At 32.9% G+C, this 59,246-nt stretch overlaps 7 protein-coding genes and 1 long non-coding RNA gene across 8 annotated transcripts; 3 read left to right on the top strand and 5 right to left on the bottom strand.

Annotated features, from left to right (window-relative positions):
* Positions 1–427: 427 nt before the first annotated feature.
* On the top strand, positions 428–5,431 carry LOC105134348 (spliceosome protein-like protein). The gene is made up of 4 exons (XM_011038727.1): positions 428–1,812; positions 3,517–3,781; positions 3,971–4,148; positions 4,662–5,431. Exons 1-4 carry the CDS (start codon positions 552–554, stop codon positions 5,247–5,249), a joined length of 2,292 nt encoding a protein of 763 aa, XP_011037029.1. The 5' UTR covers positions 428–551; the 3' UTR covers positions 5,250–5,431.
* A 235-nt stretch (positions 5,432–5,666) lies between these two features.
* On the top strand, positions 5,667–10,228 carry LOC105134350 (uncharacterized). The gene is made up of 6 exons (XM_011038729.1): positions 5,667–6,009; positions 6,125–6,166; positions 7,537–7,568; positions 7,839–7,983; positions 8,325–9,694; positions 9,744–10,228. Exons 1-5 carry the CDS (start codon positions 5,863–5,865, stop codon positions 8,817–8,819), a joined length of 861 nt encoding a protein of 286 aa, XP_011037031.1. The 5' UTR covers positions 5,667–5,862; the 3' UTR covers positions 8,820–9,694; positions 9,744–10,228.
* On the bottom strand, positions 6,705–7,530 carry LOC105134349 (uncharacterized). Its single transcript, XM_011038728.1, has 2 exons — positions 7,360–7,530; positions 6,705–7,221 (listed from the first exon to the last, which is right to left on the bottom strand). The coding sequence occupies exons 1-2, from the start codon at positions 7,522–7,524 to the stop codon at positions 6,934–6,936; spliced, it is 453 nt and encodes a 150-aa protein (XP_011037030.1). The 5' UTR covers positions 7,525–7,530; the 3' UTR covers positions 6,705–6,933.
* Positions 10,229–10,259: 31 nt separating the features above from the next.
* LOC105134352 (vesicle transport protein GOT1B-like) lies at positions 10,260–13,581 on the bottom strand. Its single transcript, XM_011038730.1, has 8 exons — positions 13,480–13,581; positions 13,214–13,274; positions 13,012–13,085; positions 12,265–12,356; positions 12,082–12,162; positions 11,875–11,972; positions 11,710–11,791; positions 10,260–10,378 (listed from the first exon to the last, which is right to left on the bottom strand). Exons 3-8 carry the CDS (start codon positions 13,040–13,042, stop codon positions 10,340–10,342), a joined length of 423 nt encoding a protein of 140 aa, XP_011037032.1. The 5' UTR covers positions 13,043–13,085; positions 13,214–13,274; positions 13,480–13,581; the 3' UTR covers positions 10,260–10,339.
* Positions 13,582–17,631: 4,050 nt separating this feature from the next.
* Positions 17,632–24,854, bottom strand: LOC105134353 (CMP-sialic acid transporter 3-like). Its single transcript, XM_011038731.1, has 17 exons — positions 24,632–24,854; positions 24,392–24,548; positions 23,701–23,915; positions 23,230–23,346; positions 22,645–22,701; positions 22,468–22,545; positions 21,430–21,474; positions 20,684–20,743; positions 20,473–20,595; positions 20,218–20,295; positions 19,769–19,838; positions 19,150–19,257; positions 18,853–18,986; positions 18,673–18,752; positions 18,335–18,380; positions 18,179–18,260; positions 17,632–18,092 (listed from the first exon to the last, which is right to left on the bottom strand). The coding sequence occupies exons 3-16, from the start codon at positions 23,866–23,868 to the stop codon at positions 18,210–18,212; spliced, it is 1,215 nt and encodes a 404-aa protein (XP_011037033.1). The 5' UTR covers positions 23,869–23,915; positions 24,392–24,548; positions 24,632–24,854; the 3' UTR covers positions 17,632–18,092; positions 18,179–18,209.
* A 4,196-nt stretch (positions 24,855–29,050) lies between these two features.
* Positions 29,051–31,592, top strand: LOC105134354 (uncharacterized). Its single transcript, XM_011038732.1, has one exon. It carries the CDS (start codon positions 29,494–29,496, stop codon positions 31,393–31,395), a length of 1,902 nt encoding a protein of 633 aa, XP_011037034.1. The 5' UTR covers positions 29,051–29,493; the 3' UTR covers positions 31,396–31,592.
* A 5,882-nt stretch (positions 31,593–37,474) lies between these two features.
* On the bottom strand, positions 37,475–54,054 carry LOC105134367 (uncharacterized). Its single transcript, XR_843969.1, has 2 exons — positions 54,012–54,054; positions 37,475–37,638 (listed from the first exon to the last, which is right to left on the bottom strand). It is a non-coding gene; the product is annotated as an uncharacterized LOC105134367 (long non-coding RNA).
* On the bottom strand, positions 37,644–39,786 carry LOC105134366 (glycerophosphodiester phosphodiesterase protein kinase domain-containing GDPDL2-like). The gene is made up of 3 exons (XM_011038750.1): positions 39,076–39,786; positions 38,931–38,957; positions 37,644–38,827 (listed from the first exon to the last, which is right to left on the bottom strand). Exons 1-3 carry the CDS (start codon positions 39,716–39,718, stop codon positions 37,710–37,712), a joined length of 1,788 nt encoding a protein of 595 aa, XP_011037052.1. The 5' UTR covers positions 39,719–39,786; the 3' UTR covers positions 37,644–37,709.
* Positions 54,055–59,246: the final 5,192 nt, after the last annotated feature.

The raw sequence follows: 59,246 nt of genomic DNA on the forward strand, positions 1-59,246 counted from the left end.
ACATCAAAACTATAAACTTAGAAATAAGAATCTTGATTTATTTATCATTTTGGGTCTTGAATTATGTTAAAAATCATGGATATTCGATTCAAAAATAAATTAAACCTATTTATTTTTCAAGATTATTATTTTCTTTTATATTGGCATTTAAGTAATTATGGAAAATGGGATTTTATTTAACCAACAAAAAAAGGAGCACTACAAATTTTGATGTCATCATCAACTCAATTAATTCAACTCAATTATTTATTATTTCTTGATATTCATTGTAAAATTATCTTATTTTATTACAAATAATATTTCTCATTTTATAAAATTATTACAAAAATTAAATTAAAAATATACTATATTTGGCATGGATCTTCCGATTTTGAACTCAAAAAAGCCCATAAAAAAAAAAATATTACTTTCCAAACTACTTGTCGTTGAAAACCCCTCGAGCACAAAACCCCACTCCCCATAAACCCCACTCTCTCTTAAATCTCAATCACAAGACAAACTCCCAAAATTCCTCACAAACTGAATTCTCTCCCTCTCGCTTTAAATCTTGAATGACCAAAGCTTTGTTCTTTTCTGGTTTGGAGCAAACAGAACTCAAGATGGCTGATGATATGCCGGTCGGGCCCGAAAGAAGAATCACAGAGATTGAAGAAGAACCTCTCCTTCAACAGCCACAAGAAGAAGAAGACCCAAATGGATCATCTTTGTTGATTCTTTCACCTACACTAGCAGACCAAGAAGAAACCAATAATCAAGACCAACCAAGTCCAACTTCTTTCAAGAAGGTAAAGTTCTCCTCTTTAACTGAATCTGATACTAATTTTGGTGAGAAAGAAGAACTGGGTTTGGAAGGAAATGAAGTGAAGTTTGACTCTTTGATTGAAAAGAAGGTTGCTTATTGTGAATTGGTTTCTGGGTCTTTTGAAAGTGGAGATTTTGATGATAAGATTGAGAGTTCTGGTGTGAAAGTGCTAGAAACTGAAACTTCTGTGGATGGTGTATTGAATAAAGGAGAGATTGAATGGATTGTTGATGGTGTGAAAGAAGTGCAAGAGAAGGGGAAAGATTTTGTAGGAAGTGAATGCTTCGAGGCTGAGATGGGTTTAGGTTCCGATGACAATAAAGAGTTTGTGATGGTGAAAGAGATTGGAGGAGAAAGTTCATTGGAAGCAAAGAAGAAGCAATTATTGGAAGAACTTCAAGATGGTTCGATCTTTAAAAACAAAACCAATGTGGATAATAATGTTGATGGTTTAGACACTGGTGTGGGAATCTCGGGGAGACTCAAAGGATCTGATGAATCTGTTAAACGTTCTTTGAAGATTGAAGTGATTGATCATACAGTGTTGATTGAACCAGCTTCTGTAACCAAAACTGGTAATGGTGGTGGTAATGTTGCCGAGAGGAATGGAAAGAAGAACGTTAAACATGAAACTGACGAAAAGAAGGTAAAAAGGCCGCGGAGAAGGGGAAAGATTGCAACGAAGGGTGGTCTGGAGACAAGCGAAGGGCAAAATAAAGTGACCCAAATTGGTGAAGCTCAAAAGAGAACAATTGACGTTGATGAAGTTCAAAATGGCTGTGAAACAGACGGGGACCGGATGAAGAGGAAGTACTCAAGGGAGAAAATGAAGGCCCTGAGGTTTGCAAATATTGTAGAACAGCGAAAATTGTGGAGAGATATATACACTGGATTTGGAGATGATGCTGTGGAGGGCTATAAAGACTTGGCAAGTTCGAAGCATCATAAGAACGTTTCCTTGAATTTCAATCCTTGGGAGCATTTTGGAAGGAAGGAACCTGACATTCCTGGTAAGTGTTCTTGTTTTTTTCTCCTCCTGTATTAATAATATTTTAATACCAAAATGTTTGAATTATTTAGGAATATTGGTTGCAGTTGTGATTTGTTAACATATTTGATTCATGCTTCATGTCATATTTGTTTTTTATTTTTTATTTTGAAGAGGCCTTAGCATCTCCTTGACCTATGTAATTGAATGTGCATACTGACATGTATCGGGTTATGGCATGCTATTTTGATGAAATAGGAATAATTTAATGCACTCTGTTAAAATTAATTCTTTCTGTTTCACAATTCATTTTAAACTTCACTGGATCATTTTCATTGCAAGAGTGATGGAGTCTACCCAACCCTAAGATGGTGGTCCATTTTTGGATGGGAAAGTGTCGGGCAACAATAAAAATAAAAATAAAAATATCATAGTTGAACAGAAAAGCTTGTAAAAAGTGTATACTTGCTATGCTTGGCCAGGAATAGTTGTCCTCTGTCGTTTTGATAACTTCATCTAGGATATAAGATGGTGAGTGTTATCATGACCATAACTTCGTAGTTGGTTTGATTCAACCTTAGTAGGTCTTGCAAACAGCGGAGCATTTATTTAGTGCAGATGAACTGGCAAGCACCTGATTTGAAGAACAGATGCAGTTCCATTTGGTTATGCAGATCATACTTTAACAAAATGCCTGAAAATTTGGCTTTTAAACGGCTGCTTACAGAAACCTGATTTTTACCCCTTTTTTTGTTGGTCCCTATATCATTTTAAATCTCTGGTTCCTTCAAACTTGCTCTCTTGCGTTTCCAGTTTGATTACTGAAATCAACAAATCTATTGGTCACTTTTGTTTCTTTTTCCTAATGATCTTGTCATCAAAACTCTTGGTGCTCATGTTTGTCTTTCATCTCTTGAATCCTGTTTCTTTTGTTGTTTGATTTGAATTATGGGACTTCAATTTACAGTTCTTTTTTTCCTGTTCCTCACATTTTCTTTTCTCATTTTTTTAAAAACTATTGTGTTTTTTCTAATTTTCGTGTTCTCCTTGTATCAACTAGTTTGGGATTGAGGCTTTGTACTTGTTTTTGTTCCCGCTCTCCTCCCTTTCTATCTTTCTGTTTTTTAGCTCCTTTATTTTAAAAATAAAATAGGTAAATTCATTGTAAAGATGTCGAAATCCTTTGAAATTCTTTCTTTTCTCCATCCCCTCCCTTCTGAATCCAGCTCTTATTTTGTCAATTTGATTGGTTCATTTTCTGTTTGGGCAGGTATGGCTGCAGCAAGGGGAAGATGGAACCATTTGAATGTATTTGCACATTGAAGAATAGCATGAAGGAATCTTGCTAAAGTCCTTATGTGCATTATATCTACACATGTCTGTTGAACTCATGCTCTGATTGCTGTGTTTATGCTGCTTGCATATAGTCATTGTACATAGAAATTCTTTCTGTTGGCTTACCTAGTTGTAGTTTTTGGGAGCCTAGTGTCGTCATCCAACATGGCCTATTGCATTCTTTTGTAATTGAAAACTAATAAAGAGATGCTAACTGCTACTACCTGTGTGAATGAACAGAATGTTGTGCCTGTTACTGTTATTTCCATTTATCATTTTTCTCATTTCTCTCTGGGCTGAAATACCTGTGTTATCTATTTATTTATTTTGGGATCAAGATTTCCATTGTTATGAGTAATGTGTCGGCTCTAAATTTTGAGATTAATCTCAGGGGAAGAATCTTCTGAAATTTTGGACGATGGATTAGAAAACATGGAAGTAGATGGGGTGCAAAATGCGGATCTCTTGGTTCCTGCTTGCAGTTATAGTATTGAGGGTGAAGGTGCTGATACAGTTTTGGAAGAAGCCTATGGTGAAGAAGTTGACAGCGATGATGATTATGCTAGCATTCAGAGGCCTGCTTTTGCAGTAGAAGGAGAACCAGATTTTGATTCTGGACCTCCAGAGGATGGATTAGAATTCCTCAGGCGTGTCAGGTACTATTCTGTATCCTACTTTTCTTTTCCTTTACCAACTATCGATGCTAGCATTAAAATCCAAAAAATGATTGCATTCTGTCAAATGGCAAGTTTGACTGCAACCCTAAAGTTCCAACATAGTTTATGACAGTGACATAAAATTGTAATCTTGTCATCAACTTCATATTTCTTTCTTCTTCTGTTTAGGTGGGAAGCTGCTCGCATTCCAAAAGTTAAAGTAGCCAAGCTTGACAGGAGTAGAGTTAACAAAGAACAAACTGTTTACATGCCCCAGATTCCTAACATTGCCAAGTGTCCAGAGTATTTACTGCCATTGAAGCAGTGGGAGGATGCATTTCTTGTTGATTTTTCTGAGCTGCGACAGGTATAGTTCTGGTGTTAATCTGCCTTGTGTTTATGTGGTAATTTTATTGGCAAAACAACTCTATTTGTCTGTTTTAGCTGAAAGGGGGAAAATAAAATTCTTCATTGATCTGTTCACCTCTCTTTGAAATAAACCTGTATCTATATTTCTTGAAGAATTGTCTAAAAGATTCTCTGAAGTTGTGTAAAATGTTGCTTGTTTTATCCATGCAGAGATATACATTATTCGATCCTTTTGTCCCAAAAATCATTCCTTCAAAAGTGAGAGAGTGCCAACTTTTTGTGGAGGGAAGATGATTTGTGATTTTAGAGAAACTGTATAGCATTCATTTGCACGTACAATAGGAAAAAACCTGAGATTAGCTTGAATTTTTTTAATCCAATGATGATATTTAAGGTCTTTAAGAATCTTGCCTGCTAGGTCATAAACATATAACAAGAAAAATAGAGAATGCGTAGTACTAATGTTGAAAACTGACTTCGTTTTCTTTTTTTTTCTTTCTCTGAATTCCAGTTTCTGTCTCAAAATGATGGTTCCAGCACTAGAATTTCCCAGAGGATGCAACCAGCAGCTATTGTTCTTGGGAATTCTTCCCACCAGCATGCTGAAAGTATTGTTGTTGAGAAATCCGATATCCTTAGAACTGGAACTGATGAGGTCCAATCCTACAAACCTCTTGATACTTCCAGTGCCAAGAACACCATTGATCACACATGCATGGCGAATGTTGAAGACTGTAGAAACTTAACATCTTCTCAGATTCCAACTCCTGAAGCTTCTTGCAGTGATGCTTCATGCAACTACCCAACCTTGTCTGTGATTTTAGCTATGGATTGTGTTGCTCGAGTTTCAATGCTGAGGAAACGCATAAAATTGGCAGAAACCATGGACAAACTGTCGAAGAACGATTGTGTGTGGCTATTTGCCTTATGTGCAGCAGTTGATGCTCCACTAGATGCTGACACATGTGCTGCTCTTCGGGGTCTGCTCCGAAAATGCGCAAGCTTGCGAGCTAGCAAATCTGAACATGATGATGAGGTTATCATGCTGAATATCCTCGCCACAATTTCAGGCAGGTATTTTGGACAGTCTGAAAGCTGAAGCTTCTCAGTTCAACTAAACCATGTCAACTTCAGGAGTATATTTATATTTCTTGTATTTGAGTATAGCAAGTTGCATTTACTTTTCAATCTGCTTTGGAGAAGTGGCTTCTGTTTGTTTAGACGCAAAATTAGAGTTATTTTGAATTTGCCGTGGTTTAATTATGAAATTTTATTTCCTCTGATATAATCTCAAAATATTTTTTTTAGATTTTTATGACCTAACATATTAAAATCAATAAAAATCACTAAAAATAATAATTAATTTAACCTCTTCAACTTGAAATCAGTTTTTATTGGAAAAAACATATTAATTAATCTAATAGTTTCTGTTAAAAAGAGATATTTCCGTGTAATAATTTGAATTGAAATAAAGTGGTCATAATTATCATAATTTTAAATCGGTTTATAAATACAAAATTGTAGAGGTTCTTGGCCAAATCATGTAGTTAACAATTATGCTTCCATGATCATGCCACGTCATCCTGGTAGGGCAAAATCTCCCGCCCATTTTGGCCACGTGCACTCTCTTCTCTCTGCTGTGCAATGGCCGATGTACCGACCCACCTATCTATAAACGGGGGCAAAAAACAGAAAAGGCCCGACCCGGAAAAATGTCGAGTGAGGCGAAGAAAAGGAAAGGATTTAGCAGCAGCACAACCCCAGCTTCACTAACCAAAATCTTGATCCGTTCCCTATCGCGTCTTAATTCAAGAACCCCATCCAACCCCATCCCTCTTTCTTCTTTCTCTCTTAATTCCGTACGTACAGTAACCTTTTCTGGGTGTAAATGAATGAATGGTGTTTTTAGTTAATGGGAATTATTATTATTTTTGTTTTGGACATTTTTTTTAAATCTGGGTGAATGTTTTACAGGTTTGGTTACATGACTGGTGGCTGGTTAAGGTAGAAGGGAATACTTCAAGAGAGTAAGTCATTGGATTTATTTAATTTTCAGCCATTTTTCTTTTCTTTATTGAAGTTTTGTGATCATGTTACTGTAGAACATTACATATTTTTATTCTTCTGGTTAATATTTTGGTATGAACTATTCAATCAAGATCATTATGTTAGGCCTATTCTGTGACTTGCAGCATGTTTTTGACATCCATGTCTATGCTTGCCATTAAATAGCTTATAGAAACTTAACTCCATTTTCTTTCTATGATTAGTGAGCAATGAAGTTACTGTGTGTTCATCTGGTTTTTATTTTGGATTTGATGCCATAGAGGAGCAGGGACAAGATTATTTTGTTCAGCAGCAATTGTCAAAAGACATTATACTACCATTCTTGAGGCGAGAGATGGCATCACTGTTACACTTAGTGGATTCATAAATCGAGATCGAGCACATGAAAATGGGTTTTCATTTCAGGTATGTCATCATCTTTGTTCAGACTCTTGCTCTGATTTTGTGATTGAAATGATATGGTGTTGTGTGCTATTTGATTTCAGAAATTTGTGATGCAGATATATTGACCCTACTGTGTATATCTGTTAATTGTTGTTCCCACTTGCTTGTGTAAGTGTTTTCTCATGAGAAACTCTGTTTTCTTTGATTGAGAGCTTCTATGTGCTCAGTATCTATGCATTGTAAAGAAGGAAAATCAATTTGGATGCAGTTTCTTAGATAGAGAGAGATGACTTGCCCTAGTTGCATTCAACTTCATTTGTTGATTTTCTAACTCAAAACCAAGACTGTCGCTTTGAGCAGATTTGTGACCGTTTCCAACTGGGGTTTCCATATTCCTGGGAAGAAATTGCTGCTAAATTGCTCGGTGAAGAAGAGTCTGCTAATGGAGGTAGACCTGGGGGAAAATCTGGATTTGTGGAGCTCAACATGCCTTCTGGCAACAGCACAAACACTGCTTCGGGGTCATTTGATGATATCCCAGTTACAAGAATCCGTGATATTCTAACGCACCCTCTTGGAGATCCCAATGATTGTGCACTTGAAGACATACTAGGATCATTCTGCAGCAACACGATGGAACACGCTCCCATGTTAACTGATCGATTCTCAAATAGCAAGGGTCCTGTCACAGTGGCAAGGGAAAAAAAGAGGGCCAAGGCTGGCCCGAAGCACAAAGACGGGGGTAAAATCACACTTACAGATGATACAGTAATGGGGGAGTGCATTACCCCAAGAAGAGGAGTTGTCACAAGAAGCATGTCTAGACTGAGGAATCTTGCAAAAAACAACCCAGAATAGATTTTGTTAAACTCTTCAATTGAGGGTAAAGACCATGCTTTTCTTTCATGCTTTTCTTTCAACATCAGAGGCTGCTCGGCTTAGCTGTTTCTGGGTTTACTTCAAGAGAGTAAGTCAATGAATTTATTTAATTTTCAGCCATTTTTCTTTTCTTTATTGAAATTTTGTGATCATGTTACTGTAGAACATTACATATAAACTATTCATTTAAGATCACATGTTAGGCCTATTCTGTGACTTGCAGCATATTTTTGACATCCATGTCTATGCATGCCATTAAATAGCTTATAGAAACTTAGCTCCATTTTCTTTTTATGATTAGTGAGCAATGAAGTTACTGTGTGTTCATCTGGTTTTTATTTTGGATTTGATGCCATAGAGGAGCAGGGACAAGATTATTTTGTTCAGCAGCAATTGTCAAAAGACATTATACTACCATTCTTGAGGCGAGAGATGGCATCACTGTTACACTTAGTGGATTCATAAATCGAGATCGAGCACATGAAAATGAGTTTTCATTTCAGGTATTTCATCATCTTTGTTCAGACTCTTACTCTGATTCTGTGATTGAAATGATATGGTGTTGTGTGTGCTATTTGATTTCAGAAATCTGTGATGCAGATATATTGACCCTACTGTGTATATCTGTTAATTGTTGTTCCCACTTGCTTGTGTAAGTGTTTTCTCATGAGAAACTCTGTTTTCTTTGATTGAGAGCTTCTATGTGCTCAGTATCTATGCATTGTAAAGAAGGAAAATCAATTTGGATGCAGTTTCTTAGATAGAGAGAGATGACTTGCCCTAGTTGCATTCAACTTCATTTGTTGATTTTCTAACTCAAAACCAAGACTGTCGCTTTGAGCAGATTTGTGACCGTTTCCAACTGGGGTTTCCATATTCCTGGGAAGAAATTGCTGCTAAATTGCACGGTGAAGAGTCTGCTAGTGGAGGTAGACCTGGGGGAAAATCTGGATTTGTGGAGCTCAACATGTCTTCTGGCAACAGCACAAACACTGCTTCGGTGTCATTTGATGATATCCCAGTTACAAGAATCCGTGATATTCTAATGCACCCTCTTGGAGATCCCAAAGGTTGTGCACTTGAAGGCATACTAGGATCGTTCTGCAGCAACACGATGGAACACGCTTCCATGTTAACTGATCCATTCTCAAATAGCAAGAGTCCTGTCACAGTGGCAAGGAAAAAAAAGATGGCCAAGGCTGACCAGAAGCACAAAGATGGGGGTAAAATCACACTTACAGATGATACAGTAATGGGGGAGTGCATTACCCCAAGAAGAGGAGTTGTCACAAGAAGCATGTCTAGACTGAGGAATCTTGCAAAAAACAACCCAGAATAGATTTTGTTGAACTCTTCAATTGAGAGTAAAGACGATGCTTTTCTTTCAACATCAGAGGCTGCTCCGAACCGGTCTGGAGGGATGAGTGCTAGGAAAGATAGTTGTGCAAACATATCTAGATATCTAGATGGATGAATGATGAGAAAATGCAGGAAGAAAATCTCCCATCAAAATCTACTGTCTCTTGCAAAGAATTCAGAAACAGCTGAGAAAGATAAGTGTGCTATCGTGTGTAGATTGGTGAATCCTAGAACATCGAAGGAAGAAAATCTGTCATCGAAGTCCACTGTCTCCTGCAAAGAATTCCAAGAACCCCAGAAAAGGCTCTTCCATCAAGAGTGAAGACAATGCTTTTCTTTCAACATTAGAAGCCATAGATGTAGAACTGCTGGCAAAGATAGTCTAGCCGCCATCATCCAAGGAAAGTCCCTGATGTATATATGATCAAATATCCAGAAGGATTACCGTGACATGACCTCTATGGAAAGCCAGAATTCCGAAACAGAATCTAGAACTGCTGGGATGTTCATGCTTAATGGAGTTGTTCTTGCAGAAACTGATGATGACTCATTTGGCAGTCAATGTGTGATATTTACAGGTTTTTTGGGGCTGCAAACTTTTCAATACGGGCAATACAAGCTAAGTTCTCATTCAGAATAGAACTCAACAAATTCCAGAGTTTGTTCATATGTCGGATGATAGAATGCCCATGACTTTCTTAATCCTTCCATTCTAACGGAGGATATACCTTGAATTCGACCACTATATGCAGGTGATTAACACAGGTACTCACCTTGGATTCTCCGTTGGACCTGGGGTTTGTTTCTGCTTGGAATAGTCCTGCAGAAAATGCAAACAGAGCTCTCCGTTTCTAGGCAAGAGCACTCAAAGGGATATGCGATTTCCTTCCAGCCTGGAATTTAGTTGTAGAATTTCTTTTTTAACATTCAAGATGCATCCATATATGCAAAGACAGTTTCTATTTTTTTCTTGGCTTGGTGTGCATAGAAGAAATTCATCCCCGCGAAGAATGACCAACCACAGTCAATATCCAGGAACCGCTGACATTCATCATAAAAAGGATCATGGAATCATCAGGGTTGGTGGCAATTTAATTAATCGTTCACTTTCTGGGGCAGCATTACGTCACAAACAAGATCGGTTCAGCTACATGATTTGATTCATTTGTAGGGACTTGGGTTCTTTCTCTTTTGTACTAATTATGCAATGATTAGATGAAGGAGAAACAACCACAGAATACTAAAAGAATAAGCTATTATCAAATCAAATTGAATAGATGGTCACTCATACAGAACCCCTGTATCTTACAGTGACTTACAAATGGTCCTATTTGCCGCTTTGTTGCACTTCCCAATGATGTCGGAGTTAACAGTCACCCTTACAAGTGCCGAAAAGATTATGTCTGGAGCTGACTATTACTTTTTCCTTTTTTTACAAATGCTAGGATGTTGGCCAGTCTGGATTTTGGAGTTCAGTTGCACTTCCTTCTGACACTGCATCTACACGGGCACTCTTTTGCCCCGATATCGATCAAAAAACTGCCCATACATGAAATACAAAATTAGATCAGCTTCTAATGGTGAAGTGTTCGTGAACAGTTAATGTATATAAATGAAATCGAGAATTCTATGGATCAATAAATTTAACTGATTCCAGCGCCAGCCAGCAGAAGTTATAATTGTGCAAACCCCTTGTTTATGTTTGAAATGCCATGAAGATTTGACTAACACACCCCTCCCACAAAATCCTCTGTTAATTCTATGACTGCTCCAACCAATTTTTCTAATACAATTTGTCCAATCTGTGAACCTCTCTGCCTAATCATTTTTTTTTTTCATCGGAAAGCCTTTCATAGAAGTGGCAGGCTAAAAATCTAATTCATTGCACTTGTCATTCAAGTCAGCATGTCAATGCTTCCTAACATCACTCCAAGCAACCTTTCATCTTGTTTCCTCAATTATCAAATTCCACCCGTCCTAAAATCTTTCATCACGGTTCATCAATCATCAAATTCCACACATCTCCCTCCACTTGCTATGATCTGAACCAGGGATTTACATGAATGCTATTTCAACCTTTTACAGATATAGTTGATGCCCAAGAGAAACTTTGCCAAGTACACTTATCCTTGGCCATTCCATGCAGACATAAATTCCAACCTTCTTTGCATACAAGATCAAGTCTCAATGCAAGTTATGTTACTAGCAAAGACATGCCAGAGACAACACAAACAATGAAAATTGTGCTAAATTCCACTCGTTAAGTATTTGCAAAATAAAAAGTTTGCAACAATAAATAAACAGTCCACCTTACATTTTAGACAAAAAGGGAAAACAATCAATAAATATCAAAAGTACATAAAATAGAAGGTTAGAAACAAGCGCGCAACTAACCTAGCCACAAATGAAGGAAAGAGTAAAGGGTGTATCAGAAAAGCAAAGGGGTGACAAATGGACAAAAGTTGTTTAAGCAAATAATCATTCTTTTATGGAATCAATAATATAACCAATTCACCAGAAAACATGCCAAAAGAAAAAATTAGCAACAACGAAATAAGTCAACTTCCTAGTGAGGTTGGCTGTTCTACCTTTAGAACTAACATGATTCGTTCTGCATGATATTTTAGCATAATAAGGGATGATCAAGATTTTCTATTACAATTTTTCAAACTTCTTCGTTAGATGCCCTAAATGACATCAATCAGTTCTGCATGTTCCTAATGTCCATTGCAAACAGGCATGATGTCCAAGCCAAGTACATACATAGAACAGTTTAAAAACTTACTCATACGATAAGATAAGAATGTATTATCTACAAGGATGGAAGTCTAAGAACAGTTTTTTTTATTTCAGTTGCAAAGTAAACATACTGATCTCACAAAAGGCTGTTGGAACACCCATCCAAGAATTGGTATCTTCTGAATGAATACTGCCAGTGTTGGCCAGAAACCACTGTACAAAATTCCCATCAGCATCTTCAACGGGATGAAGCAAGCAGATTAACTATAAACCAATTAGATAAACATTCAACAGACCTGAAGAGAACAATGAAACCATATGCTTCCAAAATCATGCCAATAACTGGCCATCCTATGACCACAAAGAAGAAGCCAGCACCAAATGAAATAGTTCCCTGCATAACCAGAAAAGCAAACGTGGTGTAAAGTGAGCATGAAATACAGCTGCTGATGCAGGGTTCACATATGCACACAGAAACAGATAGATCAACATAGATTAACTACCTTAAAATTCTGGCGTTTCATGAAGAATTGCATGGTAGACTTTGGTCCAATAGTGAGACTGACTCCAGAGATGAAAAGGATCTGGTCAAGTACCGCAGAGAAAGAACCAGCGTTAAAATGATATCATAGCACAAGCAAAACAGAGCTGATGGTGAATACATACATGCATGGCATGGCACTTACATTTCCCATGGCAAGAAATCCCTTGTCAAAGAAGAAGATAATTCCTAAGAATGAGAAAAATATGCCAAATCCAGTCAAGCCTAATCCAATCTCTGTTTCATTTCACAAAAAATAAGAGGTATAAGACTTTAGATAGAACAAAAAGCATACCAAATTAACACAACAAAAATACTGATCTTTTTTCTGTTATTCTCTTTCCTATGGACAAGTAATTCATGCTCGAAGTAACAAAAAAAATTCCATTATTCACAGGAACACAGAGTCAACATAAGGCAATAGCTATGAGCACAAGATACATAGAGTAATCAACCGTATGAATTGTCATTGCAAAGCTTCAGCATTACTCAAGACTCCTCAAACAGTTCAAGCTTGCCAAATTTTCATCAGCCCACACAGACACTAATATATAACATAAATTTCCCACATAAGGTTCCTCAGGTCCAATGTTCATCATCAAGACTACGAGACAATTCTAAAAACGGCAACCCTAACAAGTTACTACAAGCCTAATACAATTTCTCAAACTCATTAGTAACAATAACACGCTAACGCAACTAATTAAACAGCTTTACCGCAGTACTAAACAGAATCATCTACGCTAATAATAGCTTTCTCTCTTACTTTCAACAAATTTCAAGTCAAAACAGGCACAAATTACCTTTTAAAAATAATAAACAAAAATCCAAAAAAAAAAAACGCGGCCATGCAAATAGCATTTATAAAGAAAAAAGATCAAATTTTACTCACTTTTACGGTCATTCAATTCAAAGGAAACCATCGTTAAAGCTGTAGGTGGATTCTTCACGTACTAATCACTTTAACTGGAAAGAGCAAAATCAGATCCAATTAAGATCAAATTATGCAGAGTTAGCTTCAAATTTAGGGATTTGATTGAAAAAAATGAATCACACGAGATCTGCATGCGCTAGAATCGTAAATTTTGTGTTACCCGGTAAATCAGGTACAGAGAAAGAGACAGAACACGAAAGAGATCTTCTAGACTGATCTATCTGCAATGGAAAGACAAATCATATCGAAACGATTATCCATTTCACCGATTAAAAGAAGATAAAACAGTGTGAGAGAGAGAATGAATCGAAAGAAGCTATGTTTGGATGCTGATAAAACAAAGAACGGCCTAGGTTTATCTTTCTGATTTTCCTCTTGTTTTTCTCGACCACCAAACAGAAACTAAACAGAGAGAGGGGGGGTGACCTGAGATTTGAGAGAAGCGCAGAGGAAGAGCAGGAAAGGAAATGAAGCGAGAGAGAGAGAGAGCGTGTCAGTTAGTTATTATTCCCTTCTTATATAATATAGGCAAAAGAAGATTATTTTTGTTTTATTTTGTTTTCTTATGAAAATATTTTTTAAGAATATTATCCATTTATATTTAATTTATTAGTTAGCTGCCCTGGCTAAGTATTTGATTATTCGTTGGCGAGTGACGTCGTTTGGCCAATAAGAATCCGAATTTTTCTCTTTCCTTTTTTCTTGTAATTTTTAATTTCATTCATATTCAAAATAAAAACTCAAACTGGTGTATCGATCCAAAACCCAATTAATTAAAACTGAAACCATGCTAGATTTCAGAAAAAATAGAATTTTTTTTATGTGATTGATGACTCAATTAACTTGATAACATTCGATCAAAAATCTAGTTAAAAATCTAGTTACATGCATTGATTATTTTTAACTAAAATAATATTATTTTAATTTAAAAAAATTAATCCAAACAATTTAATAACTTAATAAAAACCAAAAACCTAAACTTTAAACCAAACTAAATTTAAAAATTATAATTAAGATATGCCAGGACGAGTTGATTTAGTATAATAATTTGTGGATTAATATAGTATTTGGTATTGTAAGATTATTTTTTAAAAATATTTTTTATTTAAAAATAAATTAAAATAATATATTTTATTTTATGTTTTTTTAAAATATCATATCAAAATAATATTAAAAAATTAATTTAAAATAAAAAAATCAAAATTTATAAAAAAATAAAACTGTACATCAATATTTTAACCTTTAAAATTTAATAATTCCAGTTCACCTCTTATACTTTCCAAAGCGTTATAATCTAGTCCTTGAATGTGTATTTTATTGTAAAATGATTAACTCATATGCACATCATTTAAGTGAAGCTAAACATTGACACACCGCAAGTTGAAATAGATTAATGGATTTAAATGATGTCCCTCAGATATGGGAGAATAAATATTACCCTATAAATTTATATCAATATTTTAATTTGATTTAATATAAAACTTGATTTAATTAAGTTAGAGAAACTCAATTTAAACTGTTAAATTAATCTAGAAAATCTATAAATTATAGTTTGATCTATATTAAATTTTAAATTGAACAAAAAAATATTTATTTTAAATTACATTAATATGTTAAACTTTAAAAAATAATATTCAAACTCTTTTTTAAGTCCAATCTCTAAGCAAGATCTAACAATTATTTTTTCGAGTTCTTATCCTTAACCATCGAAGAGCTAAATCATGAAATATTCACTTCAATCTACCTTTCCATCTTTTGCTTGCCCTCTAAGCTTCATATGATAATATCCTACAAACTTTCTAGGAAAAAAAAATAAAAAATTTGGTTGTGAATTATCTTAACTATAACTGTTCACATTGGATTTTTAAAAAAAATTATATACATAAATTGCGTTTGAGATAACAGTGGTGCATGTTCTTTAAAGTATTTTTCTTTGAAAATATATTAAAATAATATTTTTATTTTATTTTTTAAAGATTTTTTAATATCAGTATATAAAAACAAATTAAAAATATAAAAAAAATTCTTAACTTTTTTTTTCAAAATGGTATTCAAAATGAGGTAGGTTACGCTAAAGATCACGGGCATTGAATTCACAAATGTTGTAAATTGCTACTCATTTTTATTATATTGTAGACAGATGAGAAAAATATTTAATCAATATTAATGCAATTAAAACGACTTACTAATTCTAATTTTTTCTAGACTTTCGCTTACCAATCTGATCCCATCTTCGAGATGCAATGGAGAAAACCAAATCGATCTGTTCATATAGCATAAAATCATTGGGTAGCCATGGTGGTTGCTGGTTGTGGTGCCATGCCACCATTCATGAAAATGCTAGTGATGATCAGTGCCATTGTTGTAGCAGATGGTGCTGCTCTGCGTAAAAACATTCGAGTATATATTTTGACGTTGATATTTACCTTCGAGTTCCTAAATGGACATGGTGATATGGAAACAAAAAAAAAAAAAAAAAAACATGATAATGGATTTGAATCCAACATCAAAAGAAAAATAGGAAAACAATCTGTTCTTACTTCAACAGAATGGTATGCAGAGACCATCTTGAGAACCAAGAACATGGTGTGGCTAGCAGATTCAAGAATTACCCGTGCTTGCAAGAAACAAGAACGCTTGCGTGCAGCAACAGCTGCATACTCCATTTCTTGCAGCGCAGATGTCATCGGACCCAATGTTTTCAGCAAGAGCTTGCAGGATAACATGACTTCAAATCATCCCTCACCAACTTTCGGTCAATTTAATATCAACTTGATAGATACTCACTAAATCTAACCCAAAAATATGTATTTATATTATATAAATATTCTGTAGAATATTTAGATTTTTTTAATAAAATATGATATATATATATACACGCACACACCTTAATATTGACATAAAAATGCATATATATATATATATATATCATTTAATATTATACATATTTCAAATATATATTAACTATTTTATTTTTTATTGATTAATAAATAATAATAAATGACAAACACTCAAAAACAAATTAATAATTTTTAAATATTTTTTTTTATTCAATAAATAAGAAATAAGATATAAAAATCAAGAAATTTAAAGCATTCGTGTACAATGTCATCCTACTTACCATCAAATATGTCACATTTCTCAAAAGAAACTTTATTATCCCCCCTTGTTCGCCCCCACTGCCTGGGAATCTACCAATTTATTCATTGCCCTCGTTTTTATTTCCGCAATAAGTTTTTCTACAGATTTTCCTTCTGTGTTTCTCTTTGCATCTACATCATCCAGAAAGAATATAATTCCCATGTTCAAATGTGCCTCCCTAGAGTGTTTGGACATGTAGGTGAACCCTCGTTTTAAAAAATTTTAAATTTTTATATAAAAAATTAATTTTTTTATATTAATCTTAAAAATATTTTTTAAAAAATAAAAAATTATTTTAATATATTTTAAAATAAAAAATATTTTAAAAAACAATGCCAACCAAACCTTCAAACAGCTATAATACCCTCACCTCCCCGCTAAAATCTAAGTCTTCACTTTTCGCTTCGAGGGATTTTGGTACAGCAGTTGCTTGTTCACCACCATCATTTTTGGAATGATCTAGTGTATTTTGAGGAAACGGTAATTCCAATCTCCCTGGGTTAAGATGTTCAGGGAGAATACTATGGCCAAGCTCGCCGATGTAGCTTGGGGCACCTTTGTTGCCCGGACTAGGTTTATTTAGAGTACGGTGAAGGTGGTGGCTATGGAGCTCGGGTGGTTTACATAGCAGCCACATACTTTCATATACTATATACCATTTCTAATAAATAAATCATGGTTTAAGGATGCCCAAACCTAAATTAGAAATCAAAATACTAACTCTCAATCTCAAATGAGTCAAAATTCCAAAAGAGGTAGCATCCGATTCGCAGTATTTACATCGCACTGTGGCTTAGAAGAAAGTTAGGAAAGTGTTTGCGGAAGGAATTTCCTTGTTAGATAGTGACTCGAGGTCACTCACTCACTAGTAATTTATCCTTTACTGGATATGAATACAAGTTGAAAATTTAACTAATCTGGACAGGTAGCCGCTTCATATTATCAATCCAACCAGTGTTCCGAAAAGTTTTTAATTTTTTATTTAAAATTAATATTTTTAATTCGTTTTGATACGTAAACATCATAAATAATTTTTTTTAAAAAATATTATTATAATATATTTTTAAATAAAAAATACTTTAAAAAACAATTAGAAACATGTTTTCAAATACATTCTTAAAAGCAGTATGAAAAAGCATTTCAAATTATTTTTTTATATTTTTTAAATTATTTTGATACTTAATATTAACAATAATTTTTTTAAAAAAAATTTATTAATTTCCAAGAAAAAAACATGTAAAAAATAATTGTTATTACATTGCAAACACCACATTAGGCAAAGATTATTGTGAAAAAACAGTAGGCCCTGTATGCATATATGGAGTGTGAAATGCCACTAGAATATCAAATATAAGAAAAACTGTAATCAATTTATCGATTTAAAATGCATATGCGAATAGCCATGTCAGTTATAATTGTTATCAATGAGGAACTACATTAAGAAAAAATAATAACTATTTTTTGATTTACTGCGACAAAATGATACATTTAAATAGCATGATATGTATAAGGAAAAGGGGACATTTTTTCTCATTACACCATATGGACTTCTAAAAGAGAGTAAGAAATGATATTTGGGCAAACAGGATAAAGAATATCTTTAAAGGAAAGAACAAAATTAACCCCACATTAGTTTTCAAAAGGCAGGAAAGACATTGGGAACCAGGTACCTGGTAACCCATGTTACTAATCTTTGCCAAGCCTCGAGCAGGGAAAACCCAGATAACCCGGGCATGATTGAAAGGCACACCGACCGGGTGAAAGAAAGAAGCAGGAAAGGATTCTCAAATATGAAAAACAATTCTTCCAAGTTGTATTTATTTTGTGATTCTGACAATGGACTTGTCTTCTCTTCAGTCCAACAAGTCCTGCCAAAAGAATTCTTCCCACAAAAATTCCTGAATAACAAAGATTGTTGCAGCACGCCTTTAATATCTAACAGATAAAAATTTAAGAAACATCAACATCTTCACAATAGTTGTACCTCTCTAATGTAAAACAAATTCAGTGAAGCTTTAGGTAGGGAGTAGAGGCCGTCTTTCATCCTCTCCTGCATGACGAGTTGTCTGCACAGAGCAAAAGCGTGGTAAGTTTGAGAACAGTTAATACTATCTAAATTATGGTAACTACAGATACACACCTCTACATGAGCTGCTGCTGCCAAATCTAGGAACGAATCTTTTGACCTGAACAGTAATATCATATAATGTACCTCATTATTGGAACAAAGAAGATAAACTAAATCAAAGTATTTTCTCGGAACTCTTTTCCATCCCCATCCAAGAATTAAAAAAAAAATCGCATTAAGCAACTAAATCAGGTTCCCTTGAGGCATATCCAATTTAAAGCTGATCACGGGTAATTTTTTCAAATTGCAGGAAGAACAACTTGAATTATCCAAAGCTATTTCTTAAACTTTGGCCACTTGGAGTGAGTGCGTGTGTGTGACAGAGTGAGTGAGAGAGAGAGAGAACATACTTGAGTTTCTCAGGAACATCCCTTAGTTCCGTCATTCCATTCTGCTGTTCGTCCTTGACTTTTGCAAGTGGTGAAAAGAACTGGATGACAAATGAAGCCAAAGAAAAGAGGGTACTCAATTTTTTTTAAAAAAAAGTTTACAATCCAAAAAATTTCCTTTCAATTATCTTTATAAATCACCTGGTGCATTGAGATGAACACAATAGAAATTCCTAACATAAAGTTTATGGTCAAAGTATGACCAAACAACGCAGCAGATGCAATGCCAGTGAAGATTGTTGCGACTGTTGAAGAGTACTTCTTCAGGATTGTATCTGAAAACATCCAAATGACATCACTACCCATGTGTTGCTAATAATATTTTTATGCCATCACTCACAGAAGCACATATAGGTAAGATAAAAATCCAAATACGAACTTAAGACATGTAGACATCAAAATCATTTCATGCAAAGGGACATTAGGGGTGAAAAGAACCTGCATATTTGAAGAAAAAAGAAGACAAAATTCCTTGGGCTGCATTGTTAAATATTAGAAGCATGGTAGCTTTTGAATGTCCTTCCAGGATGTTAAAGCTACTGGGTCCTGAAAACATTCAATATTAAAATGTCAGGGGACACAACCATAAGTTTTGCATAAGCATCCCACGAAACAAAACTACCAAGATCATAGGCAACGGGCATTTGATCATCTCATGAAAATATTATTACAACAAAATGTTTTGCATGACTTTTGAACATAATAACAATTCAATCAAAGATTCTTAGAGGAGTGTAGGAGCCAGCTGTAGATGCCATCATATTAGAATTTTATCAATCATTCCAATACCCTATTAACAATAAAGAAATTTAAATCTTCACAGCAGTTCTTATGTTCCAAATATTCACAACTGAAAAATCCATCATAAAAACTTCTCCTCAATGTCACAAGTAAACTAGATAAAGGAGTAAAAAAAGCTGTCCAAGATAAATCAATAAAACACGAACCCATTAATGGCATAACCTGCAAACACCTGATATTAGAACTTAGGCATTGCTCTCAATGTAATCATAAATTCCTTGTAAAATTAAAATTAAGTAATAGATTTCTTCAATACCTTTGACCACGACAGTTCCCAGTATTGCTAAAAAGTTGAATATAGCACCATATCCATACAAAAATACATTCTGGAAGCAAAGGAATTGGAGTCAATGTTAGGATAACTTATTGAGATTTAATTCTTTCAAAAATCCAAATATCAATTTTGAAGTTCACAATGCAGCTTCAACTCAGGGCAGAAGCAGATTGACCCAATCGTTAAATAATGGAGCCATGCACTACCAACTCAAAGTCCTTCAGAAGTCAAGAGCATGTGCTTGACACCTGCTAGGGAACTCCTCCCTAGATTAAAGGTAACAAATACTGTACTTCATATTGGAATCTATATAAACAATCATAATCATCATTTGATGGTCATCACAAGTGATACCATAAATAACATGATACTCTGAACACTGTTTTAATGCTCAACATAAGTAACCAAATTCCTCAACCATGAAATATCACCTGTAGGTATATGCTTGTGTCATATTGGCTCTTCATAGCATATTCATTAAATACAGAGGCCATAGATGGAACAGTCACCTGTAAAATTCCAAAAATCAGCCTCCAACATGCGAGGAGAAAAAAAAAGAGGAACATGACAATATTTTACATTCAGATGACTACTTTTAACAGAATCTGCTTTCATAACCAGCACTTCATGCCATTGAACAAATAGTAATTACTATCCTCAGCAATATTATACTTGAATTCACTTACAAAGATCAATGTGTAGATGTATGCACCCGTTGCAACTGGAAGGCCCATAGCGGTAGTACCTTCAGGTAAAGAGCGCAACTGATTTACACTTATTCCGATGAGCAACAAAGCAAGAGCTTCCCACTGTTAAGAGACCCACAAGTCAGTCCTATATTTCCCAAGAAAATGACATGGAAAAGTGGTCATAAGTGAACCTAAAACATGGAATAACCTGAATTATGGAAAACCGACGTCTCATTATGATTTTCAGTAAAACAGCAATTACCAAAACCTGCAAGTTCACAGAGAAACAAAATTTAACCTAAGTAGAAGTACATGATCTAAAACATAAATGTGAGCTTGTATTCCCTTCTAAAAATAACATGAGCATTTCTATATAAAAATTCTGGTAGAGAGAGAAGCAGCATCCCAGTTCACCATATCCAGGCATAATTTATCCACAAATGAAGTTCTTATTACACCTCATCCAAGCCCTTGGTGAAAAGAATCAAATATGATTAATTTCATTAATTTTAGCATCCAAGTAAAACTATTTCTGTGAGATGAAAATCCTTTGTCTCAGTTTACTAATTTATCAACGTGTTCTACTTCAATTTTCGAAGATTTTTTTGTAGAGCATGCTGTTTCAGTGGAAAGTGAGTGTCTAATACTGAGAGTACAGGACCAGAAACTGCTCACAGTCATTTAAAAGCCACTATATATATATATATTCATCTGGGACTCTGAACCAAAAGTTGATTTCTCAGTTAAATGTTGAACAGCTTCGAAGAATTTTATCTGTAGTTTGTGACTCTTCACCTATATTTAAATTCAAGATCCTTATTGGATAGTTGAAACTGAAAAAATGTCACAAGTCCACCAAAGCTGGAAGCATTGGTGTTTATCAGGGGAAGATCATGAAGCTAACAACCAATATAACTAAGCTTCTAATAATCAGAAATATTCATCATAGAATACCTTCAAATTGCTCAGCATCTTCACAGTTGCAGGATTGAAATATAACTGCAAAACAAAGAATAAATTACAAGTTGAGGGGTGAATGAGAACACAAAATAATGCTTAATTCTACATCTGAATAGATCTTAAATAAAAAAAACATAATATCATTTCCACTCTTATTTTAGCAAAGTTTCTGAGTAAATCTTGTGTGTAAGCCCCACTGTTCACAGCTTCCTGGATTTATAGTTTCTGATGCCCCTCAAGGCATCAAAATAGGAGCTGGATGCACTCCTAAGCAGATAAGAAGTTGCTAGATTTCCTTCGGTATAAAATCATCAAAAGCAATTCATCCCGGTCAAAGGAAGCAAATGCATTGATTTTCATAACTGAACACAAAAGTTTAGACTTTGCACTATTCTGGTGGGACATTCTTCTCTCTACAAAACCAAATTGAAAATTCTGGACTTCTTTATCATTTTGATAGTTTACTTACATTCATTCCCTAGAGTAAGCAACTAGGACAATTAGCCTTTCACAAAGAAGAGCAAGCCAATGCTGGCACAATATTCATTGGTCCTTTTCGGTAATACTGTTTCCACAGAATCCATCATATTTGATAATTATGTGTCATAGGATCCAACTAGCAATTGTGTTTGGATGACAGCCCATGAATCCAAAGCCTACATAATATCCTAGAGTCTTTGTGTTCTTTATGAGGTCACACATGATGCAAATACACAACATGCATTGAGAAAATATACAAGGTAGGGTCTGACAGACCCAGCCACAACCCAAATGCACATCATGTTTTCTTAAGGCCCTCCCAGTCCAATCAGCAACTTATTTATCTCACCCATATATTTACCATGGTCAGAGAAGGCTGGGATAAGTTGCCCATTTACCTCCTCAATCACCATCCCTATAAGCAATTGCATCTCAGTAGTTGCCCCCATGCATGGTATTGAGCCATTGAAACAAATATGGTAGCAAATTGAAATAAAGTAGAGTACAAAATGTGGACCGAATAGATAGGAAGAGATTACAAAAGAATTATACCTGCATGATGAATTTCAAATAGTTATTGATAGCATAAAGAAGAGCTGGAACTGCAAGAAGAACATTGTTACGAGCTGCCTGTAAAAAAGATAATGCATGGCCAGATTTAAGGCTGTCAAACATAACATTGAAAATCTTTTGTTTAAATGTGCAACCCTTCTGAGAAAAAGATGATACCTGTACAAATGTGGAGATTGATAGAAGGGGCTTCTCTCCAACTTTCTGATGCCTCGCCTGCATAATTAACCAAAACTTTACATCATCAGCTAGAAAATGAATACACATAAGAGGCATAACAAAAATCTTTTGTTCAAGAGTCTTTCTAGTTTTCATGAAGACACTAACATTTAATGAAATGCTATAAGCAAACACAAAAACAAATCAGGATAAAAACTAAAACGTGAAAAATAACTATAGAGTATAAATCATCTAAGTCAAGATCTCTCCTTATTTCCAAGCTCCACTCCACTTATGGAGATTGATTTACATATCAATACTCAGTTGGAGATCAAATATAACATGTATTAGGCATGGCAATAGGAGAAAAACCAATTCTTTGGCAATGTCAGGTATATATAGTGACTATCTCAGCATTCAAACCTCAACACTTTGAAGCCGCAAGCATAAAACTATAACTACTGCATTATGCAATGTCCATTTGCTTTACATTAGGCCATGGGAGGATGGCAGAAAAAAATGGAATCAGGCAAACACTTCAATGACTAGAAAACTTAAATGACTAGAAAAGAACATAAAATGTACCTGGAACAAAAGCATGACAATTGCAAACAGAACCTTCGCAGCCTCTATCAAGAAGTTAACACTAAGTGGGCTAAAATTGAACTTCCCATCCACCTTGGACATATAAACCAAAATAGGCTGGCAATAAAAGCAAATCAAACATGTTAAGAAATCGAAGAAACAAGAAGACAAAAACATGTCAAGGAATCAGAGAAACAAGAAGACAGTTGAGGCAAAAACCAAATTAGTTATTATTGCACGCCTAAACAAAACAATACCACAAACGATATTTGAATGAACTATATCAACAATGAAGTCACTGGTATTCACTTTGTCAATCAGCAAAGGACAATTCTAAATATAAACATAGAAAAGTAGCAAACAGATCTATAAGATAGCTTGCCCATCCCAATTTCCAACAAACTATATTCAAATGAACTCATATTAGAAAAGAGAGAGAGAGAGAGAGAAATCGTGAAGGCAACTAATCACCTGTAAACCAACTAGGACACAATCGCCAACAACCAAAAGCACATTAAGGGCACGCTGCTTTGATGAAACCCTGATCTTATGTCGATCATAAGCCTTCGAATATGTTCTAGAATTTGGAGAAACCAATTTTGAATGGCACACACTGCATTCTAACGTGCCGTTCTTCATTGGCTTCCTCCTCGCTGCTCACACTTCTACACTTCACAAAATTAAATCTACACAGAATAATAAAGGTTAAAAAAAAGTTAATAACCCACAAGGAACAGTCATTAATTATTACTATCAATTGCTAATTAAACATTTAGCACTTGATTGTTGAAGTTACGGATTTAAATCATATATTAACAACTAAGGAAATTAAAATTCTCTGTTCCATTAAGAAATTAACCAAATTTATTAACACAAACATAATTCACAGTTAATAGCTAATCTTTGTTCAAATCATGCGCATATTTCAACTCTTGATACCTAATTCACTTGAAATTGTTAAAAATAATACATGGATTTATAGCTAAAATTCTCCCTGATCCAATAAATCATAAGAAAGTAACTAAATCTATTAAGATAAACAGAACCCAGACCAGATCCAAACAGTACATTAAGAATCATCAGATCCTGCGCTTTCAAAGTCCAAAACTAACACTTCGTTATCTAAACAAAGAAAACAACAAAAAAATCACTTTGATCTCACCAGAATCACAATCTCAACAATTCATCTGCCGAAAAACTCTCGGCCACCGGTGAGATCTCCGATTAGATCCACAGCTCCTCCAAAATTGAATCCAATTCTCTTGCCGGGGGAGATTCAAATTGAATTCGGCAGACAAAAATAAGAAATGGAATTCTCTCTTAAAAGAAACCCGAAACGGTTAGAGCATTAAAAGAGCTGGTGCTTTAATAAAAGCAACGGAAATCAATACTTTAATCTCACCTAAATCAATCTCTTAAAAACTCATTCACCGACGGTGAAATCTCCGGTCAGATCCACTGCTACGCGGAAATCCAATTTAATTCTCTCGGCGAGAGAGATTTGAATTCCCTCTAGAAAGAAAGTTACGCAGAACTATTATTATTATGAGAGGGAGGTGCGATTCAGAAGAATATGCATGCACTTTGTTATTATTATTATTATTGCTTCGGATTTACAACAAAACACACGGTGTTTGGTGTGTTTGGGTTTTGGTTAATGGAAAACGACTTCAATGAAAGGTGACGGACCAATCACGTGTCAGATTTGCGTGTGAAGAAGTGAAGTCAAAGTAAATGAAGGCTGCTTTATGGTGATGTGTTTGGCCAATTATTTTCGAGTGTTAGATTGGTGATGGAAGTGTTAGGGTGGTGGTGTGTGACTTTAGCACAACCAATATTCATTCTTATATGGAATTCACTAATTCTTGTATGATTTTCCTTACTGTAGAAAGCATTATCATATCAGTTTAATTATTATGATATCAATTTATGTATTAATCAAAATCAATTTTATGTTTTTTATTTATTTCATGGTATTTACAAATCATCTTATCAATGTACCTATCATTTGACATTAAATTATAAATTAATCCCTATATTCTTACAATGTTAATTAAATAGTCCCTCTAGCTTCAAAAATATTTAATTAATATTTATGATTTTAAATCTATTTGGAGCATGATTACTTTCACCTATTTCATAATATTTTTTTCATAAATAAAAAATGGATAATATGAAACAAGATATTTTAAAAACAAAGAAATATTAAATTAAGCATGATCAACAGTAATCAAATAATTAATTGAATAATTTTTAAATTAAAAGAACTATTTATTTCATTTTATAAAACTAAAAAAATTAATTTTTAATTTTCTCGTTTAACAATAATATTTATTTAATACAACAAAAGAAATAAAATTAAAATCCTAAACTCAATTCATGTCATATTACAATTACAATTACATTAAATAAAACACTAAAAGTGGTGGTGATTTTCTTTAGATCCAGTAGACCATTTTTTTTTGTTTTTTTTTTTAATTTTAAAAGTTTTTTTAATTTTAATAATTAATTATTTTTTAATTTTATCCTGTAATGTTATTTTATATTAACAAATAATTTTTTATATAACCTTCAATGATTTATTTATTTATTTTAATCTTGAATTTTTTATATGCATATCTATTTTTAGTGTCTCATAATTAAATAAAAAATGTGTTATAAGAAAAATTAGTTATTAAATTCAAATAAGTCAATGACTCCAATCAATAGTTTTATAGATTAACTAAACTCACTTGTTTTGATCTAAAATGTAGTCTTCTTAATAGTTTTTTTTTTAAATAAGATAAAACAAAATCATCTTGGAGGTTTTTTTTTCAAGTCAAACCATATTTTGAAAGTTTTTAAATAAGTTCAAGTGTATTTGGGATATTATTTAATAAACTATAATTTAATTTTTATTTTGTTTTTAAGATAATAACATATTTTTGTGGTATTAACAAGTGCTTTTTTTATATGGCTCTTCATGATGTTTTTCCTTAAATTTTATTTAATTGATTTTCTTTGCATGTCTAATTTTATTATCATATAACTAAATAAAAATTTTTATTTTAAAAAATAAAGTTATTAAACTTAAATAGATGCATAACTTAGGTTGATAAAAAATGTTATTGCTTAGATTATTTTTTTAATTCAAACAAAGATGGCTTGAAATTTCTTTAAATCAAAATAACTTTTAAATAGGAAATCGAGCTATAATTGGATCAGTTAGATCAAACATAATACATTTAGATAACTTAACATGATTCAACTTAAAACCCATGCGCAATGAAAAAAGTCATAAGATCAAGTCAAATTAATAATAAAAAAATATGTTATTAAGTTGTTTATTTTATTGGATTTTAATTTTTACTTCTTATAAAAAAGAATTGACATATAATTTAATAAAAAATTAAATAGCACAACACAATATGAGATCATGTTTTTTTTTTTTAATTTTCATCTATTTCTCAATTTCTTGGTTTATTTTTTTTATTATTATCATAAACAACTCTTTTTAATATTTACTAGTCTATTAGTTCGTGCTCTGCAACAAGTTGGACCAAATTTTTTAAAGTAAACAAAAATACTAAGAGCATGAGGTTTTTCTTAACAATGCTATTAATTTCGAGCAAGAATGTATTTTTTGAAGTCCTTTAACTTGACTTCTTGTCTAACTTAAGTTTTCAATTAAGAGCTAAATTGATATTACTTGATTGATTTAATGGGTTTTAAAAAAACTCAAATGATTGGTAAAAGCATGGATCAACTTATAAAAAAAACCAAGAACAATAGTATATTGGATGACCCCAGGTCGCATATGATTTAATTTATGAACTTAATCGGGTTTAATAATTTTGACTTAATTATGTGATAAAAATTAAATGCTTGCAATTTCAAGTATCAATTCTAAAATATATATTTATTCAAGACCATGATAACCCTAAACAAAGCAGAAAAGTCATTCACGAAGTCTATTTCTTAACCAATTCAATATCAATAAATAAAAACAAAAAAAGTTATTAAATTATTATCAACAATAAGTAAAAGATCAAGTTGCCTCTAAGATGATAATTAAGCCCTTGAAGTTAAGCTTTAAAAGTAAGTGAATTTTTTTCTAAAAAAAACTCTTAGACTCAATCTAAGTATTATTTTGAATTTATAGTCACTATATCAACTTAAATTTGCAAAATAGTAATAAAAAAGATAATGAATATTTCACAGCAATTAAAGAATGATGAGTGTGGAAGCCATTGTAGAAAAAATTGGTAAACTTACTCCTTCAACCTATACTAATTGTCATGTGATTATAAACCTAGCCATTGTAGAAAAAATCGGTAAACTTACTCCTTCAACCTATACTAATTGTCATGTGATTATAAACCTAGCCATTGTAGAAAAAATCGGTAAACTTACTCCTTCAACCTATACTAATTGTCATGTGATTATAAACCTAAGTTAATATTCTAAATTCATGATATTAGGAATTGAAGTTTCAGGTTTAATTAAAAATTTTAATTGTTAACCAGATGAAATTAAAAAAACAAATCTCAAATTAAAAAACTAACCAAAGTAAAAATAGAAGAAAAGAATGAGCATCAAATATGGAAGGAAAGAAAAATGAAGGCTGAAAGTGAAAAAGAAAACAAATTAAAAAATTATTTTAAATAAAAAATTAAAAGAATAAAGATCAAATTTAATTTACAAAAAAATTAAAGGAGGATGCAATTAAAAACAAAATAAATTTTTTGAAATGAATTAAAATAAAACAAATAAAAATAAAAAATTAAAGGAGAAAATCAAAAATAAAATAAAATTAAAGGCTTGATATGAAAATATGGAAGGCCAAACATGACTTTCTAGAAGAAAAGAAAAAGCTATTAGCAATGCATTAAAGATCTGACGACTACATGCATTGCATGAGAAAAGACCAAAATGAATTGAATGACATGATATAATAATATTTTTTACCATCATATTTAATTGTATATGTTTTTTTTTATTTATGTGGGGTGTTCGGGTCAGCTTGCGCGCACCACGACTAATCTCCACGGCCCACTGAATACCCTGCAAATCCAATAGGCATGTAAGGCACCGCGGGGTGATAGACATGCATGCCAGGACTCGAACCCATATGCAATGGAAGAAGATAAGCCCCTTCCACCGCTAGGCCAAGCCCCTTAGTGCTTTAATTGTATATGTTACTTAAAAGGGATGAAGCGATAGACACATTGATACATTCAGTATACACATTAAATATTTATCGCATCTTTTTAGTTAAAAACAAGTAATATTTTAATTTCAGGATCCAAATATTATTACAAAAAAACCATTTGAAATTATGTATAAGATTATCAAGCCAAGCTTTTAAAAATTTAAATTCAAAGGTATTATTTATTTTTAAAGATAAAAAAATTATTTTATTTTCAAAAGAATAATAAAAAGATTTAAATATTCTTTAACAATTAAAAACTAACAAATAAATAAATAAATAAAACCGTTTTACCTCTTAAAAATCAATTTATTAATAGTTTTTTCAAGAGCAAAATCATTAATTCACTATTACAATTTACATTATATATATAATGATTTTTTCATATATTTTAGTTTTATATTTAATTATCTTATATGATTATCGATTAAAAACACTACAAATTTTTATCATTCAAAAATTTTCTTAGTTTAAAAAAAACATTAACCCGCGTATCTTTTTCTTGTTAAAATTACCTTTTGATCCGGCCCAGTACGATCTCTTTAAGCTGAACATCGAAGAGAAAAGAGCACGACATCGTTTTAGTCAAAGTCCTATAATCTGTAATCTGTGCATTTTTGTTTTTAACTACTTCAAAGTTCAAACCCTATAATACTTTTTTTAAGCCAGACTTCTCAATATTTTTTTTTTAATTTTTTTTCTCTCCCAGGTTTCTCTATCTTTCTCGGGAAATTCATTCAAGTCACATCGATCTCGTTGGATTTCATTGGAAACAGAAGGTACATCTCTGAGATTCTTGCTTTATCTTTATCTGGGCGACTCAATTTTAGTTTACTGATGCAAATTTAGTTCTTAAAGAAACTAGGATTTTCCTCTTTTCCCTTGTTTGGTTTCTGGTAAAGGTGGGAAAAAGAAGAAAAATAGAAAAGGAGCAGACTTTCTTGATGTTGGAGTCCTAAATTGAAATGGGATTTTTTTCCTGGAAAATTTTGGTGAATGTATTGTTTGTTTTGGATGATCTTGTTGTCTAGATTGAGTTTCCTGGTAGAGAACGGAAGGGGTTTCTTGCTGATGTAATGGCACTTGCATTTATCTATAGTCTACAAAACGTGTGGCCGTTGTCAATATTGAAAGTTGATGATTTGAAAGCATCTAATGAAATAGTTAGGAAGCTTTCTATACCAGAAAACACGAAAAGATTTGTTTTTGCAGTTCGCGATCCGAAATCTCAATCTGTGATTTATATACTCTGTGCTCAGAATTTATCTGAGAGGTCGGCTGTAGACGTTGAGTGCCTTGTTAGGGAGGTTCGACCAGATGCTGTAGTGGCTCAGGTGGGTCATTCGGCGTTGGTTGATATTCAAACTGAAGAGAGTGAATTAGGAAATATTGTTGGTGAGCTAGTTCCCACTTCGTCATTTGGAGTGATTAAAAGATGCTTTTTAGAAAAGATTAATAAGGAAAAGTATGAAGATGTGGCTGGCAGCTTGGTTTTGAGAGAAATGTTTGGGACTAGTTTTCACGGGCATATCTTGGCTGCCAGGAGGGTGGCCAAGGAGGTCAGTTCATCTTTTTTGGTGCTGGAAACATCGTCCATTGATACAGCTATCGGGGACATTAATTCGAGTGAAGCTGACACAGGGAGCAAATTTCATGCTTTTGTTAGTAGTTTAGTGCCACAGAAAGTGGGTTCGATTGCTTTGCAGAGTTCAAAGAGGTTTAGTCTTGATGATAATGTTCAGTCACGGATGGTGAAGTTGTTATCTTCTTATATGGACGTGTCATTGTGGAAGTTGAGTCCATCAAGTTCTGTTTCAGAGTCAGGATTAAAAGAAATTCAGCCAGGAAACACTTTCCAGGTGCCACCATTCGCCCAATCTGTTTATCCATTACTCCTGGATCTACATAATATATTTATTGATCTCCCATTCATTGGGAGGGCTTTAGCCTTTGCACAGAAAATGCTATATGATGTAAACAGGGGGGAAGCTGTGGATACCCGAATTATATCCGAAGTGTACACCTTCCGAGTTGCTGTTGAGGGGCTGAGAATTGCCCTTAACAGTGCCGGTCGATTGCCCATTAAAGAAGCAGGGAAGCCCAACAAGACTAAAGTTGAGTTTTCAGAGCTTCAGGTTCAGGACAAGTCACATGCACTCATTGCACAGGCCCTTCAAAGCCAGACTAGGAAGTTCAAGAATATAGTAGCCGTGGTGGATGCTAGTTGCTTAGCAGGTATTAGGAAACATTGGAACACTCCTGTTCCTCCAGAAGTGAAGGATTTGGTTGGGAAGCTTGTCACTAATTGTGAAAGTGATGAAGAAGTTCCTAGTCATGATGAAAAGAGACGGCTACTTTCCAACAAACCTATGGTAGCAGTTGGAGCTGGGGCAACAGTAATTTTTGGAGCTTCATCTCTTTCCAAAGTTGTTCATGCATCGACATTCATGAAGGTTGTTACATTTAAATTTCCTACTGCCCTTAAGCTTTTGCTGATCCAAACTCAAAAGATAATGGCAATATCTATGGGCAAGACTCTTGGTCCAACAAAACTGCTGGCCCCTGGACTGGCCAATTCTGGAGCCAATGCAACATCTGCGATGAAAGCAGCTGTTTCTGCTGAGAAAATCCGGACAGTGGTCCACAGTGTTATAGCCTCTGCTGAGAAAACCAGTTTTTCAACTATGAGAACAGCTTTCTATGAAATAATGAGAAAACGGCAGGTGCAACCTATTGGTGTCCTACCTTGGGCAGCATTTGGTTGCAGTGTTGCAACTTGCTCAGCATTGCTCATGTATGGAGATGGGATTGAATGTGCTGTTGAATCTCTTCCTGCAGCCCCGTCAATTGCCAGTTTGGGTCGTGGGATTCAAAGTTTGCACCAGGCATCTCAAGTAGTTGTGCAGACTGATGGCACCAGAGTACAAACATCTATAGAGTCTTTGATGGACAGGTTGAGGAAAGTAAAGATGCAATAAAGTAGGACTCGCATCTTTTATTTTGTTGTATACAAGCTGATACTGCTCAAAAGTTATTAGTACTGGAATTTAGAGAAATCTTCTGTATATAAATAGAAAGCAGGAGGGGTGATTTGTATTGTCATGGATGTTGATCTTTATTTGAAGTCATTTTTCTGAAGGGTTCTTTACAATGCTGCCTGGTAAGCATTTTACAATTGTTTCCTCTCCCTGCTTCCCTCGCCCTTTATCTCTATGTTTAACTCCATTTGACAATTTCGCACAGGTATTACTTGAGATTGCATTGTTAATTCTGACGCAGTCGAGATTGGCTTTCTTTGCTCTCAAGCAATGGCTGCCATTGTTATGAATAGCAGGCTGCTAGATAGAAGCTCTTCTTTGGTTTCACAGTCCTTGATTCCATCTTCTCTCCATTACTAAATTGTTTGTGTAATTTAAATCAGAACTGAAAGTTTTCGAATCCTATGATGAAGCCAAGCACATCATCTATAAACCCAACGAGGAGATGGTTTCATTGTATCCCTCCACACACATCACACATCATTATTTATTAGAATATTATTTTGTTTTGTCTTTTTTTTTTCCTTTAATTTTTTTTCAATCAATATTTTTTCCTTTAATTTTTTTTATTTATTATTTTTTTTCTATTTAATTATCATATTTTTATGATATAGATTTCAGGTTTGAAGGGTTAAACCAGTTGATTCAGATTTTTTTTTATTTTTTTTTCAATTTAGTTTTTTAATATTGATTTAATTGAGAATTAAACTTTATAATTTATTTTATTTACTTTTCATTAAGTTATCTTGGAATTATGACTCGAGAATTAACTATAAACTAAAACGGGATGGAGTTTTACTGTATTCTTCTGCACAAAATATTATTTATTGAAATAGTGCTTTGCTTTGCTTTTTTTTTTTGGTTTTTTTATTAAATATATTTTTTTTTATTTTTTTTATAAATATATTTTTTTTTATTTTTTTTATAAATATATTTTTTTTAATTTTATCTTTTAATATTAGATTTTTTTTCTATTTAGTTATCACACTTTTATGATATGAATTTCAGGTTTGATAGATTCACCTAGTTTGGTTGGTTAACTTGGTTGACTCAGTTTTTTTCTCTAATTTTATCTTTTCATATTGATTTGATTGGTAATTACACTTCATAATTTGTTTTATTTACTTTTCATTAGGTTATCCTGATTTTATGACTCGATAATAGTGCTTAACATGTTAATTTGAGTTGACTCGGATTGTTTTTAACGTCTTGTATTTAATTAATTTTTTTAATTTTATTATTCAATATTGAGTCAATTGGTTCCTATGAGAATATTTTAGCTTTATGATTATAAAAAGTAAAATCAACAAAAATAATTTTAAAAAAAATAAATGAAGAAAAGGAAAGTAATTTTGGAAAAAAAATAAAAAAACAAAATAAGGGGAAAGTTGGGGAAAAAATAAAAAATAAAAAATAAAAGAAAACCATTTCACCGTGGATTACTTGTAATCCATAGTGTGGGGGAACAATGATTCCCCCACACCATTTAGAGTATTGTACGAGATGATATGCCTGCACGTTACCACGGGCTTATAAAATAAATGTATTTGATAATGTTATAATTGTGAACCAGCGCCAGATAAGTAATAAAAACTAAATGTATGATAGAACAAATATTTCATGACAGAAAAAAATATTGTATTAGTGATAAAAGAACTTAGAGACCGAATAAAATGATTTGTAGCAATCCATAATGTTTTGTGATGAAAAATATAGTGCTTTCGTCACATGATTTAACTTTTCTATTAATAAAAAGAAAAAAAAAATTCTAAAGCTATATTCTCTACCAACTTAATATTAAAAAAACTAACAAGATAATTTTGAAAGGAAAAAAATCCATGAGGAAAAACGTTGTAGCAATTGATAATGTTTTGTAAGGAAAACTACAGTGTTTTCTCCAATAAAACCATTTAGCAAAATACTGTAGCAATCCACAGTATTTTGTGAGAAAAACTACAACACTTTTCTCATACGATTTAACTTTATTGTAATTATAATTCTTAACCAATTCAATATTAAAAAAAAATCAACAAAGATAATTTTAAAAAAATCATATGGGAAAACATTGCAACATTTAAAAAGTAAAATTTATAACAAGTTCAATATTTAAAAAGTAGAATCAACAAATTTTTTTTGAAAAAAAATAAATAAGAAAAAAAAAAAGAAAAGTTAAAAAAAAGGGAAGTGATTTTGGAAAAAAAGAGAAAAAAGAAAGAAAGAAAAGGAAAGCACTGTTGATTACTGTTGTAATCCACAGTGATTTTAGTGTGGGGGAGGGGACAATGATGCCCCTATACCATTTAGATTATTGTACTAGTTCCATGACCAACGCGATGTTGCGGGTTAATTTTTTTATATAATTTTTTTTAAAAAAAGTTAAGATCTAAAAATGTTAAGTCTTTCTGCAAAACTTTACTCAAGAATCTTAGGTTTGACTGCAACACCTGATCTAAAAGTAATATTTATAATATTAATAATAACATTAAACTTATATGACCTATATTTAAGTGGGTTTGATTGCAATACCAAACCTAATAGTCTTGGATATGAGTCTGGTTGTAAGGTCCTTTTCTTTTTCTTCATTCATTCTTTTTCTAAATGCTATGTCTGCGCAATGCCACAGGCTTGTGACATGCTGGTGTGTTGTCGGTTTGTGGAAAAAATAAAAAATTATATGTAGAAAAATTATTGTAATCCATAATATTTTAAAAGAAAAGGCTACAAAGCTGAATTCTTATATATTTAAAAAATCAAATGAATAAATTTTGGAAAAAAAAAAAAACTAAAAGGAAAAAAAATGCAGGGAAACACTATAATAATCAATAGTGTTTTATGAGTAAATATACAATTGTAATTCTCAACAAATTCAATAGTAAAAATAATAAAATCAATAAAGATAATTTTTTAAAAAATCATGTAGGGGAACACTGTAGTGATCCATAGTATTTTTAAGAGAAAAACTATGAAACTAAATTTTCATTCAGCTTAATATAAAAAAATAGAATTGATAAAGACTATTCTGAAAAGAAATCATAAAAAAAGAAAAAAACCATATAGGAAAATATTATAGCAATTCACAATGTTTTAAATTCTCAACCAGCTCCATATTCAAAAAATAATATCAACAAAAACAATTTTTTTTTAAAAAAGAATTTTGAAAAAAAAGCAATAAAAAATGAAAAAAATAAATAAAAAACATTTGGGGAAAGTTAAACCTAAATTCTCAATCAGCTCAGCATTAAATTTTTTTTGACAAAGATAATTAATTTAAAAAACATGCTGGGAAACCGTGTAACAAAATAAAAATAATACGAGGAAACATTGTAACAATATACATTGTTTTAAAGAAAAAACTATAAAGCAAAATCGACAAAAACTATTTTGAAAAAATAAAAGGAACAAATTCATAAAAAATGAAGAAAAAAAGCCATGTAGAAAAATATTGGAGTAATCCATAAGTTTTTCTTTAAAAAATTAATAAAGAAAAGGAACAAAAATCTAAATGAATTGGATTGACCCTTCAAAGCAGGTTAATTTGTTTAACCTTTGATTTGCGTCGTGAAAGTTTGATAATTAAATAGAAAAAAAATTAACGGGTTACCGATAATTAATTGGGTAACCCGTCAAACCAGGTTAACCCATCAAACCAGGTTAACCCATCAAACCCAGGATCTGTGTCATGAAAATTTAATAACTAAATAAAAAAATTAACGGGTTTGCCCATAATTAATTAGGTTAACCCGTCAAGTCTGGGATACATATCATAAAAATCTGATAATTAAATAAAAAGAAATTTAAAATTAAAAAACAAAACTAAATGAAAAAAATTAATTAAAAATAAAAAATTCAAGTCAATTTGTCAAACCAGGTTAACCTATTAAACCCGGGATTCATGTCGTGAAAATCTAATAAAAAATAAAAAAAATTTAACATTAATAAACTAAAATTTAAAAAATTCATTAAAAAAAAACTAAAAAAGAAAAGAAAGACAGTTAGAATATTTTTAACATGTGTTATAATATAATAGATTATTATTATTATTATATTAATAATAAGGAAAGTTAAAAGGCCTAGCAAAGGTATAGTAGTTCGCCACATTAATAATAATAAATAATATCATTAATAAAGTTATGAAAATTTTAGAATTGAATTGAGACCACGATTTTGGATTGGTGGAGTGACGGGCTTGGCCACCAGTGTTTGGGTTGATGGATGACTTCCATAAACTTGCATGTAAAACAAGTTTTATATCGGAATAGAGGGTCCTTTTATTCTTAAGTCAAAGAGTAATTTATAAGAAAGAGAGGACAACGAAAAATATAGAGAGTTTGTAAATCGGTGAAGCTGAAGAATAAGCTTCGATTTTTCTAAATATTTATTTAATGATTCGAGATATATATATATATATATATATATATCATATTATATATATTGTATATATTTTTTTAATTTTTTAAAAATATTTATCTCCTTCTAATATTTTAATTCTAAGAAAAAATAGATCACAAGTCACCTAACCTACCTGGTCTTAACTATGAACAAAATCCTTCTATCCTCCCTGCAATTCCTTCAAAATTATGTGTTACATTGATTTTCTTTGCAATTGAAGTAAGTTAGACTGGATTGCCTAAATATGATGAATAAAGGGCTAGATTTGCAAAATTATTTACACAGTTTGATTGTTCGTAGTTTCACCTTTCAATTTAAATTTATAATGATCTTTTGCCTTTGTTTTTTTTTTTTTTTTTAACATTTTATTGTAATTTTAACACTTATTAAGTTCTTTTATTTTTGATCTTATGTTATTTTTAATGAATTTATTTTTTTATGTGTAATGTTCTCGTTCCTTCCTGCAATCTAAGTTACTGTTTAAAAAATTAATAATAATAAATTTTTTTATCTTATTTTTTTATTTATTTTTTTCTTTCTACATAATTATATTATTCTCATTTAATTTTTTATTTTATTAACAAATAAAATTATTGAGATGTTTTGAAAATATTATGAAGATATAGTTCCATAATATTAACAAAGATTCATCTTTTGCATTGAATTATTATTTTCTTCTTATTTTATTTGTTGTTAACATTATTAAATTAACTAATTTATTAGGGCAAATTACCTATATATTATTTTTAAAAAAATACTCAATTTTTTTATAAATATTTTTATGCTAAAAATAATTGGCTCGTGACTTGGCACGACCTCCTAACTAGTCTTCCCTATAAACATATAACGCTATGCCATTCCATGTCACATACTCATTTAAAGCTTGACACATTGTTCAATTATTTTATATTTGAGTGTTTTGTGACATTAACAATGAAGTTACTGATTGAAACACTGGTCCACACTCTTGGTTTCTTTCATGGCGAAGACTCCCCCCTCCCATGCGCACTCAGGTCAATGATAAAGAATTGTAGGGTTCTTGGTTGCTAGGCAAGATTTTTTGGTGGCCATATAATTTTTTATAGGTTTTTTATTTCATTTTTCATTCAATTAATTTTTTATTTTCTTATTTGATACTTTTATTTAAAATTTTAATCGCTTTCAAGAAAGTTTGTTGGAACCAACCTGAGGTTCAGCGACAAAAATATGAGCTCTTCTTTTCTGTGGTCCACTACCTTTAATTTCTTTCATAGCAAGACTTTTCCTCCGTGCGCCCTCTGGCCAAAGATGAAGAATTGTAGGGTTCTTGGTTATTTCTTCTGGTCGAGAAGTATGTGCCTTGTAACAATCTATCATGGCATGAAAGATGTACGTATTATAGGGTAGAAATGGCAAAGGGAAGAGATGAAAGAAGAAGGATGAATGCCAACCTATTCATCTCGTTGTCGATCAACAACAAAGGAACTTGATAGAAATAGACCCTTGAGATTACTATCCTATCCATCAAAATCCTTCTATCCTCCCTGCAATTCCTTCCAAATTATGTGCTACATTGATTTTCTTCGCATTTGAAGTAAGTTAGACTGGATTGCCTAAATATGATGAATAAAGGGTTGGATTTGCAAAGATATTTACGCAGTTTAATTTGTTGATTTGATACATCTCAAACTGTGAATTGGCACTGCATTAGTAACTAAGAACTTAGAAGGTGAATTGACAGAAAAGAAGAAGAAGAAGAAGAAGAAGAAGAAGAAGCTAGTACTAAACCAATAAGTTTACACATAATCCATGAACCTAACTGGTCACAACAATTTCCTTCATTATTGCTCACTAATATGTTATTACTGAAAAGTGTAAATTTCTGATCACTCGATTTCTGAGATGGCTGCCAACTCTTGGTGAAGACGTCTCGCTGGCATGCGGCCTGCACTTGTTCTCTTAGGGACAGAGGAGCTGAAAGGATCGGGAGGCTTTGTTAAGTTTTCTCCTTCCCCTTCAAGCATTTGGACAACAGTTTTCATGGAAGGACGCTCTGCTGGGTTCCACTGAATGCACCATAGCCCCACAATTGCTAGTTTCTTCGCAATTCTAGCATCTTCTTCTCCATCGATATGAAACCGCAGGTCTTCTTCCTTTTCTAAGAGATTATAAATCCATTCCGGGAAGTATATCTGGTCGCCATTTTCTGCTGTATCATCGACGTTCTTCCTTCCTCCAACCATTTCCAACACCAACATCCCAAAGCTGTAAACGTCTGATTTATAGGAAACATTCCCGAAGTTCCTCGAGAACACTTCTGGGGCAATGTAGCCAACAGTCCCCCTAGCAGTCGTCATGGATATGGCACTTTTATCCTTGGAACACAGCTTAGCCATCCCAAAATCGGCGATTTTGGGATTGAATTCATTGTCAAGCAGGATATTCTGTGGTTTGATATCAAAATGGAGGATTCTTTGATCACACCCCTGGTGAAGATATTCAATCCCTTCGGCTATGCCTAGAGCAACACGATTCAACCTTTCCCAGCCAAGGAAATGGTTCCTTGAGTCTGCTGAGGATATGAACTTCTGTAATGAATCATTTGGCAAGTACTCGTAAACTAGAGCTCGTCTAAATCCATCAGCACAGAAACCGATCAAGCGAACAACATTAACATGGTGGATACTTGCCATTGTTCCCACTTCATTGATGAATTCCTCCCCTTTTCCTATGGAATTATTTAGGAGCTTCACAGCTACAGTAATTTCATTGGTTAGCTTTCCTTTGAACACGGTTCCATAAGCTCCCTGACCCAATTCATCACCGAATTGATTTGTGATCCTCTTGAGATCAGCATAGGAGTACCTAGTGGGGTTCAGTGATCTGTAATCATCCAAAAACATTTCAACCCTGGCTTGATATTCTCTTTGTGTTTTATCGTTGCTATAGGCGCGGTAGAGTGCAGTAATCACTACAGCAAAAAGAAGTAATCCTAAAATCACACCTGCATATCAACTTTCTGAGTCAGGAAACCATTTTTTTTTGGTGGGAAGTAATGTATTGAACCAAGTGTAAAATTGAGATGGAGATTTGAGCAGACTACTAACCAGTAATCAGTAGCTTTCGCCGCACATCTGTAAGGGATTGAATACTTATTAGCTTCTCTCTTTAAAGCAATTGGTAAAATCATGAAAGCAACAAAAACGAAAAGAGTTTAATATGAAAAAAAGGAAGAAAGATAGAAAGGCGTACCTTTAGTGTGCGGAGGATTGCTGTAGCATTTAGTTTCAGAAGATCCACAAGTTGGATAGGACCAAGATATAGGAAGAAGATATTCTTCCTGCACCATACCATGTGGAATTCCATATATGTTGTACATCTTGGTACAAGATAACAAATCAGAGTCACTGATGGAAATACTTGATCCAACGGCGTAAACTTCATGCTTATGAGTACTCAGACATGGGATTTTATACATGGAAGACCTACTATCACTAGAAAGTGAGCAATTGAACAAGGTATAATCACACAACGAATAGCTCTCAATTTGGAAGTGAGAAGCCCCTAAACTGAAGTTTAAACGTCGTTGCCTTAGAAAGCAACCTTGAGGAACCCTTGCATAAATAAGTTGATATATATAGTCAATTCTTTCGATGTGGAGACTCAATCCAGTTGGCAGCTTAAGCACTGTGCTGTTGTCCTCTGAGCAGGATAGATCAAACCCATGATATCCACAGTGGTCTGGTTGTTTGTCCTTGATCCGGAAAGGAAATCGGATGTCAGGGCCACGGTTTCCACATGATCCTGCGCAGTTCAAGCTTGCTCCATGGCCTGCAAGGAAGACAATGAAAAAGAAGAACAAACACGTAACCATTTCTGATGAATAATTCATCATCTCCACACTCCCTTTGACATTGCTCCACTCACAAACATGTGGGATCTACTTATTCCGTTTTATTTAGATGTGAGCGAGCAAGCATTGCACTAAATACACGATAATAATTAGGGGTGAGCATCATTTCAAGCGGTCTGGTTGTTTAACGTTTAGAAGATGTTCTTTGACCTCACATGAAAAATCTTATATTATGGTTGGGTTGCTTTTTAAAGTGAATTTTATTTTTAATATATTAAAAATATATTTTAATATCAACTTATCAAAATAATATAAAAATTGAATGCTCACCCCCAACTGTTTTTTTATTCTAACATAATTTAAAAGCACTTTTAAAATGGAGTGCTCACCCCCAATTAGCAGAAAACTAGATTCTATCAAGTGAATCTTAATTAAAGCTAGTTTATTGCTCATAGTATTTTTAAACTCATCAAGTTGGACTCTTATTTCTTAATTTTCCGTTAACTCCCCCTCGTCATTGAAAGGAGGGTGGTTGACGGGAAAAGTCTTGCTATGCGAAACTTCGAGTGACGGACCAATTTCTCCTGTTGTCTTGCTCGAGGCACAGTGAATCGAGGTTACACGAGATTGTAGCTCGCCTGTGTGGATCTTCAAATGGGGACCAATTCATTTTATTTTTCAATGTTCATATGTGTTATTAGGACAATTGTATATTTATAAGACCCGACACTAGAGTTGACTTGGCTAAAAGCACGAATTAAGCCATTTAAAAAAAAAAATTGTATCATTTTAAAAAATATTGGCAGATCATTTTTTTTTAATTTTCTAACCGTAATTATCATAAAAAATTAGAAAACCATTTTGTTCGGTCAATTTTAGCTCAACGTTTAGAAATATTCAAGATAAACGGGTTAATATGCTCACCTCTAGCAATAATCTCTCTATTGACATCGCATTCACAACTAATATGAATAGGCATGTGGTAACATGTTGAATTTGGAAATCTAGAACTGGCAGAAAAACATAATAATCGGGTTAATATGCTCTCAAGACTTGATGAAGAACATGCAGTCTATGCAAAAACTGCGTGGGCGTGATGGGAGAGTTAATGAGCTTGTTCGTCCATGTTTGATCAAGTTTGTCTCTAGGCTGCAATGAAAATATATAAGATTTTTGCTAAGAAGCTCTTAATTATATATTTTGAAGCAAGCGAGGAGAATTCCCTTGGTTAGCTTCACTACCATCACAGTTTTACATCAAATCGCTTATCTATGATTAAATTGCACATGCATTATACTTAAATTGTGTTCATAATGTTGGAAATTCTGACCGATGATATACTGATATTTGTTTATAGGAGAGAAAATATACTGAGACATGGTATTTTACGTGGTTTGGCAAACCGCCTACAGCTACGAGAAAAGCCATTACATTATATAGGGAGAATATATGATTTACAACAATAGAGAAGGATGAATTATCCTCTCTTTGACAACTCTCAATCTCACTCTATTTCTTTTTTTTTCAGTGCTGCAATGACAGCTATTACTGGTTGTCTTGACAGCCCACTCTCTCCTACACTTCTCATATTTTTGGCTTTTCTCTCTCTCTTATTTTGCTCTCTCACATATACCTTTATTTATAGGCATTCATGGAGGCTGTTCTTGCTTTGTTGTCAATATTGGTAACTACCAACTCCAACTCCAACTTCAACTCATTCAACAATGATGACTGTCAATAGTCAATGGTTAATACCATCTATTTGTTGCACATGAAATGACAACCAACCTAACATTTAATTCTTTCTTTGTAAAAAGCTACATGCCATTAACAAGAGAAAAGGAAACAGAAATCAAACTTTGTTTGCTAGGTTCATGCTCTAATTAGGTTTAGTTATGTGTGCTTTTATTCATTTCTCTAAATTATATCACAGTGCATAAATTTATTTTAGAAAATAACATATATGTTTGAATTTGTTAGGACAACTTGACTAGGGCAACAAGATAAAAAAGAAAAAAAGATAGTTGGCCCAGGTAAAAGGAAAAGGAACGCAAAAACACAACTTCGTTCTACCAAAAACAATCAAATCACGCACGCCAAGAGGCAAGAAAAATATTTTCTCATCGTCAGTGTATAAAAGGGGGAATCCAAACGCATATACATGTTCCAAATCGACTGTTATGAAAAATTACATTATTTATGTACTCAAAATCCAAATCACTACAAAAGAAGCCGTGTCCTGTTGACTTGCTGAAGATACTGCGAAACAAGAAAGAAAAAGTCCAGATTATTTTCATTGGACTGGAGGTTACACGAGATTGTAGCATACCTCTGCGAAGCTTCACATGAGGACCAATGTTCCAATCTATCATTTTATTTTTCTTTGTTCATGTGCTATTCGGATAGATGTATAGAAGGTAGTTAAAAATGTTTTTTTTTATATGATATAAAATATACAATATAAACTTGAATTATAAAATTATAAGTAAAATATTTTAATAAAAAATTATAAAATCACAAGTAAAATGTTTTAAATAAAATCGTAAAATCACAAGTAAGATGTTTTAACTAAATTGCAAGATCCAGTTAAATAATAAATAATAATATAACACAATTAAAATAAATGTGAAATAAACAATACAAATATCCAAACACCTTAAAATACATAATTCAAATAAAAATTTATACATGTCTATATAATTTCATTATAGATATATAACTATAAAATAAAAATAAGAATATTATCTATCATGAAATACTAGATTCTTTATTAATGTAATGACTAATAAGTTGTCCACATAAATTTCAATAAAAATTTCAATAAACCTCTCTTGTGGCATTCATAGTTCTTTTAATAATCTTCTTAGCTAAATGAAATGATAAACACATGATGTAATAGCTACATATTCAGCTTCAAATGTTGACAAAATAACCATGGATTGCTTTTTTGAACTCCATGTGAATATTGTGTCTCCCATATAGAAAACAAAATCCATAGTGCTCTTTTTATCATCCATATTGATCAGTACTTAAAAGTGCATTTTTATAAAGGTTTTATATCATCATTTTACACTTGAAGTATCAATAACTCCTTAACTAAAATATGTTTTATAATAATATATCTAATAATATAAGATACCTTTAATTTGTGGTAAATATTCATTTTAAATGCAGGCCTATCACATAAATGAAAGAATTTATTGATGACTTTAAGAACTTAAATTGCAAGGATAAAGAGATGGCCAAACTTAGAAAAGAGATGTCGGTGCAATCCAAACCGGAACACTGTTCGATAATTGGGTCATATCTGGAGCTATAGATCTCAGATTTAGGTCTACTTTATATGGATGAAAAAGTAAGATATAGGCTTACAACTTTCATATGGAGCCCAAGATCTAAAAAGGCCATTTCCAAGTCCAAATTATTGCAACAACAAAGAAGCCCGAATCTATCCTCTAGCCCGAGCACTGTTCAGTATTTTGGCCATATCTGGAGTTCTAGAAGTCAAAATGAGCTGAATGTTTTACACAAGAAAGCTAAGACAATTTTCTACAACTTCCATGTTTTGAATGACTCCAATTTTGACGTTATCAATGACGTTTTAGGCAGACAAGAGAAGATAATGATTGTCACCAAGTCAAGAGTTGACCACCCACTCATCAATTAGTCATCAAATTAATAGTTCCCAATTTTGGCCTATAAAAGGAGGCATTTGCCATGCATTTAGGCATCTTAGTTTCCAGATCAAGATCATGCTCTTGCTTTCTCTCTTTGTATTTTTTGTAATGTTTATGCTTTGCTTTCATTAATATCAACTTTATGCCTTTTATTTCTTTTCATTTACTTAGCTAACTTTTATCTTATTTATATTTTTTTTTCTTTCATTATGTCTAGCTAAGTTTATTATGTCAAGGTGAAAAGGTTACACTAATGGTGTAAGAATAAGTATAGTGTAAACTCAATATGGGCTTTAATGTTTGATACTAACATGTTTTGTATTTGTTATCTTGTTCACTCTTTAATACTTTGCTTGTTAAATGACTAATCTTGATTTATGTTGTATAACACTTGGTACAAAAAAATGCTTGGCACTTTCATAGCCCATATTGTATGGTATAACCGACACATGAGCTATGAAAGGAACTTGATTTGTTGTTAACATAAGTTATAATCATGAATGCTTGATGAAATTTACAAGTAGTAGCATTAATTGAATAAGATGACTAATGTAATCATGTTAACAATCTATAATCTGATTGGAAACTCCTTTGTATGTGGTTTCCAATTGAATAATAATAGTTTATACTATACTTGTTTGACATACCATTAGTGGATCCTCTAACTTTGACATTGTTTATTATCATTGTTTAATCCTTACGTTAATTTTCCATCTCAAAGTTCTCATCATCATCTTCTTTTTCTTTTTCTTTACTACTACTACTACTACTACTACTACTATTATTATTATTATTATTATTGCTATTATTACTATTATTATTGTTGTTGTTATTGTTATTGTTGTTGTATTATTGTTATTTATAATTTGTACATCTAACCTCTCTGTGGTTTGACCCCGGTCTTACCGGGTTATTTATTACTTCGACACTCCTGCACTTGGGAGAAGACATCAATCTTTTAGTCGTGTCACATATCTCTAGCTCAATCACTATCACTATACCCTATAAGCTTAAAGCTATTAGAATAATCATAGAACAAGTCAAAATCAATAGTACCTTTGATATACCAAAGAATTTGCTTTAATGATTTAAAGTTTATCATAGTTGGTGTCTTTATAAATCTACTCATAAGTCTTACTTTGAAAAGAATATCTGAATGAGTGCATGTCAAATATTTGAAACTCTTAACTAAGCTCTTGAAGGTTGTGGAGTTTATCTTTTCTCTTTCATCATTCTTTAACATCTTTACTCCACACTCAATCAGAGCATTTACTCTTGCACAATCCTTCATCTTGACCTTTTTGAGAACCTCTGGGTGAAAAATCATAAATTAACTAGTTTCATATAAAATAAAAAAAAATTCATAACTCTCGATCCGGTTATCAGAAAATTCTAAAAATTTGCATGGAGCCTTCTAATATGTTGTCGTAGCTTGGGTTAAACTTTCATAATTTTTAGAGAAATTCAAAAATTTAAAAACTTTCATAATTTGACTAGTTTTACGTTATTGGACATAATTTTCAATCCGACCATCGGATTGAGGTGAAATTGTATGAGAAATCTTACAATATATATTGAATAAAATCTGGTTAAAATTTTAAGATGAACGAAGCTCGGTAGTGCTAAAAAAAAAGGACTGTCAAATAAAGGTTAAAAATATTCATTAAAGATAAAATGATTATTTGCCATTGAAAAGAAAACAAATAAGCTCTCCTCTTTTATTAACTGCCAACTGGGCAGAAACAGAAATATGAAAAGAAAGAACATAAAATAAGGTGAGAGAAAGAGAGAAAAGTAAGGAAAAACATTAAGAAAATTGAGAGAATACCTTTATAAACTTGCAAGTTCAACTTATAAAATACTAAATCAAGTGAAGGAAGGAGAAATTGAGAAGGGGAATTCAACTAACTTTGGAAGAGAAGAGAAATTGGAAGAAAAGAAATAGGTAAGCATGAGAAGTTTGAATTTAATGTTTGATTTAGATGTTTTCTTAAGCTTACTTGACTAAGTTATGAAATAATTTCATTGAATTTTACCTTAGTTTCCCTTGAATCCTTGATTTTTGAACTTTGGGGTCTTATGTGACTTTAGGGGAGATTAGAAGGGGAAGGAAAAATGATGAAATTGAAGTGGAATAAAATGAAAACATGTTGAAATAACAAGTAAATAAAGAAACATCACATTCGGCTAAATGAAGAAAAAAGTGGGAGAATGAGTTTTGATGTTAATGTTTAGAAAAAAAAACCATCTTTAATCATGATATTTGAAAATGTAAGAAAGACTAAATGAAGAAATAACATTTAAGTTGAAAAAAAGAAGAAGAAAAAAAATAATAAGTAAATTAAAATTAAAAGAGAAATAAACTTGTTAAAAGAAAATATGAAGACAAGATGTCTAGATTGTGTTTGAATATAGTTCTTACATATATTTAGATAAAATAAATAATATGATGTGAGGGCATAAATAATAGAAGGATTATTTGATGGAGGAATTATGAACATAAAGTAAGAAAAGAAGTAACTTAAGTTAAATATGAGGTTGTATGTAAAATAAAGATGTTATATTTGAGAATGAATTTTTATTAGAATAAATTATAAATAAAAATATTACGTGCTTTTTGTTTCTACACGTAAAAAAAATATTGATGAACTAATGATATAATGACGCTTGATTGATTTATGAGTTGTGTTTGGAGATGGTTATCAGATAAGAGGAGCTGGGTCATCCCAAGCAGAAAGTAAGTGATTCGTTACCTTATTTTGTAATTTTTAGTTTTCATAAATATTTATGTTATTTATTTAATTGATGTTAAGAGAATGGAGCAAATAAATAATTTGAGTTATGATTATGTGAATTATTGGTAAATTATGTGAAATTACCGGGTTTATTGGTTAACAAAAAGGTTAACTGGATATGGGGTAATTCGTATGGAATTACCGGATTGTTTGGCTAACAAAAAAAATTAGCCAGATGCTCGGTGATTCAAATGGAATTACCAGATTGTTTGACTAACATAAGAGGTTAACCGAATGCTGGGTAATTCATATGGAATTACCAAATTGATTTTGATAACCAAAATGGGTTAGTTGGATTTTTAGGTAATCAAGAGAATTACCGGGTTTATTTGTTAACAAAAAGGTTAACTAGATAAGGATTAATTCATATGGAATTACCAGATTGATTAGCTAACAAAAGAGGTTAGTTGGATGATGGGTAATGCGAATAAAATTACCAGATCTATTGGTAACTAAGGAAGGAAAACCAAATTTTTGAGTAATTATATGGAAGTGTTAGATTTATTTGGTAATTAAGATAAGTAAGTTGAATTTTTAAGTTTTTAAAAGATTATATAAATTAAAGGATTGACTTAGATTGAAGTAGAAGTATTAAACTTTGAAGGTTAAGAGTAAATAATTAATGTTAGACTAATATAGTGAGTAAGTTAATTAATATGGTTATTATTAAAACAGATACACTGCGAGGTGATGCAAATCGTTAGATGTAGGAATTCTCTTGTTTATGAATTACTATTTTGGAATGTAATTTTCATGTCTTTATTTTCAGTGTAAATCCTCTTGTGTTGTAAAAAAATCAAGTAGAAGATATGTAGTATGTAATAGACGTATTACTTTTGTGTTGTAAAAATCAAGTAGAAGGTGTAATATATAGCGGATGTATTATATATATGTATAGTTGTTATTATGACCAAATCATTTCCAAAATGATAAGATAAGATTTTAATATAAATATAATATGACTTTTAAACTTAATTTTGTATTTATATAGTTTAAAGGCATATATATAGTTAGTTAGCATTTATTACTTTTAATGATGAATTTGTTTATCTTTTGAATTGTTTTAGTAGTACTTTGATGTTGATTTGCTAATTGATATTATAAGACTTGAATATATTGATAAGTATAAGTATTCAGTTATTGTTTGATGAATGGAATGTGATCCAGGATGATTGGATCAAGATGGAAGTTGTAATGACATATAATAGAAGTGTTGTCAATAACTTGGTATCAACAAAAATATAGGAAACTCTACCAGAATTTAAAAAAAAAATCCTAGAATTTTAGACATATTATCTAATACTTGACATTTGTAAAGAAATTTTTGGAAATTTCATGACATTATAATTTGAGAGTGTTACAACCTCCATTGCAAACTTCTCTTGATTCATAAATATTTCATCTTTTTTTTTTTATTTCAATCCCTAGATAGTAGGATATGCCAATATTTGTCATATTAAACTCTTTTATCATTGTTTGCTTAAAGTCTTTAAACATCTTTGGATTATTTTCTATAAAGATCAAGTCATCCATACACAAACATACAATAAGAGTATCACCATCCTCTTTGATCTTTCCATATATAACATATTCATAAGGACATTTAACAAATTCATTCTTTAAGAAATAACCATCAATGCGACTATACCTAGCCATTTAGGCTTGCTTCAATCTATACAAAGCTTTGTTCGACTTTAATACCTTATTTTCATGTCCTTTCATTTTATATCTTATATGTTGCTCAATGTAGACCTCTTCCTCAAGAAAGCCCTTTAAAAAGGTTAATTTAACATTCATTTGATAGATTCTCCATCTATGTTGGGCAACAATATGCAGTCCTCTATATTAACCAGCTGTGATATGTTCAATGCATGTCCATCTAGAAAACGCAGACTCTTAAGCCATTTATAGACTAGCGGTTGTGTGTTTTTCTCTAACACAAAGCTTGCTCTTGGTTTTGCAACCCGTGACTCATCATAAACCAACTCCATATTTTTACAGTTATAGTATAAAGCTATATCTAATTTAGCCTCGATGTTGTCCTTTGTCTTCCCCTTTACATCCATGACGGTGTTGAAAATGTTCTCAAACATGTTCTTTTCGATGTACATGACGTTAAGGTTATGACAGAGCAGATTAGTCTTCCAATAAGGAATCTCCCAAAAGATACTTCGCTTTACCCAATTATTGGTCAAACCAAAACCAAGAAACTTTTGTTTACCTGATTAAAGGCCAAACACAATGTCACCGTACTTTGAGATAACATCATGCAATTCTTCACCTGAAAGACGCGGGGATGAGATATTTTTTTCAACTCTGCCAACAAAAAAATCTTTTCTGTTCTTTTTGTACCTGTGATTAAGTGGCAAGAAGCGACGGTGACAGTAAAAAAAAAAGCTTTGCCTTCATTTGCTAGCGTGAATACCTTGTTGTTTTCCATGCAGTATGAACATGCGAGTTTCCCATGCGTACTTTAACCAGAAAGCATTCCATAAGCTGGAAAATCGTTGATAGTCCACATCAAAGCCGCCCTTATAAGGAAATTTTGTTTTCTCGATATATCATAAGTCAGAGCTCCAGAGGACCACAACTGCGCCAACTCATCAATCAATGGTCGAAGACAAACATCTATATTCCGTCTCGGGCTGCCTGGACCGGGTATGACAGTAGATAAAAACGTAAACTCCAACCTTATACACATTCCCGCTGACAAGTTATAAACTGTGAGTATGACCGACCAACAAGAATAAGGAGCAACAAATGCCCTAAACGGGTTGAATCCGTCTGTACATAACCCAAGACGCACATTCCTTGATTTAGCTGAAAAGTAAGGATGAACACTGTTAAAGCATTTCCACGCTTCGCCGTCAGAAGCATGAACCATCACTCCATCAACCGTATGGTGTGCTTCGTGCCATGTCATGTGCTCAGTAGTCCTTGGTGACATGAATAACCTCTGCAATCTAGGTGTGATCGAGGAGTGTCTAAGTTTTTTATATGCCACTAGAGTCTTTTCCCTACCAGTTCTAGGTTTGTAACGGGAATACCCGCATGTCATTACTCGGTCATCTCAGCATTTTCAAGGTAGTATAACATGCAGAAGTTAGGGCACATGTCAATTTTTTGGTATCCTAAACCGAGGGGTTTCATCATGGACTTTACAGCATAGAAGTTCTATTTCAGCTTGTTCTCTTCAAGTAAAATGCTTCTTGCCCATTTAATAATCTTATCATACCTGGCCTCACTCAACCCGTGCTCTGACTTGATGGTGAACACCTGTGCTACAACCGATAATTTACTGTGGTTCGTGCAGCCATCCCATAATGGTTCGACAGAATCTTTCAACAAATCAAAAAACCTAGCTGTATTTGCATTAGATTTTTCTTCTATGATTAGACATTGACTGACATTACCTTGATTCATTCTCATTGCATCCATAACCATGTTTCTGTAAGGATTAGTATTGTCATTCTTGTTGCTAGCACTAGAAGTAGATCCAACCACCACTTTTCCATTCTCCTTTTACTAACATATACTTCTCCATGTGCATACCAACACTGGTAATTCTCCATAAACCCTTTGTATAGAAGATACATAATTATAACATCTGGATGCAAATACCTTTTATTTTGACACTTCTTGCATGGACACCTAATACCGCCTCCAGTAAAATTTCTAGGAATAGATGGTGTGAAATTAATAAAACCCTGAACCTCGTTACAACAATCCATCCTCCACAATCCTTGGGGTGAATCTCGATATATTCATGAATGATAATCCATGATTCATATCGAACATCTATAAAATTATGATGACATAATATATTAATTAACTAAGTTAGGTGAATAAACTTGCAAAAATATTACTTTACCTCGAGATTATCCAACAAACCAATCAAAACTTCTCATAAATATTAAATATTCATTATCATTTATCAATTTCCATACAAATTAAAATATATAAATTTACAGAAATTACCACTCTGCAATACCATTGACAAAACTTTAAACGGACCCAATAAGTAAGCTATTAATTATTTCAAAACAGCACATGTACTTCAGTAGTTCCATAAAATTTTAACAATTTACAAACAAATACAATCTTACAAAATCTAAAACAAACCATAACAAATATAGAATTATACATTTATATACTACAAGTTTGTTTGAGAAATAACAATAAAACATGTATATTTACTAACAAAATACATATACTAAAAAACAATAAAATTGACATTTAATTAAATGTTAAGATTTAAAAAGAAAGAATTATTTACAAAAATTGATAAAATCCGTCGATAAATTAGAACACGAATGCTGTGACCATAAAACTTCAAGAAATATAACTTGTTGTGCTGATATGAGGGAGATTTGTATTTGGGAGGAATGGGGGGCTGGTTGTTTGCAAATGGGGAGAGTTGGGATTATGAAGAAGAAGGAGAAATAGGGGAGGAGAAGGCCGACAATGTGTACATATATTAACTTTTCCCGATGGTTTCACTGATGAAAAATCCGTCGATGATTATGACAGAACAATCGACACTTCATCGTACGGATCTGTCATTTGAAATCTGTCGGTGAATCCGTCGGCAATATAAACGATGGTCGCTGTACGAGTTGTCCTTTTTGAATCCGTCTAAAAAAATAACCTGCCAAAACTTCCAAGTCAGCTACCCGTTTTTTTTACGAAGAAAACATTTTCGTCCGTAATTCAGTCGGTAACTATCAATGGAAAGGTAACTACCGATGAAAAGTTTCCATCGATAGTTACCGACTGAATTAGGGATGGAATATAACCGTCGATAATTTCAACCTCAAATTACCGACAGAAATATTTTGTCGGTAAATTCATTGTTATTTAATGAATTTCTGGTAGTGTATATTTTAATTAATTCTATATATTTTAAAATTAATAACTATATAAATTTTTAATAATTCTAAAAGAAACTCAGACTTATTATTATTAAAAAATAAATTTAAAATCGAATCATCACCTCCTGACTCCTAAGGTTAGTGCTAGCTATATTTACTTAATGATTTTTGAACTTTTCTTGTACCATCTGACAACCTATAATAGATATCTTAAAATTTATTTATGCGGTCTTCTGTCTCAAAGATATTGTTTTTATTGCATTAAAAAGCTTGTTTGTTTTTAAATTTTAAAAGTTTTTTAAAAAAAAATTATAATTTTTTTGCTTTAAATTATTTTTTTAGTATTTTGAAATTATTTTATATACTAATATAAAAAATAAATTTAAAAATTATTTTAATACAATTCTAAATAAAAACACTTTAAAAAATAATTATTACCGAACAAAACATACAAGGAATTTTGTCAAAAAACTTCACATGAAATCAAAACAACACGCAAGCAATTCATTCTATCAATCTGGAATTGCATTACAAAAACGTGAATAAATAAATAAATTTTGGAGTTAACTCAGAATCTAGTATTATGAGTAATTAATTATACATGCATCAGCTAGCGTTAATTTGATTCCAATAACACCTTAGAACCCAACCCCTGTGCTTCTTTTCCTGTGCCATCCTTCAGCACAGCTCGGGCTGGAAGGAATTTCTTGAAGATGGATAAGAAACAGTTCACTTGAAGATCTAGCTAAATAATTATTTCTTAAATTATAAGTTAGATTTAGGAAATTATTATTTTATATTTATAGTAATGTTAGATCTTAACTTGTATTGGTGTAAATATTTTATATGACACATGATTGGTTAATTATTTATTTTATTCTTAAATATATTTGGATAAATGTTTTAATAACTAAATAAATCTTAATTTAATTATAGTATCTTCTTGGCCATAAGTATTTTTTTATGATGAGTATGAAAAATATTTTTTTATCATTTTTTATTGGTGAAGAAGTTGCTATTTTAAATTATTTAAAATAAACATTTTAATACTTATATAAAATTTTCAATCCCAACATTACTAGCTTTTAGCCAGACCAAAGCTAGTGATGTTGGGATTGAAGTTGTTATCTACCAGGTTTTTATATGGTTTGATATCAAAATTGAGATAAGATACTTTCATGTCTACTACTTAAGGCCAGTTATTCAAATCTCCTAACCACAACGTTATTTCTTCCGACCACAACCCCAAAAAATTAGACAAGACTTTGAGAGGAAGAAAAGTTCTCTTTCTTTCTTTGTTATAATACATATTTTTTTAGGTATTTGGGACAACCTCAAGTGGTTGGAATTTCAAGTGAAACTTCATTCCAGACCCGATATTAACCAAGTTAGTTAGTCAATTTATATTTAGAAGTTTGTTTTAGTGTAAAAAAACACGTTAAATAATTATATATATATATATTAATTAAAATTTGATGTTTATTATTATGATTTTTCCTTTTACTTTTTTTCTTAAATATCTTATGAATTTTTTTGTTCACTTTTCAACCCAAATTTATAATATTGACACACGTTCATTTTTTATATTAAATTGTTATTTTTTATATTTTGTTTGTTATCATTATTATATTTTTTAATAATAATATTACATTAATTTATTAGAGTCAATTACCTGTATAATATAGTTTTTTAATTTTAAAAAAATATTTATATTCTTTTAATATTTTTATTTTAAGAAAAAATATGTGGCAAGTCACCTAACTTACCTAGTCTTAAGTATGATTTTATGCCATCCCATGTCACAAACTCATTTAAAGCTTGACTCATGGTCAATTATTTTAGACTGATTGCGACGTTAAAGCTTGACTCATGGTCAATTATTTTATATTTCAGTCTTTTGTGACATTAACAATGAACTGGCTGATTGAAACATTGGTCCACACGCTTAGTTTCTTTCACGGGGAAGACATGCCCCCCATGCGCACTCAAGTTAAGAATTGTAGGGTTCTTGGTTATTACGCAATATTTTTTGTGGCCGAACCTCACCATTCCAGATATCATTGAAAGTGCCACCATATCTTCTTTTTTTTTTTTTTTTTTTGGGTTGGGGCAATGGTTTTTGTTTTATGGGCTTACTATTGCCCAATGTCTTTTTTTTCTCCTTATTGGGCCGATTATGGCACACTTCCTTTAGGGAGGCTTTGCTTGGATTGTTGAAGGGTCGCTGATTGTCCTTTTTTATTTTTAGTATTTTAATTTTAGTTTGTTTTGATTTTGTTTTTATTTTTTTATATAAAAATTTTATTTATTTTTAATTTTATCATTTAATCATAATTTTTTATATGTTTTTTATTTCAGTTTTTATTCTATTAATTTTTAATTTTCTTATGTGATACTTTTATTTAAAATTTTAATCGCTTTCAATAAAGCTTGTCGGTGGTAAGACGCACTCCGAAACAACCTGAGGTTCAACGACAAAAATATGAGCTTTCTTTTCTGTGGTCCAACCTTTAATTTCTTTCATAGCAAGACCTTTCCCCCATGCGCCCTCAGGTCATTGACGAAGAATTATAGGGTTCTTGGTTATTTCTTCTGGTCGAGAAGTCTGTGCCCTGTAACAACCTATCATGGCATGAAAGATGTACGTATTACAGGGGTAGATGAAAGAAGGATGAATGCCAACCTATTCATCTAGTTGTTGATAAACAACAAAGGAACTTCATAGAAATGAACCCTTGAGATTACTATCCTCTCCATCAAAATCCTTCTATCCTCCCTGCAATTCCTTCAAAATTATGTTATTATTGAAGTAAGTTAGACTGGATTGCCTAAATATGATGAATGAATATAGCGTTGGATTTGCAAAATTATTTACACAGTTTAATTTGTTGATTTGATACATCTCAAACTGTGGACTGTGACTTGACACTGCATTAGTAACTAAGAACTTGGAAGGTGAATTGACCACTAAGTTTACATATGATCCATGAACCTAACTCACAGGTCACAACAATTTCCTTCATTATTGCTCACTACCATGTTATTACTGAAAAGAGTGTTAGGATGCTGGCATGCAAACCCGACAAGACAAAAGGTAAGGGATAAGTTAAAATGAGAAACGACACACAAGAATTTACGTGGTTCACCCAATTTGGCTACGTCCACGGACAAGTATAGAAAGATTTTACTAAGTAATGTGGGAATATAACTTCTCTCTAATAATAGGAGAACAACAAAAATCTCTCTATTATTAGGAGAAAACACCTCACTTACTATCTCACAAATACCTCACAATTTTGTGGGATTATTCTCTCCTCACCCTCTCTTCTTTCTCTCTTGTGGTGTGTCTATAATGCTTGAATGCATTGCCTATTTATAGGCAAACATCCATGCAAAAGACAAGAGCAAGGTAGGTGGCACCAAATTTATGCCTAACATTGTTGACAAATTGGTGCCTAACATTGTTGACAAATTTGTGCCTAACATTGTTGATTTTGTCAACAATGTTAGGGTGATTTCACATTCTCCCACTTGAAGACTTTGATGAGTTAATCAAGTCTTCACACTTGATTATTTGTGCTTCTTCTATCCTTTCTATACTTGCCATCTTCATGCTGCTTACATTTCTGTTAGGCCGTAAGAGGATCTGCACTATATATACTTATTAGTGTTAACCGGTTTCGTTAAAGCATCTGCTGGGTTTTCCTTTGTGTGAATCTTCTGAAAATCCACACTTCCATCTTCCACCACTTTGCGAACAAAGTGATACTGAACATCTATGTGTTTTGTTCTTGAATGAAACGCTGGATTCCTTGCAATATGCAAGGCACTTTGACTATCACAATACAAAAGAATATTCTCTTGTTTGTGCCCGAGCTCCTCTATAAGTTTCTTCATCCATATTGCTTCTTTACAAGCTTGTGTAGCTGCCATGTACTCAGCTTCTGTTGTGGACAATGCTACAACAGTCTGAAGTTTAGAAACCCAGCTCACAGCTCCTCCTGCAATTATGAACACATAACCTGTAGTGGACTTCCTTTTCTCAAGGTCACCAGCAAAATCTGAATCAACATAACCTTTGATAGTAAATTCTGATCCTCCATAACATAATGCAACATCTAAGGTACCCTTGATGTATCTCAAGATCCTCTTAATAGTATTCCAATGCTCTCTACCAGGATTTGCCATGTATCGACTAACTGCTCCCACTACTTGTGCAATGTCTAGTCTTGTACATATCATGACAAATATTAAACTTCCCACTGCTGATGCATACGGTACTCGAGACATCTCCATCCTCTCTGCTTCATTGCTAGGAGACATACTTGAGGATAATTTGAAGTTAATAGGAAGTGGGGTGGAAATTGGCTTACAATCTTGCATGTTGAAGCGTCGCAAGATCTTCTTCAAATAATTCTTTTGAGAAAGCCAAATCTTCCTCTTACTTCTGTCTCGGTAAATTTGCATCCCTAGAATCTTGTTTGCTGGTCCCAAGTCCTTCATATCAATTCCCTAGCCAATTATGCCTTTAATTCTTGGACTCGATCTTTGTTGGGGCCTATCACCAACATGTCATCCACGTACAACAACAAAATGATGAAATCTTCTTCAAACCTCTTGTAATACATACAATGGTCTGAACTGAGTCTGGTGTACCCAAGGCTAATTATGAAGGAATCAAATCTCTTATACCAACACCTCGGCGCCTGTTTGAGACCGTATAGAGATTTGTTCAACCTGCAAACTATGTTCTCCTTACCTGTTTCAGCAAAACCCTCTGGTTGGAGCATATAAATTTCTTCTTCAAGTTCTCCATGAAGAAATGCAGTTTTCACGTCTAACTGCTCCAAGTGAAGATCAAATATAGCACACATTGCTAAGACTACTCTGATTGTCGTAAGTCGTACCACCGGAGAAAATATCTCATTGAAGTCTATTCCTTCTTTCTGAGCATATCCTTTCACCACCAATCTTACACGATACCGCTCCACTTGATCATTGCCATCACGTTTTATCTTGTAAACCCATTTGTTGCCAATGGCCTTTCTTCCTTGTGGTAGGGGAACAAGATCCCAAGTATTATTCTTATGCAGAGCTTCAATCTCCTCCTGCATTGCTGTCATCCACATAGATACATCTGTGCTTTTGATAGCCTCATGGAAAGTTGATGGCTCTCCATCCTCTGTTAGAAGACAGTATGCAATGTTACTTTCAGTAACATATTCTGAGTGCCAAGCCGGTGGTCTTCTTTCACGAGTTGACCGCCGAACTTCAGGAGTTTCAGACTCTATTTGTTCTTGCTCTTCATGCTCTGGTACAGCTTTAGAAGAAGCATGATTCTGAGTATTTTCCACATGGACTGCTGTAGTCTCCTTTAGAATGCTATTATGTTCTTCCATTTGCATTTTACCTTCTGCAAATATGACATCTCTGCTGATCACTACCTTGTGGGCAGTGGGATCCCACAAACGATACCCATTCACTCCATCAGCATATCCCAAAAATACACATTTTCTGGATTTTGAATCCAGCTTGCTAACTTCTTGTGTATTGTACATCACGTACACAGGACTTCCAAATATATGCAATCAAGAATAATCAGCTGGTTTTCCAGTCCACATCTCCATCAGTGTCTTTAGCTCAATTGCGGTTGATGGAGATCGATTTATCACATAATAGGCGGTATTGACTGCTTCTGCCCATAATGACTTTCCTAGACCTGCAGCCTTCAACATTGCTCTTGTTCTTTCTAATAGAGTTCTGTTCATCCGCTCTGCCACTCCATTTTGTTGTAGAGTGTATGCCTTTGTGAACTGCCTTTTGATACCTTCATGTTGACAGAAGTTATCAAATTCATCACTGGTATATTCTCCTCCATTGTCAGTCCTCAAACACTTGATCTTCTTTTCAGATTCAAGTTCCACCTGCGCTTTGAAAGTTTTAAAGACTGTAAGCACATCTGCCTTCCTTCTAATTGGATACACCCAACATCTCCTAGAGAAGTCATCTATGAATGATACAAAGTATCTTGCTCCTCCCAAGGATACAACAGGTGCTTGCCATATATCAGAGTGAATCAGGTCTAAGATGCATTTGCTCTTAGTTGTAGATGTGCCAAACTTCAACCTGTGTTGCTTACTTGTAACACAGTGCTCACAAAAAGGTAAAGTAACCTTTGTAAGCCTAGGGAGTAACTTCTGATCAGAGAGAACCTTTAAACCTTTTTCTGACATGTGACCTAGTTTTTGATGCCACATCATCGTCTTCTCTTCTGCAGGACTGGCTGATGCGATTGACGCTTCTGTCTCATGATGTGTTTCTCCCATTAATGCAAATACATTTGCAATTGTCTTTCTTGCCTTTAAAACCACCAGTGCTCCTTTGATGATTTTCATGATTCCATTTTCTGTTCGGATCTTACAGCCAAGACTATCAAATTGTCTTATGGACAAAAGATTCTTATTTAAGTCTTTCACATGTCGCACTTCTGAAATAGTATGAATTAAGCCATCATACATCTTCAATTTGATGGTGCCAATGCCAACAATCTCTAAAGCATGATTATCACCCATGAACACTTTGCCTCCAAAGATAGGTTTATATGTATGGAACCAATCTCGATTAGGAGTCATATGCCATGTTGCTCTTGAATCCATTAGCTAGACCTCAGTGAGCTCTTTTGTATCTGTAGAGATTATCGCTGCTTCACTATATAAAATATCTCCATCTTCTGAGGTGCTTGCAACACACCCTTGAGATTTTGATGACTCCGCAGAATTCTCTATACCCTTTTTAAACCAACAATCCTTTTTGAAGTGCCCCTTTTTGCCACAGTTGTAGCATTTCACAGCCTTCTTACTTCTTGATTTGGACCTCCCCTACCTTTGACTCCCACTAGAGCCACGCTCCGTTGATCTTTCTCTTGACACCAACAATGCCTCTGCTTGGTTTGAACTGTTTCTGTCTCCTTTGTTTTTGCGCCTATTTTCTTCTTCCAAGATAGCGACTGCAACATCATCGAAGACTAGATAATCTAAGAGGATATTATTTGTCAAGTTGATAATGAGCTGATCATACGAATCAGGAAGACTTTGAAGTAGAAGCTCTGCACGTTCATTTTCCTCTATTTGCTGGCCCAATGTAGTGAGTTGTGAAAATAGAGTTCTTATTGTGTTGATGTGGTCAGTCACCGATGTGGTTTCTGCCATTCGAAGGGTATAAAGTCTCCGCTTTAAGAAAATCTTATTGTGCAAAGACTTGGACTCGTATAGCTTTGTTAGAGTCTCCCATATGAAGGGTATAAAGTCTCTGCTTTAAGAAAATCTTATTGTGCAAAGACTTGGACTCGTATATCTTTGTTAGAGTCTCTCATATCTCCTTAGCTATTTTCTTTTTCGCCACACTTGATAATACTTCATCGGCTAATGCTAAATGTATGTTAGCAATAACATTGCTATCCATCTCATTCCATTTTGTATTATCAGTGATCTCCGCGGGCCGATCCTCAATTGCTGCCAAGCAATTGTCTTTTCTTAAGATTGCCTTGATTCTCATTTTCCACAATGAGAAATTGCTCCCATCAAACCTCTCAATCTCGTACTTTGCTGCCATTGTATTCACCAAGATCTATTCAGCTATCACCGTTTCACAGATCTGTAACGTATATAGAAATAGTATCGTGTGAATAATACTTCACTAAGTAAGTTCCCAGGAAAGATTGGAGGGGTCACAAACGGTCCCGCTTAAAACCCAATCTCCTTAGACAGAACTTCCTAGACCGTATTTAATCACCGCACTGACTTTCTATATACGCCAACAGCAACGTATGTGAACAGTACCGTATAGATGAATAGTGCTGTATAGGTGAATAGTACCTGTATACACGAATAATTTTTGTGTATTAACAACACCAACCAGGAGGCTCTGATACCACTGTTAGGATGCTGGCATGCAAACCCGACAAGACAAAAGGTAAGGGATCGGATAAAATGAGAAATGGAACACACAAGAATTTACGTGGTTCACCCAATTTGGCTACGTCCACGGGCAAGTATAGAAGGATTTTACTAAGTAATGTGGGAATTACAACCTCTCTCTAATAATAAGAGAGCAATAAAAATCTCTCTATTATTAGGAGAAAACACCTCACTTACTATCTCACAAATACCTCACAATTTTGTGGGATTATTCTCTCCTCACCCTCTCTTCTTTCTCTCTTGTGGTGTGT

Source organism: Populus euphratica, unplaced genomic scaffold (assembly GCF_000495115.2).
Source record: "Populus euphratica unplaced genomic scaffold, PopEup_1.0 scaffold67.1, whole genome shotgun sequence".
In the NCBI taxonomy this organism is placed as follows: Eukaryota; Viridiplantae; Streptophyta; class Magnoliopsida; order Malpighiales; family Salicaceae; genus Populus; species Populus euphratica.

What these genes read in the sequence shown, in the direction of transcription:
- LOC105134348 (XM_011038727.1), top strand. Translation starts at nt 552, where the DNA reads ATGACCAAAGCTTTGTTCTTTTCTGGTTTGGAGCAAACAGAACTCAAG. An exon ending in GAAGGAACCTGACATTCCTG is followed by an intron (nt 1,813 to 3,516) that starts GTAAGTGTTCTT and finishes GATTAATCTCAG; the next exon opens with GGGAAGAATCTTCTGAAATT. An exon ending in GAATTCCTCAGGCGTGTCAG is followed by an intron (nt 3,782 to 3,970) that starts GTACTATTCTGT and finishes TCTTCTGTTTAG; the next exon opens with GTGGGAAGCTGCTCGCATTC.
- LOC105134350 (XM_011038729.1), top strand. Translation starts at nt 5,863, where the DNA reads ATGTCGAGTGAGGCGAAGAAAAGGAAAGGATTTAGCAGCAGCACAACC. An exon ending in CTTCTTTCTCTCTTAATTCC is followed by an intron (nt 6,010 to 6,124) that starts GTACGTACAGTA and finishes AATGTTTTACAG; the next exon opens with GTTTGGTTACATGACTGGTG. An exon ending in AAAATGAGTTTTCATTTCAG is followed by an intron (nt 7,984 to 8,324) that starts GTATTTCATCAT and finishes CGCTTTGAGCAG; the next exon opens with ATTTGTGACCGTTTCCAACT.
- LOC105134349 (XM_011038728.1), bottom strand. Translation starts at nt 7,524, where the DNA reads ATGTTGAAAGAAAAGCATGAAAGAAAAGCATGGTCTTTACCCTCAATT. An exon ending in CCCCCATTACTGTATCATCT is followed by an intron (nt 7,222 to 7,359) that starts GTAAGTGTGATT and finishes GTGTTGCTGCAG; the next exon opens with AATGATCCTAGTATGTCTTC.
- LOC105134352 (XM_011038730.1), bottom strand. Translation starts at nt 13,042, where the DNA reads ATGGTTTCCTTTGAATTGAATGACCGTAAAA. An exon ending in TGAATTGAATGACCGTAAAA is followed by an intron (nt 12,357 to 13,011) that starts GTGAGTAAAATT and finishes GAAATGAAACAG; the next exon opens with AGATTGGATTAGGCTTGACT. An exon ending in GGTTTCATTGTTCTCTTCAG is followed by an intron (nt 11,792 to 11,874) that starts GTCTGTTGAATG and finishes AATTTTGTACAG; the next exon opens with TGGTTTCTGGCCAACACTGG.
- LOC105134353 (XM_011038731.1), bottom strand. Translation starts at nt 23,868, where the DNA reads ATGAAGAACGGCACGTTAGAATGCAGTGTGTGCCATTCAAAATTGGTT. An exon ending in AGATGCTGAGCAATTTGAAG is followed by an intron (nt 20,744 to 21,429) that starts GTATTCTATGAT and finishes GTGAACTTGCAG; the next exon opens with GTTTTGGTAATTGCTGTTTT. An exon ending in GATGTTCCTGAGAAACTCAA is followed by an intron (nt 18,381 to 18,672) that starts GTATGTTCTCTC and finishes ATTACTGTTCAG; the next exon opens with GTCAAAAGATTCGTTCCTAG.
- LOC105134354 (XM_011038732.1), top strand. Translation starts at nt 29,494, where the DNA reads ATGGCACTTGCATTTATCTATAGTCTACAAAACGTGTGGCCGTTGTCA.
- LOC105134366 (XM_011038750.1), bottom strand. Translation starts at nt 39,718, where the DNA reads ATGATGAATTATTCATCAGAAATGGTTACGTGTTTGTTCTTCTTTTTC. An exon ending in CAATCCTCCGCACACTAAAG is followed by an intron (nt 38,958 to 39,075) that starts GTACGCCTTTCT and finishes AATCCCTTACAG; the next exon opens with ATGTGCGGCGAAAGCTACTG. An exon ending in GCGAAAGCTACTGATTACTG is followed by an intron (nt 38,828 to 38,930) that starts GTTAGTAGTCTG and finishes GTTGATATGCAG; the next exon opens with GTGTGATTTTAGGATTACTT.